The following is a 60,948-nucleotide window of genomic DNA, read 5'->3' as shown; positions in this document are numbered from 1 at the left end:
ATTCCAAAGAGCTGCACTGCTGAATTATTTAGTCATCTTTTTTTCTTTTTCTTTTTTTTGAGTCGCAACATAATTATGACATTCTGCATGGAAAGTCACTCATTATAGTACATGAAAGACTCAACTCTAGCTAAGTAATATGATTTAGATTACTGTGTCATTGATTCTCGCCAAAAAATTGGGCCAAAAGGCAATTTTCTTCAGTAAATGATGCTGAGACATTACTAAATAAATCACAAGCCCTCTTAATGTGTTAGTAGCATACTAATGTTACTTTTTTAGAAGTGTTAATATTCTGTATGCACATTTGTGTCTTGAGTAGCCCCATATATTAATGTAATTCATAAATTTCTAGTTTATGTTATGCATTTTTCCTAAGCATCAATCATATACTATCAGATGGAGAAGGTTCTGTGATGAATACCTAGCCAGGTGTGCACGTGCACACGTGTACACCATTGCAACCGTCTGACAATCCAGGAAATTTGGGTCTCAAGTCATTCAGGGCAACATATTGATTCAAGGAGTAGTCAGCATGTTTTAGAACATAAACTCTTTGACCTAATTAGTAGACAATTAGCATATATTTCTCTTGCCCCTGGCAGTAATAGGAGGTGTGGGGAGGTGCCAAATCACAAATAAGACTGAAACTTTTTTGATGAAACCTTTTTTTTCCCACCAAAAATGCAGATTCAGATCAATTAAAAGTTTTCAAAAAAGTATTTTAATCTGCCAAACAACTGTTGGTTAATAACAGGGTAAGAAAATAACATTTTATGTTGAAATTTTTAAATTATCCACTTTACTTTGACACTGTTATACTTTAAAAAATATCACGTATCAAAACTTTAACATTACACAAAGGATGTGTAAATGGATTATGCAAAATTTACACAAAGGATGTCCCTCACACAACACAAAGGATTTATTTTCTTTTAATTTTAGGTTTGCCAAATAAAAATGAAAAAAAAAAAGGGTTGGGTTACACAGGGCCTCTATGGATAATAATTCCCAATCAAATGATTAATAATAGACCTGGAAGCTATAACAAAATGGTCAAGTGACTTAATTTTGCTGAATGATATATGTTCATATTAATTAGTACATACATTCTATTCAAAAGCCGCAAGCGTGCCTAAAAGTAGATCTGCCATTGTGATGTACGTTAATAGAAGGTAGGGTGTTTTTAGGATATAAAACAAGACAATGCCACAATCTCAATTGCTAAACTATTTTCTTTTGTTTCAGGGGAACATACTTTTTTTTAATTAGGCATTTCCTTTTAACATTCATTCTGTGATTTATTTTTTAAAGTTTTCTGCTTTATCATATGTAGATTTGGGCATATTTTAATTTAATGAAAATGCTCTCTTCTTATTTAAGGAAAAAAGTAATTTATCAGGGTGAAAATTGGTCTCTTGCACTTAAAGACAAATTTGTTCCCCTTCTCCCGACACTCTATTCCCAAAGATCAAGGTTTAGCAAACTTCTCCACATAATTTGTGATACTGTAACTGTGGTAAATTCACTTGTTTGTATATACTACTGTACACTAGGGGTTTGCTTTGGTGGAGATTCTATAGGCTTGACATTATTTGTAATTAAATGTTTATGGGCCTGATACTAGTTTATATTAAGGTGCATGTACTCTAGGCAACTTGCACTCACATTAAGGCCCTTGTACACTTCTTTTTCAGGCCCCTATACATTGAGAGAAGCCATAAAAGTGCAAACTGTCTCCAACAAAAGGAACACCTGTATCTCTAGGTTCTCTTGTTACAACTGAATCAATACATTAAATCAGAACAATGTAACATGCAGAACCACTGTACAGGAAGTTCCCATTAGATAATACTAAAAATCATTTTAATGAGATGTGGTATATGTTTCAAAATGCAGCCAAGTATTTCTCCTGCATTTGAACCAAGGGGCCTACAAAACCTAATAAAAAGCCAGTGTCGTGAATGGAGTAATCAGTAAGCAGGAGTTCTCATTTTCACTCTTATGTTATGTTACACTACCCTCTAGTGAGAAATTTACTAGTTACACCGGACACTGCATTTATTAGGTTTGTTTTCGGTATTTCCAACCACGTCATTTAAAAAAAATATGACCAAACTATGCCAAAATCATGAGATTGTATATATATATATTTTTTTTAAAAATCATTATTTAAATAAAAAATATGAAATTGTCCTATTAAGCTTTTGGTTTTGATCCTTTGTGATGAATTTTGGTTGTTTTCAAACACTTTTCTCCACAATCCTGATGCCTACTGATTTATTTATCTAGGATTTTACCATGTTCCTGTGACTCCAGGAGCTGGAGGTTTGAGAATATAGTTTCCTAATGAGACTTGAAACAAAATTGCGAATTAGTAGCAATTTTTTTTACCACTTAATACTCTCCAATGTAAAGGCAACATTCACAATCAAAAGGCAAACTGATAAGAAATAAAGTTAGACTATTAGGAACATGGGTGACTGAAATCCTAACGGTCAGCCTCCCCCAGCCAGACAGGCCAACCGTGGTACATTAGCCTGAACACTGCATGATTGAATGGAAGGGGCATCTGGGCCCCTACTGAACTTCCTATTGCAGGGGTTTTCAACCTTTTTTACCAAAGTGTACCCCTTCTCTCGCAAAGTTGCATCTCATGTACCCCTGTATATTTTTTTCTTATTTTTAAGGGGGAAAGGAAGATTGAGGCCCCCACAGTGAGAGATGGAGTGGAACTGGGGCTGGGCAGGTGCAGGACGGAGCCGCAGCTCATCCGGGGGGGCGGCTCCTGACAGTGCATGCACCGCAGGAGGGCATGGGGGTGGGGGGTGCCCCCAGATCTGCGCACAGGGCAGGACAGGCTGCCACTGCAGACTGGGCCTAGGGCTGCACCGGGCTTTTCCCAGGGATGGCCGAGTCAGGCTGTGCTCAGGGATGATGATGCTGGGAGGGAGGGTTGCAGGGGGCTACAGTAAACTCTAGGGTGGCAAAAGCCCCAACCAATAGCTCCCTCCCAGCCCCTACCAGAAACAGCCCAGAATTGATCCCAGCCAGCAGTGGCAGCCTGCCCTGCCCTGCCCCCGCACAGATCTGGGAGGCACACCCTCCAGTGCCCTCAAAGGGGCCATGTAGCAGTGGCAGCTGCCCCCCTTGTGCCTCAGTTCAGCACCCTACTCCAGCCCCAGCCCAGTCCCTGTCCCACCACTGGGGCCTCAATCTGCCCCATCCAAGCCTTTTCCCTCACAAACCCTCTTACCAGCCAGGTCCAGCTGCTCTCCTGGCTGCCTGTGTGCTGCTTTGCAGCTGTGCACATGCATGTAGCATTTATCAGCCACACTAAGTCTGCATACCCTCTAGGACCTTTTTAAGTGCCCCTAGAGGTATGCATACCCCCAGCTGACAATCACTGTCCTATTGAATTGGCAATGCTCAATTCAAATACTCCCTGAACCCTATGTCTCCTGCTTTCTGGATTGTTTTGAATATCTTCTGACTTCAGCCTCTAGTTTCTCCCTTTGGTTCAGATCTTCTAGTTCATGACCCTGGCTCCTGCTGCTGACCTCTGATCCTGGATGTCTTCAGACTCTTGGTTCTTACCATTAGGTCAGGCTGCTAGGTGCTGGTTTAGTAACAAAGAGTGGAGGCCCAGCATGCTATAAGTAAATTGAAACAAATGTGCCCACTTATATAGTCAAACATGAGTAAGTAAAATAGGACCAAAAAACCCACGTGCACTGTGAAGCAAGAAAAGTCGCTACACATAACAAAGATAAGGAAATGAAAAGCCAAGCTACTAACAGTTCAAACCCTGTACACTGCCAGCAGCTTGCCTCCATTTCGCATCATCCCCAAAGTCTGACCTTTGCCTTCCTAACATATTCCCACCCCCACCCACTGCTGCCAGATATTTTTTTCATACGGAAATAGGAACTGCTAGACTGGACTGGACACAAGGACTATCTAGTCCAGTGTCATGTCTCTATCTATGGCCAGAACCAACTACTCCAAAGGAAGCTGACTAGCAGGTAGAACAATATAATATGACATCCACACATATTTTATGTTATTCTCTAGTGATTAGTGGAGCAGTGCTTCTCAACCTGGGTGCTGGAGCATTCTGGGGTGCCACCAGACCTTTGAGATCTGCAGATAAATTAAGCAGATAAGGATAGGTGCAGGCTTGCTTCTAACTGGACAATTACCTACCCCTACTACTCAGCCTGTCTTCAAGGAGGTAAGCACTGTAATATATCAAATAGTTGTTGGGGTTTTTTTAAGTTGGGTGCCACTCAATTCACAAAAGTTATGGAGGAGTGCCTTGAGTCCAGTGCGGGATGCCTCAAGTCCATAAACATTCAGAACCGTGAAAGTAGATGTTGGCCAAAGCCCTAAATTACAAACTTTTTTATGCAGTCCAACACTTTTGTTGCCATTAATTATGGTAACTCAAAATATTTTTGATATTCCCATAAATATTTGTTCTTGATCTCAAGGACTTCCTGAGGCAGTTAGTTCTGCAGTTTACTCATATGCTTCAAAAAAATAAAAAAAATCCTTTCATTCCTTTCAGTTTTGAATTGCTCACCTTTTAATTTCATTGAATGTCCCCCTAATTTTGTTTTATGGGAGAAAAAAGGTTGTGAAAAAGGCAGTAGGATAATTAAGAGGGTGAAGTAAAGCTGGCATCCAGGGGAAGTTAGGAATAAAGGTAACAGTACATATAGTTTGTGATACTACAATACCTGTTGTCACAGTAAGCTGTGTATGAATGAAGAAGCTTAAAGGTTTGCACTGGGGATATCATATGCATAGCATCGCCAGCTTCTTCACACACACCAATCTTTTTGTACACTGTCCCATGTTCTTTGGCGGCTTTTTAATTTTTTTAAGATTTAAGCAAAACTGAGAAGCTGGGTACAGGGTTTAGGGAAAGGAATTCAAGAAGAGAAAAGTGCCACTGCTGTAAAATTTTAGCCATCAGCAATTGCACTGTACCCTTACAAACTGTCTCCCTTATAAGCTTAAACTCTGACAGGAAATCATGGCTTCTGGCTAGAAAGGTTTTATCCCAAGGGGATAGTTTTATACATGCCCAGTGTCCCATCAAACAAATTCGATAAGTGTGGTTCCCATCATGCTAAATGAATTGTGCATAAGCTTCCAGTTATAGCATGCATAACAACCAACTGTATACCCAAATAAAAAAAAATAAAAATCTGGTAGTTGTCCCAGACCTACTTGGGATCCAGCTCTCTGAAAAAAATTGTTGCAGATTTTTTTAAAAGACCTCTATCAACAATAATGAAGAAAAATTGCAGCAATGGCCCCCGTTAAAAGCTTATTTTCTGAAGTATAAGAAGAGAAGCCAAATAAAAAATTACATATAAAATTCAAAGGACAGTTAAAAGAAACTCTCCCTACGTGAAATTTCACACCAATTAGCCACCTGCCTTTTAGAAAGAAAAAAAAGACATATATGCCCCATTTTAATCCTGTTTTATAAAGTTTTGCTAACTATGGAGGTGCTACCATGTATCAGCATAACATGGATAAGGCATTCTGCATTTGTACATGCTAGTTTTGTAGCTAAGACCCTGTTCAGAAACATATGAGTTTACATGAAGTGCCTTGTACAAGCCGTAAGCACAAGGCTTAGTACAATTCTTAAAATTATACCTGTATTTAAACTGCTGCAACTTTTATTATAGATAAGACAATGAATCCATGTATTCCAAAACATTGTCCTGATTATCCAGTGCCTTGTACCTTGGGTAATTATGTGCACAATGTGTAACATGAATTAAAAAGAACTCTCTTTTGTTACGCCCCAGTAGCATTTTACACCATTGTAAAATGTAAATCAAGACTATTTTCTTCAACACAATGCCTCCATGCAATTTTACAATATTTTTTTAGAAATAAACCAAGAAAGGACATTATGCCAATGCTGCGGGACCCTTGCACCATCCCCATTCTCTCATAAACACAATGCACTCCTATATTAAAGTAAGAGTGAATGCTAGTATCATCTGCCTAAATTTCCTGAAAATACAGCAACCAAGCAACCCATACACTGAGTAAAGAGGAAAGGGTGAGAGGAAGTGTCAGTATAGGACTAGCAATGCACAGCACAGGAGAGAAGTGCTTGAGGGAGCTAGGGGAAAGAAGATTGTGCCATGCATCTACTTTCAAATTAGTCCAGGTCATGAAAAGCACACCTATTAACTTACCTAAGCATTGTTACTGGTGTCGGTGGCTTGGTACTAAGAGAGGACTAAGGAAATCAAGACAAGAGAATTTAAGAGAAAATTGTTTTCGCTGAAATAATGACCTTTATGATGCAGAAGATACGCCCAAACCCAACTGCTGATATCATTTGGTCAAAGGAAAAGAAAGATGTTCACGAAAAATTAAACCAGATGTGACATGTTCTCATTACCTATCCCTTATATTCTTTTCTTTTAAGAGCTCCAATTAGCAAAAGTACAAAACAAAATCTGGTATGATCTAAGCCAGTGTTTCCCAACCATTTCCAGCCCAAGGTGCACTTACATTTAAAAAAATGTTCTGTAGCACATCTGTGAAGGCACTCCCCATCCCCATACTTATGAGCTCATTGTAGCTTATTGCTGTGGCAAAATTCTGCAGCACAGCTGTTCACAGGTTTGTCAACTGCACATCCCCTACAGCCAATACATGCGCAGTAGATGAATTTCTTTCTGCTCAGTTGGTCCTCTTTCTCCCCCACAGCCAACACATGTGGGGCTGTGCAAGTCTTCTGTGAATATCTCATCAACGCAGCTTATTCATTTAGTGCTAGGCGGCTGGTGAACTTTCTTATTATTATTCCAAAATTCTCACAGCACACCAGGGAGCTCTTTGTGGCATGCACCAGTTGAAAAGCACTGATCTAGGCTACCCCAGCACATATCAGTCAGCTCAGTTTGCTTCCAATTCAGTTAATAATTTATTCTACTGTTTTTCAAAACTCTTGTTCCTTGCTGCTCTGGCTTCATCTGCATACATTGTTCATATTCACTCTGCTCTAATTTTAGCCCCCTGAAATAGGACAGAGAATAGTCTGCTCTCTCTCCATCCTATGACACTCCACTGTTAGGTCAGTATTTAATTGCTTCCATATCTAGCTGAAATTTTCCCTCATATATTATAACTAAAGATAAATCAAAGAATGAAGGCATGGAACTGCTTGAAGAGACTGGCTTCCCCAGGCACCAGTTTAGCCTGGATCATTGGATTTACAACACCAGCATAGCCAACACTGATTTGACTATTAATCCCTTAAGTGCCTCAGGAATCACAGCATAAATCCAGTGAAGGAGCACTCATATGGCCCTAAAGAGCCATAGTGCTTATCCTGATTTTCCATTCATGAAAACTGAGCTCTTCTTAATGGCAATGACAACTCAAGGAATTAAATCTTTTTAAAAGAGAGACCCTGCTTGTTGGGTGATGATCCTGGCAGTGGGGGTGCCTTTGATAGAACGCAGTGGGTGCTCAAGTTTAATATGCTAGAGAGATTTGAATTTGCCACCAGCCCACTCCTTTCATCCTTGCAGTTCCCTTCACTGTCAACAGGCATCTGCTCGATACTTTTCAGTTTCACAATAGCACTCAACAGAAGTGTCATCTTTCCTATACGCTTTCATCTAACGCCCTAAGAACTGTATGTTCCTTTGCCAGGAGGCAGCTTATTGTGCTCCAGCACAATACCTACGCTCACACGAATTCAAACCAAAATGCCTGGAAGTCTGGTATTTGACCAAGCAAAGCAAAGCAAAGCCATATGCTCGCCTTTATGGCCTTTCTCTATTTATCTGTCTGAAATACAAGGATTTGAGGGCACCAGGTCTGATCAGTTTGACCATTTCAGGGGAATATTCTCAGTGGGCAGAATCCTGTTGAGTTGGACAATAGGAATACTAGAAAACCATGATTTCCACAGGTGCAATGGGAAAATCAGGCGTACAGTTAAAGCACATGGAAACCATTAAAGAGCAACCTTTGGTGCTGCAGGCAAAGACTCTCCCTGGCATGCCCTGTTATTGCCTATACAGCAGGAGACTCTTCAAGCCAGGTACTGTGAGAGAGGGGAGTGAGAAAGATACAGCAGAGCTGCCTTGGGCTGCTTTCTGTTCCTCTCCTCTTTCCATGCGATGTACCATCAACTCCTTAGGCCATAGAAAGTGTTTTTCCTGCTTCCTGCAGCAGTTCTGCCTGGCTGTTCTCCCCCAGGAAGCCAGCCAGACAAACAATTATAGGGAGTTTGCCTCCCCACCTCCCCAGGAAGGGCTGTAACTCGCAGGAACTTTTCACGTCATCCCAAAATAAGCTTCAACTTCAGCTAAAACACTGAGCGCCAAAAGAACTATGAGAGCTTACAGCGCTGCTGTTCCCCGAAGCCTGCAAAGCTGTAACGGAGGGGTGCATGTTTTGAGCTGAAGAGCAGGCCTGTGCGAGTCGGCAGCGATCCAATCCAGCTTCGGATCCGGCCACTTGGGATGGCAGGAATCCAATCCAGGGCTTCAGAGCCATCTCGGAGATCCAGCCATAGGGTATAATGGGAAATCAATTAAATATCTATAACCTTGTTGTTTCTTGTCCGATTTGGATGAAACTTGCAGGAGTGGTAGCCTCTACTGAGAGCATGGAACCTGCCAAGCTTCAAGAAGTTTGGTGCAGGGATTTGGGGGGACCTATACCCCAAATTCTTGAAAGCCAAACTCATGTCATGGCTGTGTGTCACAACACGGCAGGGTCAAAACCGCAGAGCTGGTAGCTCTTACTGAGGCCACAAAGCCTGCTAAGTTTCAAGGAGATCGGTGCAGCGGTTTGGGGGGAACTGCACCTCAAGCTGCAGACAAGAAAAACTGGTGCCATGGGTGACACTGAGTGTGCTAAGGTGCAGCGGGGTGACAGCTGCAGGGACGGTGGCCCCTGCTGTGACGCCTGTCAGCTGTCGAGGAGATCGGTGCAGGGGGGTCCCGGGGCCCTGCACCCCTAGCTGCTGACAGACAAAACTCCTGCCAAGACTGTGTCTGTCTTGGGGCAGTTGATTGTCTGTATTGAGTCTTTCCTCTCCTTGGCCTGGTTTTGTAGGTGCTAATTGATGCTCATTAAGTTGTTATGTAGTAGCTGGGTCCTGTATATTGAGTCCCTGAGTGAATCGTGATTGATTAGTAACTGGGAGCACAGCAGCTTAGCAGCCAGGCCTGCAGCAGCATCTCCCCTCCCGCCGGAGGACAGACACAGTCAGTCCCACAGCACCCATGGCACCAGTTGTGCTTGTCCGCAGCTTGAGGGGGAGTTCCCCCCAACCTCCTGCACCGCTCTTGAAACTTGGCAGGCTTTGTGGCTTCAGCAAGAGCTACCAGCCCTTCAGTTTTGACCCCTTGTGTTGTAACACTTAGTTAGACGTGATAGGAGTTTTGCTGTCAACAATTTGGGGTACAGTTACCCCCAAACCAATCTTGAAACTTGGCAGGCTTCATCCTCTCTGCAGAGTCTACCTCCCCTGAAGATTTCATCCAATTGGACAAAAAACAACAAAGTTATAGATATTTTATTGTTTCCCCATTATACCTTATGGCCAGATCTCAGAGGTGGCTCTGAGGCGCTGCGACCTGGATGTGCTGCTTGGACCCCAAGCTTCTCCAGACCCAAAGCTCTGTCCGAAGCTTCGCACAGCCCTGCTGAGAAGAGCAGACAGGGGAAGCGGAAAGCAGCTCAAGTTGCTCATCTCGCTGCCCCCCCCGGAAGAGCTCCTGGAGCTGAAGGTGCAGCAACAGGGCCCCCATCTTGGCATGGATGGGGACAAAAGGGAGAGGAGCAGAGCTAAGGCAGGAGCCAGCGCAACTGCCCTGAGAGACACGGGGGAGAACACAGGGCAAATGGGCCAGGGATAACTAGGGCCCAGCTTGAGGACGGGCAGAAAGGTGATGCTACAAGGCCCCAAATCCTCAATCTGCCACACAACACGTACCTGCACAGAGGTTGTGACTGGAGCCTCTTCAAATGTCACAAACGTTGGGTCCCTCTGAGACAGTGGTTTGCAACCTGTGGCCCTTGGGCCCGCAGACAATGCCTAAGGGGTCAGTGTAAGATGACTACGATCAATCAGAAGCATGGGAATACCCAAACAGGGACGCACCTCCATGCCAAACTTTTTAGGGGTCCACAAATGAAAAAATGTTGAAAACCACTGCTCTAGGGCAGCGACCACCCACCCGCCTGTTAGGCTCCAGGCTCCCCTGCACAGGGCCCCCCTCGGACAATGCCAGCTCTTGGTTTTCACTTGTGTTTTGGCCGCACAAGGTGACCTGCTTGCCCACTGGGAAGAATGGCCACAGCACACAGGGCTGGATGGAGCGCTCTCGACGCCGTGGATTCCCGTGGGACACGTGGGGGTCCACAGGTGACCCCCTCCTGCAGCCTGGCCGGCTCCCAGGGGCCCTGCTCTGGGCTCATGGGTCTGAGCCCGCCAAGGGCTAATGAGGCTCCTGGGGGGTTCCTGCTGCTTGGAGGCGTGTGGGGGGGGGCGGGGCTCCTGCTCCAAATGGCTTTGGGCGGGGGGCGGGGAAGGACTGGAACCAGGCGAGCCCAACAACTCCGCTACGCCTGCGCATGCGCCCAACAGGAGCCAACACAACCGGGGTTCTGGAGCCAACATCCCTTGCCTCCACAGCTGAGCGCATGCGCCTCGCCTTCCCTAGGACTGCTACTGCGCATGCCAGTTACCCCCTTTCCCCCCTCTTCTGCGCACGCGCATGGAGACGGCCTCCTAACAGGCAACTGCGCCTGCGCCTCCCTGACGGTGCCTCTCCTTCCTGTGCGTCACCGAGTCGTTGCGTTTGACTTCATCAGAGTGCGCTGGAAGTGCTGGGTTGCCGTCGGGATGGAGAGTGAGTGTGCGGGGGCTTGGGCCCCTTCCCACGGAATTGACTGGAAAGAGCCGCTCCCCTCGGAGCCAGGCGGGGCCTCCCCACGTGCCTGGCACTGTGCGGGGGAGGGGAGTGGAAGGGGAAAGGGACAAGGGGGGAGGGGGATCGAAGAGGCTGCGGTGAGCAGTGTTCATGAAAACCCAGAGCCTTGTGTCCTCGTGTGTTACAGAGATGATCTACAGCAAACTGCCTCCGCTGGCCACCCAGCAGCTGGGCATCCAGGTACGTCCCGCCCTCAGTGCCGCTGTCGTTTCATCCTGTCGCTGCTCCCGGCGATTACGTAACGTGACGTTGTCATGTCCGCCTGGGCTGTTCCTGGACTGACAGGCGGGTCTCCATCTCCCTGGGGGCCCCTTCATTTGGCCCCTGTTCAAATTCAGCAGTCGTTGGAGCATTGTGGCCGCAGCAAGGAGCTTCAGCAACTTTAGGGTGGACAAGGCCGCAGCTGTCCTTGCAGAGCCCCAAGCCAGTGGTCCAAAAAGAGGAACTGCGATGAGCACCCTGTCACTTGATGGCAGTCAATTTAAGCAAGATCCTAACAACATTTAAAGCAACTTTCCAAGGCTTCCTGTACCACTATTGCCCACCAGTTGAAGTCTTTCCTCTCCTAGGCAGTGGGGTTTTGCGCAGGTAGATGCCTGCACCTACCACAGCCTCAGCAAGGGGCAGGGAGTCTGCAGCATAGAATTCACTGCAGTAACAAGGCCTCGTTGGCTTCCTCGTGATATAGTTACATTGACGTAGGATTACAGGGACGGGGGGAAGGAAGGCCGCAGTATTTATGCATTATGTTGCTGGCTTTTTTTTTTTTTTTTTTGAGGCATGTGTAATAGTGATGCCTGAAATATTTGAAATGTGCTTGCACTGAAAACAGAGCCAAAATTGCAGTGTGTTGCCCTTTATTTTGTGTTATAGGAAATGTGGAAAAGGATTAAACTGTTTTGTATTAGTGCTGTGCACTTGCATATTATATTTGAAACAGCTGTATGTGGTTTGTGAGGGTATGGTTTGTGTTGGGGAAAAGACTTAAACCTGTGGCACTTCATGGCGTGGGGGAGGAATCTCAAGTCACTTTTCTTGTACAAACAATTTTTTTACATCTATATTTCTTCTTTCATGATAAAGAATATCAGCATGAAAATCAGGATGTTAAGAATTCTGTCTTAAGCTACCGGGTACCTCACACGTTTCTATAAACTTTGAACTCTTGGCTATTGAGAGTCTAAAGTTAGAAACCTATGAAGTTACCTGTAAGCAGTGACTTATTTGAACTGAAAAGTTATCAAAAATAACTTCAAGATAGTATGCAAGCTATTTTAACCATTTTTGCATAGCTAACTTACTAAATATACTAAATACGAATACACTTCCTTGACGCACAAGGCAGCTACAATTGGCATTAATTTGGCATGCTTTTGGCCCCTTCAGATGAAAAATGTATAGCCATGTAAACTAAATTGTCATCTCAGTTCTAGAGTCAATCCCTTCATCTACTTTGAGATGCATATTTGTATAATTGGAATACAATTGAGTTTATCCTTTAAAACTATTTCCATTTGTTCTATGATTCATCTGTGGTCTCTAAGTACTATAATGGTGTAGGCTTCTGATGAAACCTCCAGTCAGTTGCATGGTTTTGTTGACTAGTAATTTGTTTTTTAGCCTCAAGGTTCAAAGCAGGCTGAAGCTTTCGTAAAAGCCTTTCTGAAGCATAGTATGCCAAAAATGAAAGATGAAGCTATCCAGGATAAATTAACTCGAAAAGCTGTAGTTCTTCGGCATTATCGGAGAAGAAAGAAGAAGGAGAAAAGAAACAAAACAAAGGGGTTTTCTGCCAAGCAGAGAAGAGACATGCAGCTCTTTGAAATTAAACCAGAACAACAGAAGTAAGATCTCAAAAGGTTTTCTTTACTTGAATTATCAATAAAAATGTGCAGGCAACAGCATGTCTGATGCTAAGCATTTTGCTTATAAAGTTATTAATTAGCAGAGTTAGTTGTTTTGTGCTGTTTGTGTTCAAATGACTGCACAGAGACTAGTAACTACAGTTGATAGTTAATTATGACCAGATAAACTGTCACACTTTACAAAACATACTTTATTAAAATACATTTTCTTTGTAACCCAGCTGTAGTTAATATGAAATAAAGTTGACAGGGGAAAAAAAGCATGTGCTTCTAAGCATGGCAAACATAGTAATTTCCTCAGTTAGGCCTGTTAGCAGTGTCGCTAGTAAATACAGAGACAGCACATTAGTGCTGGTTGTCTTAAAGTAAGTATTCTTGCAATTTTGAATGACTTACAACAGTGGTTTCCAACATTTCCTGCCCTGTGGGCTAGATGAATGATGCAGGGTTGGTCTGTAGGCTAGATCCGATGCATGGCCCTTGCGCTGTGTGTGCCAGATTGGGCCTGCCACTCTGGCCCTGCACGCACTGGATTGAGACCACTGTCCCACACAGGGGGCCCATATGATCTGGCCTGTGGGGCTTGTAAATTTGGAGGCAGGGGAAGAATGGCAGTGTAAATTGTCACTGCTCCCCCCCACCATCAAATCTGTGAAACTGTGGGGAGCCACATGGGTTGGATGGCATGACTCTGCAGGCTGGATCTGGCTGCAGTTTAAGTACCGCTAACTTACAACATAGCCAACAATGTCATGGGAACAAATAAAAGAAACGTAACAAATACAAGTCTTAACTTTTTCGCAAGTATGGATCACATTAGTAGTCAAGCTGTTGTTTTTTTTTAACTAATGAAAAGTCTTTCTTGTATGATCTCTCATTTTGTTGGTTATGCTATAGGTATGAGTTGTTTCTTCCGTTACATGAGCTGTGGAAACAATATATCCGGGACCTGTGCAACGGACTCAGACCAGAGGCGTAAGTTGAGTTTCTTTATGAACGTGGAAGGGATGGATTCGAAAGAACCTTCAAAGACCACAGGGGAATTGCCCTAAATATTAATTCGACTACATAGAATATTTTTACACAAACATGTTTTTCCACATTCCTGTAAGCATAAACACTTACTGAATAACATCACAACAGTCCTTTTTTATAAATACAGACTGATTTAAACATTTTTACTGTTTGTTTGTTTTTTCAGGCAACCACAGATGATTCAGACCAAACTGCTAAAAGCTGATCTTCATGGAGCTATTGTTACAGGTATCAACGCTTTTTGTCTCTCTCAAGGATTCTATTAAAGCTTTAAAGGAACTTTCAGTTTTTAACTGTATATTTCTTTTCATTAACTTCCGTCAAATCTAAATCAGTTTGTCTAATATCCCTTAAAATAAAGTGTTTGGTTTTTAACTTTTTTCATATATCAGCTATTTTAGGGTTAAGCAGTAAGGTAAATATATTGACCAGTTCCCTTCCCACTCACCCATGATATTTCCTTTCCTAGCTCTTATGAGAACATTTACTCAGCTACGAGTATCCACCAATTACTGTGTGAAGCTAAACTTGAAATAAAATCACATGTTCATTCTGAAATATTATAAACTGCCTCTTAAAGTTGTGATACTGCTATAGTTTTGTAATCAAATCACTTTTATTTAAAAAGTCTTCCACTAATACATGGCTGTATGGTTGTTTGTTTTTGTTTAGTGACAAAATCAAAATGCCCCTCTTATGTTGGGGTTACGGGAATCATTCTACAGGAAATGAAACACATTTTCAAAATTATCACTAAGGAGGACAAATTAAAGAGTATGTAGCATGATCTTTTGTCTGTACTATTCACATTTTAGGTACATGTATTGTTTGTATATCAAAATGGCAAAGAAAAGTAGGAGAACTTGCTGTCATGTACTATTTTTTTCCTCAGTATTTTGGGTTTTCATATTAGTACCTGAGTGTAGCTGGCAGAAATGACCAGATATACAAGACCTTGCAGACAGTACTCAAGTTGGAAAGGTCAGTTTGTGGAAAGTGGCAAAAGAACTCCCCAAAACTAGTTTGTTTGTGTTGCTCTGAGTTTGCAACGTGTATGTAGCATGTTCCTGACCATTGGTGTAATTGAAAGAAGGCCTGGTAATACTAAGTGTTCACCTTCTTCCCCTGCTCCTATATCAAGGTGCCAAAACCTTGAAAGAGGGCGTGAGAGCAAAGTCTGATAGTGCAGCAGCAGAATTCTGCTGTAGAGAGGACTTACACTAGAGATGCCTATACAAATGCAGTGAGGCTGTTCCGTCGCATTGTAATGTCTGCTGGAGTGTGGTAATTACCACACTCCAGCAGACTTCAGGGTCACACGCATCAGCGTCCCCACGCTGAAGAATGGCAGCAGGGGTGCTTTAACTACAGCTTGTTTGAGCTTCTGTTAAAGTGCCCCTGCTGTCATTTTTCAGTGCAGGGATGCTGATGCACATGATGCTCCGGGCACTTTAATTTTAAAGAGCGGCTTTCAGAGCTGTCCCAATTAAAGGGCCCCCACACACACACTCCAAGAGCATATGTATAAATGCCCTAGTATATTTGTTTCTAATCTTTTTTTTCTTTTCTTTTCTTTCAGTTATTCCCAAGTTTAATAATGTATTTAGCATAGAGATTGATGGCTTTATTTCCTACATCTATGGAAGTAAGTTTCAGCTTAGAGCAAGCGAACGATCTGCAAAAAAGTTCAAAGTAAAAGGAACTATTGACTTGTGATTGTGTAAAGAAAATTCAGAAGTGGTTGAAGAAGTTACTGTTTCTTTTTAAGTGATGGAAAGTTGATTGGGCGTTCACGTGTGAACTGAAAATTAAGCTAAAACTCAGACTGTATGCAACTCTTTTTCTGAAATATTTCTTCATATTGAGGAATGGATTAAATATACAACTGATTTGTGTGTTCGTTGAGGATTTGGGGAAATGACCTCATTAACTTGGTTTCATTGCTTTTGGTCTTTTTATAATAAACTTATCTTGGTGATCCAAATGTAGCACTTCTTCGTTTTTGTTAAAACAACACTCCCCCCCACCCCCAGTTCCCTTCTCTCAGTAAATGAATGATTATTTATTGTGTTGAATTTTATGGTTGGCTTCCAGAAAAACTGGACTGATTATGACAACTGCAGTGTTCAGTTAAGAAAACTGGAAGGTGTAGGATCACTGTAGCTAGCATCACTGGGCTCTCCACCTCATCCACTGTATTCTTCATCCCTACCTACAGTCGTTCATCTGAAGAACAGATATGTAGCCCTAGCAGCAGAGAGGGAGGAGCACATTCCATTGGTGAAGGAAAACAGGCCAGGTCTTACCAAGGTGGGAAGGATTGAGACGGCTGCCACCAAGCAGCGACAGATGGTAGTGGTTGGAAACTCCCTTCTGCCAGGGACGGAGGGAGCCATCTACCAACCTGACCTGTTTTGGGAGGTCTGCTGCTTGCCCAGAGCCCAGATCTGGGATGTTACAGAGGAACTACTGAGGCTTATCCAGCCCTTGTGACTACAACCTCATGCTGCTGTCATCCATGTGGGCACCAGTGATTACTGCTGGGGGAGACCCTGAGCTTATCAAGAGTGACTACAGGGTTCTGGATGCAAGCGTGAATGTGTCTGGGGCTCAGGTTGTGTTCTCATTGATCTGGTCATAGGAAAGTGCCTGGGCAGGAGCAGGTGCATCCTCCAAATCAACACCTGGATATACAGGTGCTATTGCCAGCAGGGACTTGGCTTCTTTGACCATGGGATGTTCTTCCAAGGAGAAGGATTGCTGGGAGATGGGATCCACCTAATGAAGAGAGGGAAGGCAGACTTCACAGACAGGCTCGCTAACCTAGTGAGGAGGGCTTTAAACTAGGTTTGCTGAGGGATAGAGACCAAAGCCCTGAGGTAAGTGGGAGACCTGGAGGAAGAGCAAGCAAGAGGGGGCAACAGGGGAGGTGCTCTCATACTTCCTGAGAAATCAGGGCAATCAACTAGTTACCTTAGGTGCCTGTACATCAATGCATGGAGCCTGGGAAACAAGCAGGAAGAGCTGGAAGTCCTTGCACAGTCACAGACATGATTGGAATAACAGAAACTAGGTGGGATAGCTTGCATGGTGTAACTATCTTATAGTTTTTAGCAAAGACTTTATATTATTTTCTCTTTTTTTTGTGTAACTGCCGCGCGGCACTCTCACATTTATGTAACCTTGAAGTGGACTGTTAATCAAAATGAACGCTTTGTACTTTTCTCCACTGGCATTAAGCTACACATGCGCATTCTGTAAATTTCATTTCTTATCTAAAAGTGTCATTTTTGCAGAAATGAAACTTATGTAGAAAATCTGCCTAGCAATAATTATGTAAAAGAAAATTATCCTATCTGTATACTATAGTTAGTGTCATAGAGGCAGTCCAACAAACATTTATAAAAGAGGCAAAAAGCAGGGAGCAGCAGAGATGACAACTGGAAAACTCTGTGGGCCTGATCACCCCGCAGACCAGTTCTCAGCCTCCCCGCCTAGGCGTATCCCAGCGAAGATAAAGGCCTCAGAAATCCGACAACTGACAACGATTCACTGTGTTACAGTATTGCTTTGTGTTTCCCAATTATGAGCCGTTGACCAGTTCTGGGACTTAAGGAGTCGGCAGCCGCACCTAGCTTTGGACTTGTTCCACTGTTGGAACGCAAGGGCTGGCTCTGGAACCTCGTGAACCAACGGACACCCTATAGATTAAGAGACACTAACTACTTACTCTAAGTCGTCTACTTGTGCCAACTCGGCGAACCTCGAGGGCGGCTAAGAGCTACCTCAATCCTGCCCCACAAGCCGCGCGCTCGCACAACTCCGCAAAGCCCGCGGCTCCCCTAAGCGGTGCCGGAGCCGCTAGCCCGGCATTTTGCCACACATGGCTGGAGCATTGCCATGGATGGGTACCAACTGTTCAGAAAGGACCAGCAGGGGAGAGGAGTAGCAGCACGTTATGTACAAGAGCCATATGATTGCTCAGAGCTCCAGTATGAAGCTGGAAATAGGCCTGTTGAGAGTCTCTGGGTTAGGGTCAAAGGGGAGAGCAACAAGGGTGATGTTGTGGCAGGAGGCTGCTATAGACCACCAGACCAAGAGGAAGTGGTGGATGAGGTTTTCTTTAAACAGCTAGTGGAAGTTTTCTGATCACAGGCCATGGTTCTCATACGGGACTTCAATCACCCTGACATCTGCTGGGAGGGCAATACCCAGTGTGCGGGCAATCCAGGAAGTTTCTGGGGTGTGTTGGGGACAACTTCTTGGTGCAACTAGGGGCCATGTTCTTCTTGACCTGCTGCTCACAAACAGGGAAGAAGTGGAGAATGTGGTAGGGGTGTGTGAAGTAGGCCCTATTCAATTCAGATTCGGCCTGAATCGGGGACAGTGACTCGATTAATTGATTTGGATTACTGTCCCTGGTTTTGATTTGGTCAAATCCAAATCTGAAGACTTGATGCTGACTCAGAGAATCAGCAATTTGGGCATAGACAGCTTTAAAAGTTTTTTCTACGTAACTTGAGGTAGCAGGTGCAGCTCTTAATTGCTGTGATGTTGAGGTGCATGGAGCGTCCCACAGAGGTGCAGGGAGGCCCTCCACGTGCTCAGCAGCAAATCTGGAAGTGGACTGGAAGTAGTTCCATCAACTTCTGGGTCTGCTGAGGGAGCGTGCTGGGGGGCCCCTGCATCCACCCCAGCTTGGTGATTGGTCACAGGGAGACCCCGGGTGTTCCCAACACACCGCCAGGCCCAGGAAGCACCAGCCACGGGGGGGGAGGTGGCACAGGGGGCCCCCCCTCCGCGCTCCCCGGCAGAGCTGGAAGTGGACTGGAAATGCTTTTGGTCCACCTCATGTTGGGGATGTCCTGTGCTTCTGTGGGACACTCCATGTACCCCAGCATTGCAGCACTCGGGAGCCTCCAGCTACCTAGATATGTAGAAAGCACATTCAAAGCTGTCTCTGTCTGAAACAGAGGGTCCTCCAATTTGATTTGGATTTGGAGATTTGGCGGCTGAATCTCTGCTGAATTAAATCAGGGACCAAAACTTCGCACAGTGAATGGCAACTTGGGCAGCAGTGACTACAAGATGATCGAGGTCAGGATCCTGAGGAAAAGAAAGATGGAGAGCAGCAGAGTAAGGAGCCTGGACTTCAGAAAAGCAGACTTTGACACACGCACAGAACTGATGGGCAGGATCCCTTGGGAAGCCAGACTGAAGGGGAGAGGACTCCAGGAGAGCTGGCTGTACTTCAGAGAATCCTTACTGAGAGTGCATGAACAAACCATCGCAATATGCAGGAAGAGCAGCTAGGCTTAGCAGGGAACTCTTCAGTAAAGTAAATCACAGAAAGGAAGATTATAAGAAATGGAAACTTGGACAAAGTAGGGAGAAATATAAGAGCATTGCTCAAGTATGCAGGGATGAAGTCAGGAAGGCCAAAGCGCAATTGGAGTTGCAGCTAGCAAGGGATGTGAAGGGTAACAAAAAGAGTTTCTACAAGAATGTCGGTAACAAGAGGAGGATCAGGGAAAGTGTGGGTCCATTACTGAATGGGGGAGGCAACCTTGTGACGAAGGATGCAGAAAAGTCTGAAGTGCTCAATGCCTTTTTTGCCTCGGTCTTCACAGGCAAGGTCAGCTCCCAGACCATTGCACCAGGCAGCACAATTTGGGGAAGAAGTGAGCAGCCCTCGGTAGTGGAAGGAACAGGTTAGGGACTACTTTGAAAAGCTGGACATGTACAAGTGCATGGGATCAGATGGGATGCGCTTGAGGGTGCTGAGGGAGTTGGCCGATGCGATTCCAGAGCCATCTTTTATCATCTTTGAAAACTCATGATGATCAGGAGAGGTCCCAGATGATTTGGAAAAGGGTAAACATAGTGCCTATATTTAAGAAAGGGAAAAAGGAGGATCCAGAGAATTACAAATCAATTAGCCTCACCTCAGTCTCTGGAAAAATCATGGAGCAGATCCTCAAGGAATCCATTTTAAGCACTTGGATCAGGAGGTAATTAGGAACAGTTGGTGTGGATTCACCAGGGCCTGACCAATCTGATTGCCTTATATGACGAGGTGACTGGCCTTGTGAATGCGGGGAGACTGGTGGATGTGGTGTAGCACCCTTGATTTTAGCATTCTTGCAGGCAAGCTAAAGAAGTATAGGCTGAATGAATGGACTGTAAGGTGGATAGAAAACTACTGCTCTCTGAGCCTGATACTCCAGCTAATCAATGGCTAGTAGGCAGCTGGTATCAAGTGGAGTGCCCCAGGCAGGGGTTGGTCCAGGAGCTGGTTTTGTTCAATGTCTTTGTCACCTTCCAAGTTGTTGGAGTGCACCCTCAGCAAGTTTGCAGGTGACATCCAGCTTGGGGGGAATAGTAGATACGCTGAAGAGTAGGGCTAGGATTCAGAATCTAGTGGACAAATTGGAGGATCGGGCCAAAAGAAATCTCGTGGTTTTCAGGATGGAACAGTCCCATGCACCAGTACAGGCTGGGAGCTGACTGGGCAGCAGCTCTGCAGCAAGGGACCTAGGAGTTGCAGTGGACAATAAGCAGAATATGAGCCAGTAGTGTGCCCTTGTTGCCAAGAAGGCTAATGGCATATTGGGCTAAATTGTCAACAGGTCAAGGGAAGTGATTGTTCCCCTATATTCGGCACTGGTGAGGCTACATCTAGAGTACTGTGGTCAGTTTTGGGCCTCCCGCTACAGACGATGTGGACAAATTGGAAAGAGTCCCCTCACCATTTTTGTTGCCCTCCACTGAAATGGGGCACGTGACGTATGAGGAAAGACGGAGGGAACTAGGCTTATTTAGTCCAGAAAAGAGAAAACTGAGAGGGGATTTAATAGCAGCCTTCAAATATCTGAACAGGGATGGAGCTGGACTGTTCTCAGTGGTGGCAGAAGACAGAACAAGGAGCCACAGTCTCCAAGTTGCAGCAAGGGAAGTTTAGGTTAGATATTAGGAAGAATTTTCTCACTAAGAGGGTAGTAAAACCCTGGAGCAGGTTACCCAGAGAGGTGGTGGAAGCTCCATCCTTGAAGGTTTTCAAGACCCAGCTAGACAAAGCTTTGGCTGGGATGATCTAGTTGGGGCTGGCTCTGCTTTGGGCAGGGGTTTGGACTAAATGACTTTCTGAGGTCCCTTCCATTCCTAACTTTCTATGATTTTGTGTTGGTGGCAAAAATAAATATGTTAACTGAATCTTTACATACAGGCTTAAACTATACATTTATGCATGGAGTGGACCCCTTCTGCTTGGTTTTATAAAATAATCTCATCTTTTCTGATGTTTGCAGACAATCTGCTGATAGGATTAGAACAAGCTTTCTAGCTGCAAATGCTTTTGTCACCGCCTGCCTCTGTCATTGGTTTGCCTGGCCAGTTCTTTTAACTTCTCTTGTGTTTTCTTTGCTAGATTAATCATAATGTTATGCTGCCTTTGAAAAGGCTTTGGTTCATTTGTCCAGACTGCAATCTCACTAAATAATGCAATCACTTGGGTTCGCTTTCCTTCAGTTTTTCCAAATTGAAAAAACAATATATGCTTATTCTGGCGCTCTCTCTTTTCAAACCATGACTTGGTTACTAGATCAAGGGCATTAGTATTAGTAAGACAAGAGTATTAGAATGGAAATCGCTAAGATGGCAACACAAGAAGGCTTAGCTGGTGATTGACTCTAATCTTTATTGTTCATGTTTGCTGTTTTTTCACATGATTTAGGTGGTATATTTTCAGCTGTCTTGAGGTCTTTTCAGGGGAGCCATGCAATGCCATGCAATTTTAGCACTGTAGGTGTGCAAGCATGATTCAAAAGAGAAACCCGGAGTTTTTAAGTAGGAATCCACAGTGTTAAAAAACACTCTCACCTGTTGTGGTCTTTCTGAGTTCTTGGCAACAAAAGAATTGCACTCTCTTTTTTCAGTGAAAAAATGAGTGAAAATTAAGCTAGCATTTTCTGAGTGGTGCTGTGAGTCTAAAAAGGCTGACAACCACTGTTATAGACTAAGATGTATATAGTACATATGCTTTTGTGAACTGAAGCTCATCTCATCATGAAATAAACTCAAGTTCATGAAAACTTATGTTATCTGTATCTTAGTTAGTCCATAAGGTGCATATCTACCCTGGCTTCTACCTGACTGCAAACTTGATCTCTTTGAACTGAAAAGGTAGTTCAACTCTTCCTAAAGGAAGAGTTTATACGTGTAACCCTTCACTTGATTAGAACCAAATGAAAGCAGGCATTCAGTGTAACATTAATTTGCCTTTGGGTTTGTGTAGCAAATTTCCTTAAGATTTGTTGTTTGTGCTGAAGAGAGCTGTAATTCACATTTTTATTAAACATCTAGTGCACTCAGTACTGAATTAGAGGTATAATGTAAAGACCCTTAGTAATATCAGTTAATTCAGAGTGGGCAAACAGAATGAAAAAAATATTTATTTCAGTATGCCGTCACTTCACGTATGGGTATTTACTGCTGGGAACATTTACCTGCCTTGAGACAAGCTGCCTGCTATTGTCTGCTGATGACTGGCATTTTAAAAGTTTTTAATGAAGCGTCTTTACTTTCACCAGCACAAAGCTTTTTACAAGGCTTATACCTATTTTCTGCTAATCAGATTTCAGTTATAACATGTTGATTATTAATTTAATGAAAATCATTTGCCTGTTTTTAAAAAAAACAAACAACAAATGCCCCTAGATAGTTGGAGTGATTAATTTTACTTTGTCATCTTTCAGTGGACTGGCACAAGGAAAAATACTTTTCATCTCTTCATAGTTGTGGGAAATAGTATTTTCCAGATTATGAATGAGTTTGTTCTGAGTGTAAGTTACATTCTGTTCTGCTAAAATGTGGCAACAGCTCAGATTGCCAAAGAAGATGGATTAAAAAGTCATGCCAGTGCTCCTAAAACCAGGCATGGTGGTAAGCTTTACCTTCCAAAGCTCCTTTTCCACTGTGTGGAGGAAAAGAAGGGAATATTCTTCGTTCCATCCACTGTCTTTGAAAGTAAAAATGTATGTTTCAAAGATTACAGTGAAAAAGAGAATTATACAAATACAAATTTACATTAGGCTAAAAGGGAATAAGAAACTATAGAATCACTGCGGAGTATACCTTTCCCATCTGTTATTGAAAATGTACTCTAACCACCACCTTATGTTGGCTCTCAGCACTGACTTAGTGACTAAGCAGTAAAGGGTTTTGCAGTGATGAAGAACTCTCATTCCAGCTCTCAAGCCTTTTAGTTAAGATTTTTGCCCTCTTCTACTATGTTTTTTTTTTTTCTCCCATCAACAGAATGTAGTTCTATGTAAGGACATAAAGTAGATTTGCAAAACCTGAACAACTGGCAGGGCTACTAGCTTTTTCCCTTTAATCCAAGGATTAGATAGTGTAAAAGCAACACAAGAACCACAACCCAGGATGCCTTCCTCTGCAATGAATGGCCAAACCACTAAGCTACTGAGTCATTTCCCTTCACCCTATGCTGCAACAAGTGTGGGGGGTTTGCACTGTGGCACCACTAAGCAGAACAAAAGGCTATAGTTTGCTTTTGCAAGTAAATTAGGATCTGCTCCAAAGTCATGCCTCTATTTACAATCTTTTAGCCTATGCCTAAAGAATGGTGTTTGTGCCTGAAAGCTTGCAATTAAAATTTTTATTTTGCAAAAATCTATTTGGTCTAATAAAAGATATCACCCCTACCATGAGTCCAGATTGCTGTTGCCTCTAGACCAATATGGCTACAACCTGGATACCATGCTCCTATTTAGGCACGTAACAACTCCACATGCATATCTGGGTACCTGTGAAAAGTGCCCAGACAAGTTCTGCACTCTTAACCTTCCAGTCAGGCCTTTGCCTGTACTTTACACCAAATTAGCTATACTTTCACCACCAACATAAGCCAAGAGAGTGCTAGCTGTATGCCCTACTGGGGCAGCAGGTGGACTAGCAATCGTACCAGGGCTGAGCTGAGACTCAGCGGACATCCTACATGCCACAATGGGGCAGAGCTACAACCCAGCAGGCTCATTGCATGCCACGCTGGGGCAGGATTTGGGTTAGCACTTGCATGAGGGCACAGCTGAGACCCAGTATATATGCCATACTGGAATCGAGCTTAGCCCTGCCTGGTGGTTTCCAGTCTCTTCACACATGTAGGTGGTACAATTGCTGCTGCTGTTTGCATGGGGTGCTAGAGCAAGCTGCAAACTGGTGATGCTGCCTAAATAGGGGCATGGTATCCAGGTTGTAGCCACATTGGTCTAGAGGCAAAAGCAATCGGGACTTGTAGTAGAGGTGATATATTTTTTTTATTAGACAAGAGTGGGCAGAGTGTGACTGGGGGTTGTATCCTGCTAGGGGCCAAAGGGAGTGTTGGCTTGGAGTCAATACCACCCTCTTGCCACTCCCACCACCTAAGTTTTAAGGAAAAACTGAGATTATTATTATCATATATTTATATATATATGATATAATATATCATTTATTCACTTGTGAGGCTTGCATGGTTAGAACCATGTTACTAAGGGCATCTAACTTTGCAAGTGAAAGATCAGAGACGTAGCAGGGCAGCTTGGTCACCCAGGCGGCAGCAGTGTGAAGGGGCAGTGGCTGATCCTGGCTGTGAAACCTGCTGGCATGCCAAAGTGGCATGATTTATGGACCTTTTATTGGTAGCTCAGCTTAAGAAAACTTGCAGAACTTCCTAGTGGGCTTATTATAGTATTCATCCCAAATGGACAGTGATACAACGTCCTTGTTTCACAATGTCATGTTGGTGCTTTCTCTCCTGCACTTGCAGACTCTTTGGTTAATATCTATATCTTCTTTGCACTGCACTGGCTTTAGCTAAATCTCCTATATTGCTAAAAACTAAATACGCTTTTGTAAAAATCTAGCACTTACTTTCACTACTGTTATAGGCCTATATTCTGCCCAGTTTACATGGCCTAACTGCTGCCTTTCCAAGCTACAAAATCATGCAGACTTTTATGATTAAGGCCCCTTCTTTCTGTTAGCAATCATTACACTTCTGAACTACTTGTAGAAAGGTTTTGTGCACTTCAACCGTAGTAAATACTTGCTTTGGAGAGCAGTGCGCAGCAGCACTTGTTATGGAAAATTAACAACCCGTAATGATTTCCTATTAGGGTTGAATGCAATTGCTTGTGTGGCATAGCCTCCATGCATAGCCTCTTGTGTCTCCCTGTCCTCCCTTCCAAGAGCTCCTGTGACCCACTTCCAGTCTCTTGCTCCTTGGAGCAAGGGAAAAGAGATGAGCCAGCCTACCCCCTACCAATGCCTGCAACATGACCAATCAATTATCTGTCTATGGCCCATACCTTGGATTCAGCTGCTGCTAATTGTGTTGCCAGTGACTGAATTATTTTTCAAAAGAATGGATTAGTTTTTCCATTCCCTTGAAGGTTAAAGTGTGAGGTATCGGCTCATGAGACAAACTTCCATTTCAATCAATCAGTTAAAGCAGTTATCAAGAGGGAGATGGAGAACTAAAAGTGTATGTATGGAGAAATACGTTTTCCATGGAGAAAAAAACTAAAGTCACTTTAAAACACTGGAAAAGTATTGAGAATGCTATTGTTACATGGAAAAAAAGGTATATAATGATCCAAAGGCTAGAAGATCCTTTATGTATATCTGTGTAATAAAAACTGAAAATTGCTACTAAAATTAATATAAAAAAGAGAAGAAGATGTACATTATTTCTCCAAAAAGTACTTGAGAATATGGTTCCTCCTTTACAGAGTTAAGAGAGACAAGTAAACAAAATGAAAAGAAAATATAAATCCCAGCATAAACTTTCCTTTCTGGACAATGTACATGTATTCCTTGATGTAATATCTAATTAAGACATCTGTTAAATGCCTATAATATTAAATTAATAGAGGGAAGCTAATAGAACTTTATTGGCATAGTCCAGTTAATTAACATTAAGGGCCTTTAATGGATGTCTTAAATAGACATCATTAGTGGGAATGCTATACAAATTAAAATTAGACACAATCATGTTTCATTGTGCTGTGAAGGACGCACACGCCATTGTATGAGCTCTCAGATAAACTCAGTGCAATGTACTACTGATACTGGAAGGGCCATATAAAAAAAAAACAACCCTATATTTCAGCGGCCAAAAACTGAAGGTTCCATAGCAGTCCCCTTTCGATAAATAATAGCAAGGAATTCATTACTTACAATGGAGTGTGCCGAATAGATGTTCAAAGGTCTCCTCAAGGTAATCGCGGGCTAGAAGCACATAAAGACAGATGACAAATGAAGAATAAGAAGAGATCTGAGCAGCCAAAGCATTTGAGAAGCCTTTACTGCAGTTGGTAAATCATCTGAAGAGTCCTTTTTCAATGACTCTGTAAGATGTTCCAAACAGCTCCCATAAATCACTTAAAGAAACAACACACTACTATACAGCGCTAGCGATTGCTGCCTACCAATCAGCTCTTTAAACTGAACTCCTGTCCCTGCTTCTTTAGGAAGAACATCTCAAACGTCCCGCTTCTTGTCAAAGAGTGGAAGCTCCTTACAGCTGATTCATGTCCCCCCTCCCCTTCATTGGAATTAAACAACAAAGCTATTATCTAAGTGGATCAATTATTAGCAAATTGAAACCTTTATCATAAACCACAGATGTGCCTATCTTTTCATGTGTTAAACTCACACCTATATGCAGCAGAGCTATGTTATTCATAAGGATTATACCTAAGCCCTCTCTTTTTTTTTCAGGTCTTGCCCTGACCTCAGTATGATTCCAAGATCTCATAAGGTGACTTCAAAAGCAGTGAAATGTGCTTACTCAAAAAAAACAAAAAACAAAAAAACCCTAAAAGCCCATCCTGATATGGCTACAGAACTTCATCTCGCAAGCTGGTCAGTGGAGAGCTCATCACACTTCTATTTATACTTTTGCTTCTCTTTGGCTTTAGTATTTATAAAAAAAATTATCACATTTAAAGATCCACTTTAACGTTACATAACTAAATATGAAGCAGATTATTGGACAAGTGAATAAACTCTACAAGAGTCCATTTTAAAATGAACAGAAATATCTGCATTTTCTCTGGAAAGTGCATTCTTTTTCTTTCTTGAGTACAGGGGCCTCTGAGAGCAGCCAAGACTAATATATTACTTTTATTATAACCCCAGGAAAGTCAGTACTTCATGTGGTATGCACATTATCTCAGGAGCAGTACGTGTACCCCGGAAAAATGCATTAGAGGAGACTGTTAACAAAATTAGCAATCAATACTTATCATCCCTCCATCAGACTCTCTCTTGAATACTCCAGCACTAACATTTCCTTTTAGATACTATAATCACTATCCAGAATGGTAGAATACAAACTACCATATACAAGAAACCCATGAACCAACATGCATATCTGCACAGAACCAGCAATTGCCCTAAGCACACCAAGAAAGCTGTGATATACAGCCAAGCCCTCCAATAACACTGAATTTGCACTGAAGAGAACACCCGTGATCGTCACCTCACAAGGGCTTTCACCCAACAAGGACACTCCTCCAGAGAGACAGATCATACTTTTGAAAGAGCCACCTGGATACCACATGAAAAACTGCTGCAGTAAAAAAGAAAATCCTCACCAATTGTACACCATTAGTATGACATACCATCCTTTCCTGGAATTGTACACCATTAGTATGACATACTATCCTTTCCTGGAACCTATATGGAAAATCCTTCCCAGAACCATCCACCATAGCCTTTAAACAAGCACCAAACCTCGCCAATCTCATCACCAGAAGCAAACTTCCTATGGCCCGAAACACACCAAATATATCCAGACCATGCCGGGACAAGAAATGTAAAACCTGCCAATGTATCTCCACAACTCCCACAATTACTGCACCCCACAACAGAACCATCACCATTCCTGGATCTCTCTACATTTTACCAGCTATATTCCATCACCAGGTCAACGTACCCCCTTTCTCCAGCCCCCTGCCCTCACACTTATGGCCTCTGATCCTCACTGATACACATTTGCATTTTCACAGACCTGCATTTTGCATATTGCATATTCTGTTCCATCCTGGAGAACACAAAACACCATCAGACTCTCCCTATGCCTGAAGAAGGGTGTTTGTGCCCAAAAGCTTGCAAAAAAACAATTTTTTCCAATAATTTGATAGTCTAATAAAAGAACCTTGTCTACAATCAAAAGAAGGTATTTCTGTTCCTAACTCTCTCCTTAAATAGATCCCTTTCCAATGTATACAGCCTCCCCCTTTTCTCACATCAGAGAGAACCTTCAGCAAACTCTGAAATCATGGATCCTTAGAAGAAATTAACAAATGAGTTCTTCTCCTGTTTAATGCAAACTCCTGAAAATTTATTTGAGGGGCTGGCTGAAGTGACTCCAGGTCCTAATTCACTCACCTAAGACGACCTTCTTGCCCCTGACCCGTGCCCACCACTTTGGGAGACAGAAATTAACCTCAGGTATGGCAATCACTCTCAACAACGCAGCAGTGCCAGGTCGAGCCGGCAGCATGCATCTGGATATCATGCCAGGAGCAGAACCTGTGGGAATGTATACCTGCACATTTTGTAATGTGCCTAAACACCCAGATTAGGGTTTCACACCTTGCAGGGAAACAGCCAGTTCTTGGAGCACGTGTTTTTCCTGTGTTTCCTGCAAACTCGTTGAAAGCTATGTTCTGAGACCTGTTTCTTCAACCACCAGTTCCCATTGTTGCTGGGTTGGTCTAGTCCTCCTTGCCCGAGTCTGGCTGCTCTTTGAATCATGGCTCCTGACTCAGGCCAGCTGCTTTTACCAGGCAAGCCAAAGTTTCCTATATCAGAGAAGTGTCTCTTCTGGACCACCTCATCATGAGAATTGCCTGTGTTCCTCTTGGTTTTGGAATGATAACTACCCTAGCCAATGACACGTCAGTCGCTAGTAACGATATCAAGTCTTTGTTCAGGTAGCACAAGCTTGCTTCTTAACAAAAGTCCATTAGGCTCTTAGCCAATTAGCCACAGCTACCCTGCCCCCACAGTGGGGTCAGCAGTTTCTGTGGGATTGCCATAGGCAGTGTTCCTCACCCATGCCTACATTGTGGGGTCCAGCCTGTGTCACCCCCACTAAAATAAATCCCCCTGTGGTTTGATCTTGATGTGGTACATCAAACACATCTATCCATGTCTTGTATCCACCAAGACTGTACATCAAGCTGGCCATTTCAAGGTAAAAAAGCCATCTCTGCTCTTTGCAGTGAAGACATGGCCATTAACAACTGCTTGTATTCCATCTCTCTTGCCTTCTTGCTACTGAACGTGCATGGCAGCAAACTGGATGTGTATGGGTGAAGGAGACTGGGCTGTGTTCACAACGAAACTCAAGTTCCAGAAGTCTTGTTTGCCAAAAGAAAATCTGACTAACAGACTTTATCTGGGGCTGGAATTTCTCCTACAGCATTTATCTCATTCAAGTCCTGCACAGTATATTGAGGAATACTCAAGCTCCATGTTAAACTTAGCTACAGATGAAACAGCAACAGCCAACTTTATACCGAGGGTTTCATGCTGACTAGCAACACAACCCTCCTTCTTTTAATTCCTATCACTTTAGCAGTAACTCATCATTCTGAGCTGCACTCCCTGTGGTGCTTTCGTGATAAATATGAATTGTTTTATTAAGATGGAAATCTCCTGCAATGTACTGGCTTAATTAATTTAATTAGCCAATGTGAAAAATACATGATCGACCATTTCACTACTGCTGAGAGTGGCTGTTACATCTGGCAAATACCTCCTAGCCTGCTGAATAAACTGATTCAGGTGCCGAAGCTCTGGAAAGATGCAGGCGTTCACAGACATGTTACTAGGTCTGTGCGAGTCGGCAGTGATCCCATCCTACTTCAGATCCGGCCGCTTCAGATGGCCGCGATCCGATCCGGATCTCCAGCCGGGTTTCCGCCTCGATCCAGCCAAAGCCGCCTCAGAGATCCGGCCATAGAGTATAATGGGGAATCAATGAAGTATCTATAACTTTGTTGTTTTTTTTCTTATTTGGATGAAATCTGCAGGGGTGGTAGCCTCTGCTGAGAGCAGGAACCCTGTCAGGTTTCAAGAATATTGGTGCAGGGACTTGGGGGGACCTATACCCCAAATTCTTGAAAGCCAAACTCATGTCACGGCTGTGTGTTACACCACAAACTGCAGGGCTGGTAGCTCTTACTGAGCCCATGAAGCCTGCCAAGTTTCAAGGAGATCGGTGCAGCGGTTTGGGGGGAACTGCACCTCAAGCTGCAGACAAGAAAAACTGGTGCCATGGGTGATACTGAGTGTGCTAAGGTGCAGCGGGGTGACAGCTGCAGGGATGGTGGCCCCTGCTGTGACGCCTGTCAGCTGTCGAGGAGATCGGTGCAGGGGGGTCCCGGGGCCCTGCACCCCTAGCTGCTGACAGACAAAACTCCTGCCAAGACTGTGTCTGTCTTGGGGCAGTTGATTGTCTGTATTGAGTCTTTCCTCTCCTTGGCCTGGTTTTGTAGGTGCTAATTGATGCTCTTTAAGTTGTTATGTAGTAGCTGGGTCCTGTATATTGAGTCCCTGAGTGAATCGTGATTGATTAGTAACTGGGAGCACAGCAGCTTAGCAGCCAGGCCTGCAGCAGCATCTCCCCTCCCGCCGGAGGACAGACACAGTCAGTCCCACAGCACCCATGGCACCAGTTGTGCTTGTCCGCAGCTTGAGGTGCAATTCCCCCCAGCCCCCTGCACCAATCTTCTTGAAACTTGGCAGGCTTTGTGGCTTCAGCAAGAGCTACCACCCCTGCAGTTTTCACCTTGCTATGTTGTAATGCCTAGATGTGACAGGAGTTTTGCTTTCAAGAATTTGGGGTGCTGTTTCACCCAACTCCCCACACCAATCTTTTTGAAAGTTGGCAGACTTTATTCTCTCCACAGAGTCTACCACCCTGGAAAATGTTATCCAAATCGGACAAAAAACAACAAAGATATAGATATTTTATTGTTTCCCCATTATATCCTATGGCCACATGTCGGAGGTGGCTCCAAAGCGCTGTGGAAGCCAAACGAGGCGGCGCTGCGACCCAGACGTCCTGCTTGGACCCCGAAGTGTCCGAAGCGTCTCTGGATCCGAAGCTCTGCCCGAAGTCTTGCACAGCCCTGCATGTTACTTCTCTCTCTCTAACTTCACCTTTATTGGCTTCTCCTTGCTTCTCATCCTTAACTTTGAAATGCTGCACAACTCAACACACTTATTTCTCTTCCAGTCTATACACTTCTCTTTCCTCCTGCACTCTTCACAAGTACCTACACCCCTCAAAAGACCTGCTTCTACCCTTTTCCAACTTATCTTCTGTCTTCCTCCTTAATGTTAAACTGTCTTTCGCTCTCATGGAGGACACCCATTAGCTACCCTGGTGGCTCTGCTACCAGAAGAAACCTTGGTGCATCACGGAAGGTGCAGTCCACCCACAGAGCAGGGCCCACTGCAAAGAAGGACATGAAAGTGCTGCAACTGCAATTATTGTTAGGCACCACAGTGGCTCAGGCCAACAGAAGTTAATCTTCACCTGGCCTGACATGACAGAGTATTTTGCTTGGAGTTGACAACCTGAACCTAAATGCTTCATTCAGAAGCATCCAAACATTGTTGTCAACAATTCTAAAAGCGAACATTGAGACGTTTCCAAATCAAATGTTTTCAGAAGTTTCTCTTGCACACACAGTTTAGATATTTTGACTTTTAACCCTGTTTCAAGATTAAAAAAAAACCCAAACAATTTCAAAATATCAGAATTCCCCACAGGATGTAATCATTTTTGATTAGCTCTACCCACTTCTCTAACTCCTTAACATTGATTTCCCCCACCCCAAGAGACCTGCTAAGTTCACTCTCTGCTCTGTTTTACTTCTAGTGTACTACATGAAAGTTATCACTTTGTCTTCTTTATATAATCCTTTCGCATGTGAAATCCCATGGAGATTAATTAAATCATTCAGAGATTCTCACTGTGCCCCAAGCCTTTCAAAAGCATTCCTTGGGCCCAAAATAAACATAAGATCAGCTTAAAAATCAGTAGATTGTCTTAAGTAAATACATTGGGATTTTTATTTGCCTTTGGTTTGTATGCCTCACGAGGGCATTTGGCATTTCCAAGGTTTTTCTCACTTCTTAAAATCATGAAAGTTGAGGCTTCCCACAGTCATTCAGTTTGACCAGCTGGGACTTTAAAAAAAAAAAAAAAAACAACCTTCTGGTACCACCAAATTCAACAGACAGGCCTGCATGAGCTGGATAGCTAGATGAAGTAGGCCCCCATCCTATAAGGGGCTGTTTGCAGCAGGCTCCCTCTGTGTGGGTGGATCAGTGCCCTAGACTAACATCCCCGGGACGGCAACTGTATCATCTTCCAAAGTGCCAAGCCCACTGGCTGTGCTCTTGAAATAGCATTGTTAGCTTGGGGGTGGGACAATGGGATTACACACTCTTTGTGTATGTCAAAATGGCCCCATAAATCTGCATAAAACGAGATTTTCTTTCAGTGAGATCATCTGCAGCACTTTCTGCTATGCATGTTCTTTCTCTAAAGGATTATTTCAAAATTATGGACTAGGAAATGTTCAGCTGGATAGTTCTTGGGTGGCTGAGGTGCTCACTGAAGAATTTAAATGATGTAATAGCTACTGAACACCCCATTATATAGCTGCCTAATTAATGTAAATGATAGTTATGTCTCACTTGCAGAGGATTATTTTACACAGAGGAAAATCTACTCACTGCCACAGTAGCCATTTCAATGGTTTTTATAGAAGCAGTTGCATTATGGCTTCATTGAGTAAAAGGTAAGTAGCCATCCTAAATAATGAAGATAGAAGGTTTAATGGTTCCAATAAAGAATTCTGCAGGTTTTTATTTAAAAAATTAGGGTTTGACTGCAAGCGTATGATAATGAGAGGGAAAGAGCATTGGCACATGGTATCCTTCTGCAGCCTGGGCTCCAGGGGAACTCTGGAACAGATTTTCATTTATTCTGTATGGAAACACGGAGGCAAAAACCACAAAGAAACAAATCATACTGTTCTTGATCATCTCCCATGTTGAGTCCTGTCCTGCATGCCTCACTGTTGAATACATATTAGGTGTGAGCTGGATCACATGTGATACATTCATAAAAATTGTCGGTGCAACTGAAGCTGTAGTCAACTGTGCGCACACAGAATTACTTTAAAATAATGTTAAAGGTCTGGCCTAAATTTCATAAAGTGATGAAATTCAGAGTTAAGGCAGCCTTGTAATCTTCATCTCATTCTGTCTTATCTCAGTATTGCAGCTCATTACAGCATCACTTTTTGCGAGGCTATACTCAAGGGACTCAGCCTTTCTGTTACAAGACCCTATTTGCAGGATTATCTATCAGATTTTATAACAGCTATAAAAATTTAGATAAGAGTACAACTTGGCAGTCCAGTCAACCAAGGATTTAAAATATATAGTTTTAAAAACCTCTGCAGGAAAATATAAAAGTTTACTTGTTTTGGGAGGGAGTGGGGGTTGGTGTCTTTTACTAAACAATCTTCTGTCTTGATTCTTATGCAGCACAGCCCCATCACTCTTCTACCAGAGCACTTTATTTTTAACAGCTGTATTTTTAGAACAGTAGTTCTGTGGTGGGATAATTGATTTGACATTTGTTTCTCAGAACAGCAAACTTCAAAGAAGAATTTTTTTTCCAAAGCGCTACTGTTCATGAGCAGCCTTCTTTTTAGCTACAAAGCACCAATATAGATCTGCATTAACATTAACCTGATTATAGGAGAAATATCGGTGAAGCAACCTGGTCAGCGGTTTGCAAATTGATGGTCCTTCATGCTCCAGGTGTCTGAAAGGACTTGATTTTATCACACCCTTGAGGTCATGTATAAAGTTAAATTTTTCGTTCCTCCAAAATAATTTCTTGTGTATGAATTCTTTCAGGTGGGCGACATGTTACAGCCTGTGGGAAATCTGAGGAAGGGCAGATCGAGCCCACTACAGAAAAAACATTCTCTTTAATAGGGGAAGGACTAACGAACCCAGAAAGCAAGTAAAAGCTTGAAGGTGAGAACTGAAATCTGAGGAAACTGGAAGGAATGTGAACAGGGAACCCTGGCAAGGGCTCGTCACTGCAAAGGAGTCCAAGGTCTCCATGTTCACTGCTCAGAACCCGGCCCGCATACACGAACGGACGGTGGAGCAAAAGGTACCAAGCTAAAGCCGAACAGCATGGCATGCCTAGCCTGCTACTTGACCATGTCAGGCTGCACTGCTCTGTACACTATGCCTCCTGAACCAAGAGCAGCATAACTAGGTGCAAGTGGTTCTGCCCCCAAGCTAGCCCATTTCCAGCATCTCAGTGAGAGGCTGGAGGGAACCGGCAGAGAAGAACACAGCGTGGTTTACAGCGGTGCTGCCTGGTGAGGCAAGTTCATGGTATAGGAATGTCCCTAGAAGCTGAAATCTCCTGTTTACCTCCCCAGAACAAGAGCAGCACAGGCAATTGCAGTGCAAACTTCTGTCTTGATTTAGGAGGACCACAGTAAGGCTCAAAAAGGTAGTTTGCACCCCCATCCAGTCAGCCATGGCCTCTGTGAACAGAAGCAGCCCCTCAAGCCTGGTGAGGAGATCATTCTTGTGACACAAACACCTTGCCCCTAGGAGCTGGACTGAAATAAACACACCCCTTTCACACAGGCCTCCAAGCAGCCACTCTAATGGAAAAGCTCTGTATTTTAATAATACCACATCAATGAGAGATTTGCACAAGTAAGGACAGCAGCACTGGGGCCATAAAATTTATGTTCCTTCACCTCCATTCTCATCGTTCTGCCTTACAGTACTTTGGAATGAAAATTAATGCTTTATATAAGAGAACGTAGGTCCCATATATTCTAGAATTAATCTCCAGGAAACACAGAGATAACATGTATTAAAAGAAGCGAGGAAAGCAGAAGATCCTGGTTCCTAATCACGTGTATCTGCAGTGTTTATAACTACCTGCAAATATCAGGACTAGAACAACATAACTCACACAAGATTGGGTGTTAAACACTGCTAGGTTTGTTTCCAGTTTTGTAATGTTTTTTAAATTATCAATTGTTAAGGGACATGCAAAAGCCTAGAGCTTTACAATGGGGAATGATAAAAATTTCCCATTCTCCTCTGACAGATTTTTTCCATTTTAATATAAAATGAGTTTCTATGGTGAACAAATTGTTTAACCTAATTAAGCTCTATTGAACTTGAACTATATGCATTATATCAACATTAATTTTTGACTGAAGGCAAGATACTTTAGTAGAATCCAGAATCAATAACCATCTTAGCCTTCAATTTTGCACCTTTGTCATCATTTGCATGTATGTAGAGTTGTTGCACAATATTACCATTCTGATCTGCACAACTAGAGTTGTATCAACAATGACAAAAGCTACAAGGCAGTGAGGAATCTTTTTATCATATCCCAGAGCACCAATTCTTTAAACACGTTGCTATTATTTTTTAATTTAAATGCAGGCCAATTTCTAATATTTTTGATCAAGGAAAAATATATTGTAGGATTGCATGCTTATTTATATCTATATGCATATAGTCTATGCATGATACAAGCATGAAGTAGTACCACAAGGTGGTGCAAAATGCTCACAGTTTCACAAAGCTACTTGCTCTAGCAAAAAATCGCACAGAGGAAAAGACACTGCAGGGTATGGAAACGTTCCCTTATATTCCCTTACCTTACGTGAACTCAGTTGCCTTACTGTGCTGTCGATAGCTAATGTAGCACGTGTTCTATCCCCTGGCCAGCTGCTTTTCTCTGTTGGTTCTCACACCATTTGAGTTTTTTCTTATTGCAAATATATTCTCTGAAGATGGAAATGGCAAACAGTACCAAACCAAGTGAAGCATTTCAACTTTTGAAATATCCCCTTTTATTTCACCGTCTATGCAAAATTATTCAAAACAAAAGTTACCTATTTTCTTGACCCATTCACCATAAAGAGACTAAACTTCTTGTCTTGTTAAAGGCCAAATGCAGCTATTATCATATACTTCACAGTGTTTTGTTTGTGCCTTGAAACTGGTCTCATTAGTGCTTGGAAGGGTTGTGCTCTGAATAGCCGTTAGCATTTCAGCAATAATTCATAAGGAGGCGGGAATGGCAATGGATACAGATAACCATCCAGGAAGTGTGGAGGTGGAAGTCACTACAGTAGGACCCCATCACTTAACTGCAACACAGGCCAATAAACCCACTGCTGTGTTTCAAAACCTTGTTGCCAACTGGAACTTGCTGAAAATATTATGGTAGGGCTAAAGTAGTACCCTTCCTCATACTGCCCCACCATTGTGCTCCAACCTTGATAGGGCAGGACTGGCTTAGAGGACACAGAGACTTCAGTCTCCAGGCACACCAAGGTAAAGGACTATCTACTTCACTAGAAGTGAAGACTATCAGCAGAAAGTCCAGTTAGTATCAACTGCCTCTGGCAGCTGCAACATAAAAGGACAGACAAAAAGCCTCATCGAAATGTAGCCAAAGCCCCCATATGACTGTTGGCACACTGATGACACCCAGATAAAAATCCAGAGAACCCAAAACTGAGCTGAAAGGCTTTTCTGCATGTCAGCGTTTCTGTTCAGTGGAATTGTGTGTCCTCATAAGAACTTCCTCCTTGTGTGCGACGGGCCTTAAAAGCATGAATGCCATGTGCCCCTGGTGGCTGGCGGGGCACGGCGAGCTCCCACAGGCGGTGGCGGCGCTGTGGGGGGGCGATGGTGAGCACCGACTGGTGTTTGGCGACCACCTGCAGATGCTGCCAGCAGCATCCAGTTGTGATTGTGGACCATCGCAGATGCCGCCGGCAGTGTCAGCGGCGAGGAGGGGTGACAAGCGGTGAATCCCCGCAGGCACTGCCAGCAGTATCAGTGGTGCCTTTCCACAGGGGATGCACCGCCACACTCAGGGTGCATGTGCACCTGCATGCACCCCCTAGGCATCGCCAGTGTTAGAAAGGTTTAGGTTTGAAAAGAGTTAGCCTTTTAACTCTCACCATTATTGGACAAGATATTTTTTCCATTCTTGGGACCATCATTGTGATATATGAAGATAAATTAAATGGGATTTTGTAAAATGGCAGATACGTTGTGGAGAAAGGGAAACCATTTAAAAGATCTTTAAAATCCACATTGTAAAACATTCTACTAGATACTCATTCAACTTCGAGTTATATACTAGCCAACTGCAGTGAGTTATGTGAAAGCTGTATTAATATGAGTGTTGGGTAAAACTGTTAGCTATTTGTCTGTAAAATGCTTATTTTAAAAGAATACTATCAGATTAAAAATGCTGTTCATGAACGTGTCCTATGCATGCTACCAATAACACCCAAAATTATTACATTACAGTTCTTTAAAAAACATCTAGTGATAAAAAACCTAAATATAATAAGGGGACAGATCTCTCTGACCCCTTTGCCTTGGTCTTCAACCATCATTAACCATCATTAACCAGTCTGACTTTACATCATGACACTCACTCAAAGTTGGGACAACTGCATCTCCCATCTTCTTCCCTTTTGACTTTAGTTCTTGGCATTTCCTTGAGTAACCAGCATCTGATCCACAAAAATGTACATGCATATGACCAAAGCGCTAGCTAGATCTTGTCACTATGTCATTCTTCACCCAGAAACCAGCTTCTGGTTTTGCTAAGTAGAACACTCAAGCCAAAAATTATTACTACTAATTCTGGATTCTCACTCGAGTAAATTGGCCAGTTGGAGCCATTTCTACCTCTAGTTAGAAGTCTAATGCTCAAGGAGATTTAATATCCTCCCCTCCCCATTATGAGAGCAGTGTCATTTAGTACTTCAATTGTTGATGCGATAGCAGAATCCTGGATTACAAAGCCATTCGCTGTGCACTTTTCCGTTGTGCTTTTGGAGAGAAATCTAGATATCTTTGCCTCATTTTCTCCATCTGTAAAATTACCTTCCTCACAGGGTGGTGCCTCACAGGCGTGATATGAGAATTAGCTACCATTTGTAAATCACTCTGGGGATGGAAAAGAGGAACTCATAAATTCCTATGTGAGCAGTCCAAATAGATCAGTTAATAAAAACAAGGCATCCTACAATGAACCTCTCTTTCCTATATTTATTCCTCTCTAAACACAGCAGTGTATGGATTAGAGGAAATGGTTTTACATTTAACTTCAACCCCAAGTGGTAAAGAAACGGATGGTATCTCACAATATAAATTTGCATCTACCACCATTTAATGGATGTTTTATATATGCTATGTACTACTGTGTTTTTATGGAAAGGCAAAAAAATAAATTACTTGGGAATTTGTTTTTAATTAAGCAATAAGGCTCAATGGGGTATTGCTATCATGCAATAAAACCACTCCTAGGGTGTTGTGAGGCATTTGGTCCAGATGAGTGCCTCAAATCACCCCCAGATTGTGATTAGATGATTACTCCCTGGAGTTAATATTAGATGGTTCTCTCTAGAGTTGTCTTATTGCGATTATAAAAAGTCTTCGATGTGGGGAAACTAAGTAGCTTTTGATCTTGAAGAAGATGAAGTTAGTAGTTTAGACTGTTGAGCAGCATGCCTGAGCTATATGGCTCCCCTAGATCAATTCACCTATTTAACATGCTTGGAAGAGCAGTGCAGTGCATTCCCTTGACCCAAAGAGTTTTACAATTAAGTGACTGTTTTTTCCAGGAGGCAAAAGGATGTAAAAAGATAAACAACTCCAAAATAAAGCAATCCCAAGACAAGGGGCTGAGGTATTTGATTCTGAGATATGTATTGCTGGCTTTATCCCCTTGCAGAGACTAATGAATCCTAATCACTATTATGTTAATTGTATTAATGAAGGATAATGAATGCAGTAGTAGTAAAAGATTCTCCCAAGTTGCGTGCATTATGAAGGATAAGGCCTAAGGCATTAGAGGAAGCTTCCCAGTTAATGAAATCTGAACAGCCAAAAACGTGTAGAGCCAAACTAACTGCAGTGCCCTTCACATAACTTTACCCTGGGGCAGGGGGCTTGGCAAGGAAATATTTTATTTTGTACGTGTCTCCGAGTGCCACAAAGAAGGAAATATCTGTGAATACTGCCTCTCACAGATCCCATTTCTTTTACCGATGCAGATGTGTGAGTGGGGCACTGGGACACACTAAAGCAACTAGCACATGGCTTCCGGGACTCAAATGCCAGGCAGATGCACCATTTCCTCCTGCACATGTCCCAAGACTACCGCCTCTTGGGACATATGTCCAGTGGCAGAGCTACACTCTCTGTCACCTCTTGTCACAAAAAAGTGTTTCCCACTCCAGTGAGAGGACACTATGGGAACTACGTTAAACTCAGCTCTCACACAGTTCCCTGATAAAACTTTCTTCCTTCCCCACAGCAGGCAGGGCTTCCTTCTGAGCAAGTAATTCTGACGCATCTAATTCCAGTTTTCTAAAAATACTAGAAGGGCACTGATTCAGTGTTCTGTCCTCAAAGGCAGCGTGATTGAACTGTATACCCAACGGGAAAGGCCTACAGAAATAATGCTGACCTTCCACCCTCCAGGTGTTTTGAACCAGGTTGATAATGCTACGTTAGGAGCCTTATTCTCATTTACACTAAAGCTTCCTTTACAGTACTCTGGCAATAAAAAGGGGCTTTAGGAAGGTTTAAATGTAATGTCCTTCCATTTTAAGACTCCTTTACAGATCTGACAAGCAGTGAATAAGGGTTTACTCCCTGGCTATCTGTTCTTTCCCAAGGAGATTATAAGCCCAAGGAGAGGGCTTGTTTGTCTGCATTGGCTGTATGAGAGAATAGGCTTTTGTGGGGACATAAGGTTACTTTTGCACTGAAAATCTGTTATCTTAAGCACGTAAAAAAATCAAGCACTTCAAATATGACTGTACTAATAATACACAAGGCTTTTAGTATGAGATAGAAAGATGGAGCTAAGATTCTCCAGAAAGGTTTGGGAGTTCAGAACAATCTGGATATACATCCCTATATTTGCTTATTCAAACTTTAAGCAAACATCCACCCTTAAGGAAAGCCCTCTTCTTACACACGAAGCAACTACATTACCCACTCAGGCTAACAAGTGATCCTCTTTCACTTTCCTCTACGCTCAGGTGTACTTAACTTTTAAGGAACAACATCCCTTAAAGGCAGCCTGCTCAGTCAGGAGTCAGCAAATCTCTTTTCATCTTTAAAGATGATCCTTGACCTCAGAACTTCCCCATTCATTCCAATGTCTGATGTCATCACAGCCCACTTGCGCATGCTCACCATGATGTCAGGCAATCACTTAGAAAGACGTGCTGCCTTATTCATGTTTTCTGTGTGCTATTTACAGACCTGAGGGTGCTTCCTGCCTACACCTTGGAGGCACAAAACTCCCTCCAGCACTGTGGGCATTTACCAACCTCTCCTTACCTTAACACACCTGAAACAGAACATAGGGCTTGTATGGACCTTTTGCAATGAGGGGAATTGTTATCCTGCTGGTGAAACTCTTGCTCTAGCTGGGCAATAATTCCCTCCACAGGTGCTCCTTTCCAACTGAGGCTGTAAGGAAAATCTAAGGAGATTTGATACGTTTCCCACATAAATAAAAGAGATGTACATAGGAAAAGGGAGCCTTCTGAATGAAACACTTTCATGTGTCTCTGAATAATCAGTCAATCACAGACAAATGCATTTACAGCTTCTTAAATTAACTGATTATTATCACACTCTTGTCTCTGTGATATTTTTTTTCTGTTTTAATATTTGCAATGCCTAATCTACCTAAGTTTTAGTGTTTGAAATACCTAATCGCTCATCGTGATTTACCTAGTGCAATAAAAGCAGATACTGAATAGGAGATCACTGTTCAAATAAAATAGCAATAGTGAAGAAGAAGAATTTAGATGAGAAACATGCACAGAATAATGCTAGTTGGGGAAGGAGGTTGAACTCAGAAGATGCAATAAAGCTTGCCTGTCTGAACATATTTCAACTTACTGAACACCCTTTTAAGATACTTCTCCCTTTTTTCTACGCTCATTTTATATGCTAAGAGGGGTTTTAAGTGCTGAACATGTATCCAAGTGATCACTTATCACCTCTCCTCACAATTCTAGCATTTATCTCCCTCTTTTTTCCATCTGCCTCTTTCCTCTTCCTCTCTTTTTTGGATGGTTTTGCAAAAGCTGGTAGTGTGAACATGTCAGAAACCTTACCCCAGGCCTTGCATTCCCACTGGAAGACATTTATACTTGGCTTCCCTGAACAGTGGACTTCTGAAATTAAGGACATTATGCCCCTCAACACCTAATAGCTTTATCCTAAGTGTTCCAAATTACACTGACCTGGTAGGACATTGTCCTTGTAGCTGTATATTGTAAAGTTATTTTGGGTTGAATCTAGATAGCCAGGTTCAAGCCTGTTTAGGCCCTTGCAGATTAAATCCATGACTTCAAATCCAATCAGATAATAAACGAGAAGCCAGGGAAGTTATTATGCTCACTTCAGACAGAGCAATCTGTTTGTGTTGCAATTGTAATTCCTATGTGGCCTAAAATAAACTGAGTTGCAGGCAGCTTACCTGAAGAGAATAAGTGTATCTCAAGGACCTATATCCTTGGAAGAATAGGTAAGGCAGTTTCCTGGGCAGCCAGAGGATGAAGAAACATTCCTAAACGCTGTTGCATTCAATTAAAAATACCGGTAGAATTCCCGTGACGTCAAGCTGGTTCCAGGTTCCCTGTGCCTCAGTTCCTTATCTGTAGAATGGGAATAAATATGCTTCACCATTTCAAAGAAATGTCATAACAATAAACTGTCACAATGAACAATACATATACAAATATGGCATTGCAAGGGCCAGCTACAAAGTTGTCCAAACATGTCTGTGAGGTCCCTTCCAGCCCCATGGTTCCATGTTTCTATGAAACTGGTAGTAAATAGGGAACTAATGCCCATTGTAATTCTCACTCCTGAGCTATTAGTCAACAATTATTACCGTTGCAAAGGTCTTTTGTTTATATTTATGGGGTCTATGCAAGACCAGTAATGTCACAGCAGCTCCAACATTACTTCCAGGTTGTCTGTAATGTTGTAAATCAGCGGGGAGACATTGGCAATGTGCTCATTGCCTTAGCCATCCCATACACTACACATTCTTAACACTGGTTAGTGCACTTGGATTCCTAATTGGGGAATAAGATGTGGCCTTTGTATTCAGAGTCTTAAAGGAAGGGTACGTGAACCAGTCCAGGATGTCAGGAAGCAGAAGCAACATGGAGACACAGCATGTCCAGAACCACACCTGGAGCAAAGTTGTTTTGACTCATCTCACTTCCCCAATGCTAGGAACCTTCCCTGATGCTCAGCAGTCTCCTCTGATATAACCCAATTTCTTGCTATTGATTTGCAACTCAATCTGGCATATATAAGAAATTAGATTTTATTTATTCATGTCTTAAGTTCATTTTGTCTATTATTTTTGTCATATTCTACCCATCATACACTATGACTATGTCTTTACAGCATCTCATAAGATATATTTCATTGACAGTATTTTCATCCTTGGTATTTTACAGTAAAAAAAGGATGGATCTAAACAGGGCTATATTATAGATTGGATTAAAAAACCCCCATAAAAATCAATACTATTCCCACTGAGTCCAATAAGCTCTGGATCAGGCTTTATAATTGTTGAGGTTAAGATGATCAGCCTCCGTGGCTATAACAAGCTATGGAAGCTGCTATTTGCTCATTAGGGAAATCCCTAAAACTCCTCTCTCTATTTAGCTGTTTCACTGCTGCAATTTGTCATCCAAACCTGGCAAGGGATAAATGAAGTACACATTTCTCAGAACTTTTTCAAGAGCTGAACTGCGTGTGACCCTGCCAGAGCAGAACACAAACGTCAGCAAAGGTAATGTCCTTCTTCTGAGTCTACTTAATAAAGTATTTTGAAACCATTCAAAAATACTGCTAAATATAAACTTGTCTGATAGGAAATTAACACTTCCCTTTTCTATTTCTTCTTAAAATGTGGTTCTCTGCAGACATGTAGTGCTATTTCTACCTAAGATGTGACTATGTCCTGAGCAATTTACATATTCATAATGAATTATTATTTAACATTCAGATTCCAGCAGCCCCTAGAAACCAACCAGGTCAGGGTTCTAAGACTCTACAGATATCATAACCAAACTGCTTAAGATACTGACTTATCTGGGTGGCTAAGATGAGGATGATCTAAATTTGCAACCTTCTAAGTTTGTTAGTTGCTTCTGAATGAATGTACGGTGTTCCCGTTTGGCACTGTCCCCGTCACTTAAGCTTTATGAGATGGAATGTGGTCGAATGGTTAGTAACATGGGACTGTGAGTCAGGACTCCTGGGTTTTATTCCTCAGTCTGGCAGTGACTCACCGTGAGCTGATCCCATTCCCCATGGAAATCAGTGGTTAAATATATGCTATTCCCGTTTTCAAAGGAAGCATGATCAAGTCTTATATGACTGCACGTCTTATGTCACTTTCTGTGCTTCAGTCTCCCTATCTGTAAAAAGAACATAAAATCATGCCCATCATTATTGTTTAGGTAATACTTTAAGATCCTTACACTATACCTCCATGTACGAGAAAAACACAGTAGTAAAGCTTTAAAAAGAGAAGACGCTACAGATTTTGAGCCAGATCGATCAAAACAACAGCATCAAGAAAGAAACTTCCCATACACAAGCTGTTCATATTAACTGGGCCAAATGTACCTGGAACTTCTAGCCAGTAGCCCACCTCATCCTGGTTTACTGGATGTGGGTGGTATAAGAGCGATACCTATTAAGATATCATAGAAATAGCCACTTTTTAGCCCAAAAAGATACCTCAAACCAGTTTTCAAGTGTTTTATATATTTATAGGCTTTGTTACTTTTCCTGCAAGTTCACTTAGAGTCAAAGACACTTCACCTTTTACCATAGGGGGAAACAATAACTACTTTTAGGCACTGCAATGAGACAAGTTAATGACAGAAGTACAAATTCTAAAAGCTGAGCCAGTTCTCAACATGAGTCTCTCTTTTGAATCCAGTGGCAGGTCAGGGTGGTGTGGTATAAAGATTGTTATTGACCCTTTTTAGGAATAATCTGTATAATTTACATGCTGGTTTACCAAACACGGGTAACTCATGCTTATACAGTTTATATTACAGTCTACCTTCAAGTATAGACAGGAATATTATATACCCTCTAATGATATATTTACTTAATCCAGTACAAATAGTGTCTATTAGAGATCTTACAACCACAGCATCTCTAAAGTTTTAAGCATATTAACTGAACATTTGCACTCAGTTTGTTCACAACAGTTTTATAAAATATCCAGCTTTTTACAGCCACAAGGAACGCACACCTTGCTCAAAACTTGCCAGATGTTTTTGCTAACATTACAGTCTAATCCTTTTCCTGCTGGCTGCTCTAGTAACTTTGCCAACAGAAGATAATAAAGACCCATTTTCTCCCCTGCAGAGCTTACCTTTGGCTGACTCAGCCTGAACAGCTGCATATTTCCTTCTCTTGCTTTGAAATTACTGTATCCCACTTAGGCTGAAGATTTCAGCTACTGAAAACCTACTGGTGTTGAAGAAGATGCCACAGGCAATAGATTAAGTAGAGGCAACTACAATCAGATAAAGTGACTTTAAAAGGCTGGTACTTCAAGCTGGGGGTTTCCTGACTGAATTTTTGAAACCCGAAGAAAAAAGAAACCCCCATCAGTTCAATAACCCATATGTCAGGTGGCCTCTAGGATCATTTCCTAAACCGTAAGATTATTTTTCCACTGAACTCTCAAACCAAGATGAAAAGGCCAGTTCTCAACTGACTAGTAAAAAGACAAGTGATGGCACACACTTTTCAGAGAAAGGGGTCTTCTTTAAACTTGTACAGCAGTTAGCTGACCTGTTCTACTTTGAACTAAGGATGGAGAGAAGAACGATAATCTTGTCACCATGTTCACCCAACCCGAATGTTAGATTTTCTCAACAGCAAACTGCATCAAACCTAGTATTACATTTGAATGCATGGGGACCTTTCCAATTTTGTAGTACTGTTTTAAATCAGCTTAAGATCTTGTTATATGGGTTCATCATTAAACAATGCATTTACACTCATTCCCATAACACATGGGTGAGGCAGGTAAAAAAAAAAAATTAGTTGCCTACCACCCGTGGCTTAAAGATTTCTGTTTTATTCAGTGTTCCTCTGTATTTGATCTCTATCCTTAGCACATCTCACCAACAGCACAGGAAAAAGAGTGTTGCAATAAAACTACAGAATCAAGATGAAAATGTCCACTCAACACAACAACCTGTTCTCGGCTACTATACGCCAAGCCTTCTTCCCTCTGTAATTCCTACCTTTTAAAAACTACATCTGCACTTTAGAGACCCAGTCTACTAACCCTTACTAACACCACAGAAATGGGTTTAATCTATATGCATGATTAACCCACTTACAAAATTCAGAAGCAGCAGTGGCGTGTGAAGCATCAAAAAAAACACCCTTAGACAAAACCAATCTTTGCAAGTTCCTATGACTGGGCAAATGTTTTAGCTATGAAATACAAACTGGGCTAAAACATAAACTGAGCTACTGTCTTTTTTGTTACTAGAGATAGTGAAAACCTGGAAAAGAAACATTATTAATATCTTGACAGATCTATCAGTTCTCATTAAAAATGAAACAATATTATGGATAGCAGGCATGAGCAAGTCTCTCAATTATAGAACAGAGTAGGCTCCTACAATCCCCGAGGACCCTATGGAGAACTGTGTGAAAATCTACATTTTCAGACATTGCCATTAAATTTTAGGTACCTCTGTTTTAGTGTGCTTGACTGGTTAAAGAGCCTGGATATCAGAACAGCCACTGCTGAGCATCAGAGATTTCAGACAGAATTGTAAGTGCTCTAAAAATCAAAGTGTATGTGTCAAAACAAGGTACCCAGCATTTGTGGGCGCTGTTCAGAATTTTTACCCAAAACTTCATTGGCAAAGCTTAGCCCATGCTGATTATAAGCAAATCCTCAACGAAAGGTATTACTACTGACAGTTCTGAAGAAGACGCTATGCAAACCTTCTAGATGCAGAACTATAGCTGCAAGATATACCGTTAAGAAGGGTGTAAACTGAATATACCTGAGGATGTGTTCTTTTTTTCTTGGTTGTGCTTTTCAGTAGTTTCTAATATTTTTTTCAGCCTATGCCAAGGCACTGTGCCTCGGGTAGTTATACCATTTTGCTCACTTTATATGGCTCTATGACAAGAGGAACATCCTCCAAGGTCTGATATGGACATTCAGGGTTCAGAAAGTGTTCCAAAGTATGTTCTGGACTGATGGGGCATGCATCATGTATGACCATCAGTGAGCATCTATGCACATGACAAGGTTACACATCACCAGATTACAAAAGTATGACCTTAATTTTCCTATTGGATTCACTGCATTGTCCACAATGGCTACTGCATTCAGATCAAGGACTGAAGGACTTCTATATACAATGCATACTATAGTGCAGATGTTATATGCCAGACAGCCACAATGCACAAAAGCAGTCAAGCAAATTTAACTTCTTTAATAAAGACACTTCTAGGATAGATCAGCTGCATACAAAAGAATGGCCTTGATGTTGGCGTTCTCACTTGACAAATGCCACGGAAAACCTAAGTGAACACGAGGCAAGATTACACAAAACCATGAATTCATGTACAGTGGCAAATTCCTGTGATCTTCCAGCCCGTGAAAACATTTCCACCAGTCACAGCAGTACCGACCCCAACGCATCCTGCAGCTCAACCTTCTAAGAAGTTTCTACAAAAGCTTCACGGCCTCTTTCAGGTGGAGCATTTTAAAAACTGCAGCCATGTTGTCATTCCATTGCAGAAGCGCACCAAGAAGTTAAATTATGTGGCATGATCCCTTTGGGGGTGGGATGCACCGGGGGGGGGCAATAAAACTGATCTTAAGGCTTATTAAAAGCAATACTTGAAATCTGTTCTGGGCCATGTGTTAAGTCTCTGTCCCTCCTAACCATGTAGCCAGGAAGTGCCAACCAGCCTGAGAGCTTAACAGAGTGCTCCATGAGCAGTCAGGGCCTCTCCTCACCAAGGCAGCCAGGAGTACAATGCGAACTGCTGTCTGCAGGTGCAGAAGAAGCAGACGTGCCGTTCTCTGGCTAGGACCACTTCATAGTTTAATGGCAGGAATATCTGGGACAGCCTTGCAACAAAATGAGTTGATGCTTCCCCAGGCCCAGCCCACACCTAGGGGCTCTAGGGCCCATCAGCCACACCCACAGCCACAAGCCCTCCTTGGAAGCCCTCTGGGCAGTGATGCCAGGTGTCTGGTAATTACCATACTTCTACAATAATTGTACGATGTACTATCAATAATAATATAAGTGCTCAAAATATACGATAATTTTTGACGCAGCTAATTGATGCAACATATTTAAAAAACCCAAGTCATACTCTGGGAGTTTTAACTGACTTTGGGGCTTGCTATCAGCACTTTCTTATGCTTGCTTGCCTCAAAATAAAGAACTGCTTCCACTTGGCTAACCCAGTTTTCACTCACTCACGGGACAGAGCGAGCTAGACTAGAGTGAGCAATATAAAGTAAAGGAGAAGACTCGCACACTTGTTTGCACGGTGTTCCAGGGTACAATAGTTTTTTTTCAGCCAATACAATCATTGTGAACTTGCAATACGATAATTTCACAGTTAAGAAACGCTGCCTCTGGGCTGCACGGGCCACCCACTTGCTGGGCCAGGAGGAGAGCGGTCCACCAGACGCCACACCCCCCCCCCCCTCCCGGGGGCGCCCGCGGCCGCAGGCGGCTCCCCCCGCAGCCCCGCTCCGGTCCCCCCTCACTCAACTCTGTCCCAGGATCCGACTCCTACTCCCGCTCCCTGATTGGTCAACGTGCCTCGAGGGGCGTGGCCAGTGTGGAATGCTGAGTCTCCGCTTTCCAGAACCGGACGGTCCTGCTGCGGCCGGGACGCGCGGATTGGCTGAGCCGCCGCCCGCCCCGCCTCCCCCGGGGGAGAATGGAATGTTGCGGCGTCTGAGTTCCAGCGCGGGGCGGCGGCGGCGCCTCGGAGCCCCCGGGCGGGCGGGCGGAGCGGCCGAAGCGAGGATCCGGGGACGAGCACCAGGTAAACCTCCCGCGCCCAGGGAGCGCCCGGCCCGGGCCGGCGCCGAGGGGCGGGTCCTTCCCTGCCCTGCCCTGCCGTCGGGCTCCCCCGCGCGCCGGGCACGAGCGGCAGCCAGCGCTGAGTCCCTGGAGCCGCGGGTCGAGATCAGGGCGCCCGGCCTGCGAGCGAGCGCGAGCTCGGGAGGCCGCCCCGGCCAGCGCCGCCCTTTCCCTTGAGCCCTTTTAGAGCGGCCTGAGCTGAGCCGCGGGTTTGGCCGCCTGCCCTGGGCCACGAGCCGCCCAGCGCGGAGCCCAGGTGAGCGGGCAGGCTCCCGGGACGACAGGCCAGAGTCGAGGTGAGCCGTGTGCAGCCAGGAACACGCTCCGCTTGTTGTGGGCTGCCCACCTCCGCCCCGCCTGGCGTATCTAGCCTGGAAGGTCTTCGTGGCAGGCGGCCTCCGCCCCTTGCTCTGGTGCGCCAAGCCCGCGCTGAACAGTCGCGGCACAAACTTCTGTAACTCCCACGGCATTTGATGGCGGCAGTTCTCACCCTTTTCAAATGCACGTTTTGCAGGAGTCTGGTATTCGTGATGCACTTTAAGAGCCTTGGTTACCATGAGCCATGTGTAGGCAAAGAAGAAGGTGAATTTCTCAGTACCCACGTGCGTTTCAGTATGAATTGCCAATCTCGAAGCTTTTTGCCATCTAAGGAATAGCACTCGTGTCGAGTGCGTTTTATGTGGTAAGCTCTCTGTGTTTCAGAACATAAATATTAGGAGAACAAAGTCTCTAAACTCAGGAAATCGGCATCAGTACTCAGCTCATCTCTTGTGACGGGCTCTGGCGTGACAGTCAGGAAACGGTTTCATTGCAGCGCTCTTTTTCTTTCAAAACTAGCTGTGCACCTAATTTGCCTGCACCATCCCTGGAATTACATGTGCAGATTGTATTTGCTCACACAACTGTTCTGTGTGGTTTTTATGAACAACTAATTTGTGCCTACAATCACACGTTCACTTTTGTACAGGCAGTTGCATGCATCTACATCTCTTAAAGAACATGCACCTTTAGCAGCCCAGGACTTTGTACCATACAAGGGCAGTTGTTTAGTACCAAGCCAAAAGAAAAGCATGCCTGGGAGCAGCCTTCTCTTAATGCTCAGCTGCTCTTTCATACTTAGGCCCAGTGGGGATTCACAGACTACACCTTCCTCTGCCTTTCTGCCAGCAAGACCCACTCGGGAGAGCTGGGACATCCAACATGCAGTGGGTTGGCTCCCACAAGTTAGGTGCTCCTGCACTCAGCATTGTGAGTCTCCTTTCTAGATCTAACTTTTGGGGTACCCCAGCTGGGAAAACATACCCCAAGCCAGCAAGCCCACGTGAAAAAGTAGTGAGCTCCAGCGTCCAAGGAAATGTTCCCCTAGGACTTATTCCACAGCACTTTAAAGGAACAGTTGCACGCTTAATTGACATATGCCAAGGAACCATCTCTTCAATATTTAAAATACAGTTGATGAAATACTGCAGTTCATCAGTAATGTCATCACTATTCATGAAATATGTTAATTGCATAATGCTGAACTAGAGCTAACTGAATAGAAGAGCCATTTATCATGGTCAAGGGAAATTAAACTACTCTTCAACCAGCTACACTTACTATGCTCATCTTGCTTTTGTTGTGCCTCTTTCTTTTACTTCCTCTCTGTGAATATACTCCCTGCTACTTTTCCCATCAGTTCTGCAGGTTGTTTAAGGTCTAGGTCTGTAGGGAGAACATTTTTACTCTTAATGGATGCTTGGAGTATTTGAAATGTTCTGAAACCAGTTCCCAAAGGACAGGTAGCCCCGCTGTGCAACTGGACTCTCCCTGTGTTTGTGTGTCCACATGCTCTGCCGTTCACTGATCAATCTTAGGAGGCAGATAGAGTCATATATTTATTTACTAACTACCAACAATTCTCTGCAACAAACTTTGATGTAAAGCAGAATTAAAAGAATATTCACCCCAATTAATTGGATGGATCAGAATATATGTTTTGATATATTTTTAATTTACTTATTGCTTTGTAATTTCTAATGTACGGGTTCTCACTGCAGTGGTGGGGCGGGGAATGTTAACTCCCAGAAGCCTGCTTTGTTCAGCAGTAAGAACATTTCTAAACTCATGCAACACCTTCCATCCATATAGAAAACGAAATAGCATTTCAAATTAATCACGTTACCAGAGTAAAATTGGTTTTGTCCCTAAGCAACCTAGTGCATCATCCATAAACCAAGTGTAATTTACAGTTCATCTGAGAAGTTTATGATGTGGTTACACTCCCTTCACTGAGCCTTTAACTCCTTAGGGAATAAGTAGAGAACAACCTTGTTGTCTTTCTGGCCTGTTTGATTAGATATTCATCTTTCAAGCTGAGGTACCCAGCAAATTTCTAGAGGGTATATAAGAGGAAGGAATGGAGAGGCAGAAGGATGGAAAGGGGAACTGTAAAAGGAGGGAAAGGTACTAAAAACTACTCCATGATATCCCAAGGTTGTTGGAAAGATTGTAGTGTGAAGATAGTGACATACAGTGGCATTTTTATTGTCACGATCACTGGGGTACATGGCAGTGTGACCAACTTAAAGAGGGGGATGTGACTTCAAACTGAATTAAGACAAATGTTACTGTAGGTGCAGATGCCCCCCTCAGAGATCATGGAGTACCAGGGAAATCTAACGAAACTCTTTCTCCTCCTACCCCAGCACTGGCAGTACTCCCAAAGGGAGTGTCATGATACATTTTTCTCTTTCCTTGAGTCAATGTTCTGATTTCAGACTGCAGGCTGGGGCTCTCAGTGTCTTAGTACACTGTCATTCTGCACAGGAATAGAAATCCAGATCAGAGCAGGACATGCTACAGGCAGTTCCTTTGTTTCTGTCTCATTTTGGAATTGGAAAAGATGCTAGTGCACAATCCGATTTTCCCTTTAGTCCATGCAGCAGCATTCCCACATTTTCTTTACTGCATAGGAGCCAAAAAAGCATGATGGTTAAAATGTTCAAAGGATGAAAGTCTGGTTGGACTTTCAACCACACTTGGGGCATGTCTGCAAGAGAGATTTGCTGCAGAGCTGCCTAATTAGCCTGGCAGTAAAGTCTTATAGTGTCTACATGTTCAGCCCTATAGGCCACAGTAAACTAATTGTCTCCCCCATAGGTTAGTACTTGTAAATACAAGTAATACCCTGCTGCGGTGTTCTTTACTGCGCAGCAACACGTGTAGACACTGACAGAGCTGGCTGGGACATGAGGGCACTTCAGTGTGGGGCTGCCTGCCAGCTAGCCCCATGCTGCGGCAGTCTCTTGCCCAGCCAGCCCCTCCGCAGCATGTTATGCTGGGTTGGAGCAGTCCTGGGCTGACGGGCTGACCATTTGGGCCCCTGCCACCTGGGACTGCTCCGACCCAGCTCAACATGCTGCAGTCCCAGGCACATGTGTAAATGTGGTGCCTGAGAACAATACATTCTGGCCCGATGTGTGCCTGAGTTTGTGTCACAATTGCATGGATAGATGCACCCCTGAATTCCTCAATTACTTTGGAAAAAGGGACTCTGGATGCTTTCAGAACTTTACTGAGGGTCTTGGCATAGAAATCCTCCATCTCTAGTGTCAGTTCTCTGTCTCGTTCAAGGGTAGGCAACCCCTGGCAGGGCTACCAAAAGGTGGCACATCAAGGCATTTTGCTTGGCACATGCGCCTCTGGGCAGATGGTGGGGAAGAGGCCAGGGCTGCGCTGCCACAACAGGGCTCGGGCCCCTCGCAGCTCCCCCCATCTGCCCCTGGCACACCAACATCTTACAAGTGGAGGTTGCAGGTGTTCTTGGCACTCTGGCCAAAAACGCTGCAGACCCCTGGTCTAGTTTATGCTCACCTGTGCCCCTCCACACGCTTAGAAGTCTAGTCATGCTTCTGAAATACAGAGGGTTAATCTACAAACTACAAAATACAACAGTAGAGAAAGCGGAGACCACGGTCACAGAGAAATGCCTCCAAAGAAACTAACCATCCTTCCAGCATGCGTGCGTGTGCGTGTGCGTGTGGGGGATGCCAGGGCATTGTGTTTGAACCCGGCTCCACCTTTATTAGCTGCTACATATTTACTGAATCAGTCTCAAAACACTCACATGGCATGAATCTCAGAGCCTTCCTGACATATGTGAGGCTTATTTAACCCGTTTTTCAGATGGGAATACAACCTGGGAGAGAAATGGCTAAAAGCAGGATCATGAACCTACCCAATTTTGCACTGATAATCCCCAGATTTATCTGCAGTACTGTGCTGGATCCCATATTCCTCCACACAGCTCCAGCCTGGTTTCATCCCCTCCTGTTTTCCTCTGACTTTCTATCATGCCTTGTCCCTCTCATCTCTCGCTCCTGTTCTAAGGTGTTGTTCCTATTAAGCTCAAACGGGAGAATCCCTAACCTTGGCAAGACTCCCACACTGTAAAAACATGTGTGCATTTAACCCAGGGCCATGTCAGGCCTTCCCTGTATGACTGTTCTCCAGTCCATTTATTGTCCTATTCCTCAGTCAGTCAGAGAGGAAGAAAAAAAAATGTTTGCACAGAAGTTAAATTCTGACATCTCAGTGCCTGTAGCAAAACCCACTTAGGCCACCCTCTCCGTCCATCTGACAAGCCAAGCAATGACACAGCTTCTTAACTCTCCCCAACGCAAAGGGGATGTAGTTAATCCCTTACAACAGCATTCAGAACGGTCTTGTTTGGAGGAAAAGGTCTATAGAGCATTAGTGAAGACCCCCATGTACCTAATGACTCCCTTGGCTTTTACAGGCTACTCTGAATCCTGTTCCAAAGCTCCTTGTGACAGCCACGTTGTCACCATTTGGAAACGCTGATCCCAGCAGTGATCTGGGGGAGAGCCCGGGGAGAACTGTAGCTGCATTCCTAACGAGAGGCTGTTACTCTATTCAGTTGCGTGTGCAGGGACCTGAGTTTGTACTTTGGAGAGCAGAAGGCATGGTCTGCTATAGCTTATCTTTCAGGGAAGTTTTCCAAGTCCAAAGAAATTCCTTGCCATTTCCTTTAGTGAGAGAGAGGGAATAAAAATCTCAGCCAGTTTCCTTCATTCTAGTAATGTGCTGTAGAAGTTTGCGCTGTAGTTGGGTATAAACTATACTGCACATTGATTAACAGAGGTTCTTAACACTGTCTGAATCCATTAAATATCCTGTGGTGTCTCATCCCTCTGAAAAAGTCCATCCTGAGAGAACTGAGTCTAAGTCCCTGCTTAGGGACCGTCTCCTGCTTCAGGGGAAGTCACACAGTTGTTCTCTGGTGCCTCCTGTAGCTTGCCTTCACCTCACCACATATAGGATCTCAATAACTCTCAAAAGGTAACCAGTGTGGCCTTCTCATGATGAGTAAGGAGTAGACAGATGCTCCCAAAGGGACAGGAGCATTTCGGAAAACATGGCTGCTTCCTTTAGGTTCTGAAATGGGAGCAGGACTTTTCTGAAAGCTTGCCCCTGAGCTCCATGCAAACTCTACCGGGAATTCAACTCAGTCATAGAAGATGAGGGTTGGGAGGGACCTCAGGAGGTCACATCTAGTCCAACCCCTGCTCAAAGCAGGACCACCCCCAGCTAGATCATTCCAGCCAAGGATGGAGAGTCCACAACCTCTGGGTAACCTGTTCCAGTGCTTTATTACCCTTCTCATGAGAGTTTTTCCTAATATCTAACCTAAGCTTCCCTTGCTCCAACCTGAGGCCATTGTTCCTTGTTCTGTCCTTTCTCCAGACTAAATAAGCCCAGTTCCCTTGGCCTTGCCTCATAAGTAACGTGCCCCAGTCCCCTAACCACTTTTATTGCCCTCTGCTGGACTCCAGTGTGTCCACATCCTTTCTGTAGTGGGGGGCCCAATACTGGACACAGGACTCCCCAGTGCCAAATGGAGGGGAATAAGCTCTTCCCTACATCTGCTGGCAGCACTCCTACTAATGCAGCCCAGTACGCTGTTAGCCGTCTTCACAAGGGCACACTGTTGGCTCAGAACAGTCTCCTTGCCCCGTTCTTAGATAAATGATTGCATTCAGCCATTCTCAACATGCCCAGTAATTTTAAACAGGCTGCTTCTTGTCTAAACCATTTGACCAGCACACAGCAGCATCAGACGAGTGCTCTGGATGTGGTTGTGGTTTCTCTTAAAGCACACAGAGGCAAAAGGTATTACCTGAATGCAGGGTCCTCTCTGTGCCATTTGTCCAGAGCCACTGAAGCTAAGTAGTCGAGGTGCCATGGGATATTTAGAGCTTCTGAAAACCAGTTCTTTAATGTAACAAGGAGTTTCCTATTGGCCATTGCCTGAACTGCTAACAGACTCGGGCTTGCATGCACATGCGATGAACTCTGAGCTACCTTGCTCTGAAAGGAAGTGGCTATGTTTCTCATGGACGTTATGCCCTAAATACAGAACCAAAGCAAGGAAGTGGCCCAGGTGGGGGACATTAAAGAGCTGCTTTCCTATCAGACGTACCCTTGTACATTAAAAGGAGTGTTGAGCAGGGGGTTAGTACTGTGGAGGTGGAGGGAGGAATGAGTGTGCTGCACTCTGCTTCTCTTTAATACTGATTATAACATTTTCAGAATGATGTGTCTTGTAACTGCTGGAGCAGGAGAGATGGTTGGTGTAATGAATGCAGCTGTTGAGCTGTGTGGGCTTGTTTATTTTGAGGTTTTTGGTCTCCATCCACAGAGAGCTGCATCACAGGGGAAGATGAGGACTCAGAACATGAGTGAACGTGCAGTTCACCTCCCTGGGATGCAGCCTGAATGCTGGCCACAGCAGCTTTGGTCTCTGCAGGGACCTGCTGGCCACTCCAGTAGTCTCACTGATTTGAATGGACTTTATTCCCAATTCCTAAAGAAAGACAGTGCCCACGAGCCATCTCAGCCCAAAGACCAAGGACTGAACGAACCCACAGGCTGCGCTGACTTTCCACCACATTGGTCACTACACTAATAAGGTTTTCAGTCTAATAATAGCAGGGAGTTCAGCCACGCTCACATCATCATCCACAAGGGTGAGTGTAGATGAAGTGATAAAAATGCTTGCAGTAGCAGCCTCCTTGCTCCAGTTGTTGGTAACAGGCTAAAAATCAGTAGAGGTGCACCTGTGAACATGACACCTTCCAGAGCAGGGAAGAGGGACAGGGAACAGGAAGGATGCTTTGGGAAGGGTCTGAGCCACCTGGCCAAAGCAGTTTAGTTTTGATGCCTGTCAGTCAAATACACTTCAGAAGCACAGTTGTCTTTTAAAGAGCATTGCAAAATGTTAGTCTAAGTTCACCACGTGCTTTGTTGCAGTCGTACCTATGTCAGTTTGGTTTTACCCATACAGTGATCCCAGTAGGAATAAGTGGTACTGCTACACAGCACGTTTATGTCCAGTATACAACTGAATCCACAAGGGAAAGGCAAGGGTGGCAGGGGTTGAATCATTTAAATTACACAACTTCAACTATGCCAATTTGTTACAGGGCACATGAGAGGTTTGATGTTGCCTTCCTTTTCTTTTGAAGAAAACTCTATGGAAAGTCATGGTTAGGTATTGCTACTACTGAAACTTATCTGGAGAACTACTTACCTCTGTTTAAATGTGTTGATCAGTTAGGAACCTATTTTTGATGCAGCTATATTTGCCGAACACAGCTTTATAATTGTATTTTCCCTTCCTGCTTCAGTGTAGGCCAAGATGGTGGATCATCTGGCAAACACGGAGATTAACAGCCAACGCATCGCTACTGTGGAAAACTGCTTTGGGGCATCGGGACAGCCCTTAGCTGTGCCAGGAAGGGTCCTTCTCGGGGAGGGAATTTTGACCAAGGAATGCCGGAAGAAGCCCAAGCCTCGAATATTCTTCCTTTTCAATGATATCCTTGTGTACGGAAGCATAGTGATCAACAAAAGGAAGTACAACTCCCAGCACATCATACCCCTTGAAGACGTCACCTTGGAGACACTGCCAGATACCTTACAAATGAAGAACCGATGGATGATTAAGACTTCAAAGAAGTCCTTTGTGGTTTCTGCTGCCTCCCTCACAGAAAGGAAGGAATGGATCAGTCACCTGGAGGAGTGCATCCGGCACCTGCTGACAAAGACCGGGCGGCAGCCCTCTACTGAGCATGCTGCCCCCTGGATCCCCGACAAAGCGACCGACATTTGCATGCGCTGCACACAGACCAAATTCTCTACCCTCACTCGCCGGCACCACTGTCGGAAATGCGGGTTTGTCGTGTGCGGGGATTGCTCCAAGCAGAAGTTCCTGATGCCACGGCTCTCCCCCAAGCCCCTGCGGGTCTGCAGTCTGTGCTACAGGCAGCTGATGGCAGAAGAGAAGCAGGAAGGAGGTGACCAGAGGCAGCCAGAGCAAATCCACTCTGCCAAGCCAAGGTACGAAGCTTCCAGTGGTGAAGACAGTGACAAATCTGACGACGACAAAGTGGACCAGTGGCCAGCAGATGCAGAGTTTTATACCTCAGTAGTATCTTGGTCGTCATTCCATAATTAACTCTTTCACTGTCAGTTTTTAGCCTCCAGTGCACATACAGAGCTCTCAGTATTTTAGCAGGGAGCATACATGGGAGAGTGAAATTTTGGCCCCTATTTATGCTATTTTCTTTTTTCAGACAATTAAAAGACCTAATATTGTGCCTGATACAGTAGCAGGGCAGATAGCAGCAAGGCAGCATTGTCTAGAGTATGGGGCACTGGCCTGGGGTGTGAGAGACCAAGGTTTATTCCTTGCTCTGCCACTGGTCTACCAATGGACCCTGGGCAAGTCACTTTACCTTCCTGGTGTTCCTCTATAAAGTCTATGTATACTGACCTCTTACATGCTTTGAGATCTGTTATTAGCAAGAGATACAAGAGCCAAGCAGTATTATGGTCTCGAATACACTATTCCCTTGGATGGGCCCTGTCGTGGTGGTTAGGGAGGCCAGCACTGTCACTGCCAGCACCTTGTCTGTGGAGAATGGAGAACTTCAGTTGCCAGGGCTGGCATTTTTCATGATCACTAAACCCACATAAATCAATATATAACATACATATATAGTGTATGCCTTGTATGGAGTCCTGGCTTGTGGCCTTCAGTTAGTCTGGTGCAATACCAGTAAGAAACCTGGGTTTGACTTTCACACATGGCTTTTAACTTCAGGAAAGGGGGGGTTTATGTGGCCCTAGCCAAGATCCTGCTGACTTAATGCAGGCTACATTAGCACAGCATTGAGGAACTCAGCTCTCCCACCCCAGAGAGCAATAATTATGGGTAACGAGAGGGTAAAGGCTTATGTAATGGAGTGAGGTAAGAAAGAGGCTTCAGTAAGACACTGGCTCAACTCAGCAGGATCACCCCACCCATGCAGATCCCCTCTCTCCGGAGCTAATGACTCAACCAGATATCAACATTAGTGGCATGAGGATTGAAGAGCTCCAGCCAGCTGGGTGATATTGTAGCATAGGATTGCTGTGCTGAAAGGAAGTGGGATGGGTGTGTGACCAGGACAATACGGTCCTGTGAGGTTCTCCCACTGACCGTCAGAGTAAGGTCCCAGTCCTGCAGACAGACATTAAAGTGCTTAATTTCAATCCCAAGCATTTCCATTCACTTCAGAGTTAAGCACGCTTGAGTGTTTGAACAGTAGGAGCTGAAGGTTATATGTTCAACTAGATTTGAATATTGATATTCAAAATGTCATCTCAAGTGAGAAGCTGCTTATTCTAGCATCCTATCATAGTATCACGTGCAAGTAAAACACACCGAAAATTGGACAACCACAGTCGTATTGCAGCAAGTAATTATACAGCCAAAGATCAGTTGCTGCCTTTTTGGCATATCTTGTGTGCTTTATATTCCGACTCTGGAGGCAGAGTGTAAGTTGAGCATTACTTTTAACATCATAATCGGTTTTCCTTAATGTAATCCAATCTAAATACTGCATTGCACACCAAATGATCAGGTTGGTTTGGGGGTGTTTTTTTTTAATTAGTAATTTGTCTCATTTTATATTTTCCTTCTTTGTAAACTACCAACATCCAGCCAGTTTGTACTATTGAACTGAGTGAATAAAGAAATGGCCAATAAGAAAAAACATACAGAAGTGATCAAAAGTGTGCTGTTTTAAACCAAAACAAAATATCTTACACAAATAGGGGCTTAGATGCTTTCATGTCCAGTCTAGCACAAGTTCAGCAACAGGTCTTCAAATGCTTGTTATTCTGGCTGTTTTCTTACTACCCAAAAGTGAGTATTAGTACAAAAAAAGCCAAGTCTGCTGCTTCCCTCCTGTTTGTTCCATTCTTTTGTCTGACTAAGTTTTCCCAAGTCTTTTGCAATCCGTTGCAGCCGTCTATGCTAATTGAAATGGTATTTTCCGGTGGGGATACAGTGGAGAATGGGCCAAGAAACCTCATGACCAAAAACAGATGTTTCTGGTTTTTCATGTAATAAAAGAACTTCAAGTCCTGTTTTTTTTCCATCCCTCGAGTTCCTGGTCATAATTATAAACAGCAATGATTGTATTTCTGATGCCTCCCACCCACAAGGAGGGTGTATGGGCTACACAAACAAAGTACAACTGTAAAAATAAGCAGTCCTTAAAATGAATCTCCCAAAGCCAAGAGGAGTGCAGTCATTAAATCAAACGTCCATAATGTAGGTATAATTTGTCACTCACAGGTGTTTCCTAATTATTGCCTCAGAGATGAACTCTGATTTTAATTGATCTTTTTGCCCCTGGGAGGTAAGTTTTCCTCCCATGTATGCAGATATGATGCAGTTAACAGGTCTTCATCTATGAATGGATTTTACACCCTTTTGTGTGAAGGTTGGTCCCACTTAAACATCTTAGATTCAATTTCTAAATTGACAGTGAAGCCAGAACTGTCTGTGATATGCATGCTGCAGTTCCTGCCCTTCCCTGGTATGCTGAAATGACCCAGCTGTCTTGCCTTCCTGGTTCTTCCTTGCAAGCAGTAGATGAGAATAAAAATCAGGCAACAGAAAGCCCGTTACAAAACTCAAGGAAATGGCTGAATGTGTAGAGTCGCAGTCACAAAGACACAGTATCTTGGGATTGAAGAGCTATTTTTTAGCATTACTTCTCTGTAGAGCTTTGACAGATACCATGGCCTTATCTACACTATGTTTTTCTACTTCAAAATCTCCAGTGGCTTCTCACTTTTCTTGGGCATGCATTAGTCTTGTCAAGAAGATTCAAGGTGTAAATACATCAGCAGTCTGGAGGAGACATTAGTCAGGCTGCCCCCAGAGCACGAACACTAATGGAGCTAGAGCAATGGCAGAAGCAAGGAGATAATTTTCAACACAAAATTAAGTCACATTGGCAACCAGATGCATAGCAGGTTTTGCACCTTGGGCAGCAGCAACATCAGCAGCCAATCTTGGCCCCAGAGCTAAAGAGGAAGAAATTTAACAAGAATTTTCTGTTAATTTTCTGACTCTGTAGTTGGGATGTGGCCAAAAATCTGAGGCCTCCATGTCTGAAACTAGGGTTAGACCCTGGGGATGCTAGGCTTCCAGACTAAGTACCTCGGCTTCACGGCAAGGTTTGTCACCTGCACTTTTATCACTGCCACATTGGTTTTTGTTTTGCCTAATGTTGTCTCCGTTGGAGTTTCCTGTCCTTGAGCTAAATAAAACCTGTTACCCAATACTGATGGCATGGTATCTAAAGAGGGGACAGTAATAATGTGCAGGGTTTGCATGCATCCACTGATTAGTATTTAGAGAGAAAATGCAGACTGGCAGTTTTACAGAGATCAGGGCGTCTTCCTGCGGAGCCCCTAGTGGTGCCGTGCGGTAATGCCACCTACTTGTCCACTTGCATGAAACAGATACTGGAAGAGTTGCAGGGTCAGAGCCAACAGACCAACAAGGGACAGAGCTGCTGGATGTCAAGCAGGGCCAGGCAGCAAATAGGGGGAAGAAAATCCAGATACTCAAGTTCATGCCTGTTTCAATCAATGGTTGAGCAAGAAGTACAGCAAGGTGGATGACAAGCACAGTAGAGATACAGAAAATGAATGACTACTTGGTATCCAAGAATTAATAGACAACTGCAAGATGCTTTTGGCCCTTGTTTGAAGTGTTGCATTGTTAGTAGTGCCAAGGCATCAGAATAAGCCACATCTCAGGTGGGAATGGACAGATGTCCCTTATTCTACAGCAGGATGAGGGCTGTCTCCTCATTTTAGTGGGGAGAAACCCTCAGTGAATTCACCAAATTCAGCAATGCAGTGAGATTTAAGCCCTTTGACGTCTGCCTCACTGAAACTGCTGGAGGCTTGCCAAGCAAAATGGCAGGAAAACTGAGCTAAAGTTCATAGAACGATGAAACCCACTGCTTCAGCTCTCCAAGGTCAACAGGAAAATAATGAAGTGGACAAAGCAGCTACTGTAGCCTGTCAGAAGCAACAGAATAAAAAGCAACGGAAAAATTTGATTTGTGAGTCAAGTGAAAGGAAGAGGTCTAAGAGCTTCAGTGAACCAAAAGCACAGCAGGCTTTGCCAGGACACACTGTACTGCAGCAATCACAGTGCTAATCCTGAGCACAGCATACAGCTAGATGTCCAAACCTCACAATCAGACTACTGCTTGAGTATCCAACAGGGATCTGGTACGGGTAGCATGCCATCTCACAACTCTACCCCAA

At 43.6% G+C, this 60,948-nt stretch overlaps 2 protein-coding genes and 1 long non-coding RNA gene across 3 annotated transcripts; 2 read left to right on the top strand and 1 right to left on the bottom strand.

Moving 5' to 3' along the window:
- Window positions 1-1,163: 1,163 nt before the first annotated feature.
- LOC149857194 (uncharacterized) lies at window positions 1,164-10,577 on the bottom strand. Its single transcript, XR_016444206.1, has 4 exons — window positions 10,245-10,577; window positions 10,001-10,102; window positions 6,231-6,274; window positions 1,164-3,653 (listed from the first exon to the last, which is right to left on the bottom strand). It is a non-coding gene; the product is annotated as an uncharacterized LOC149857194 (long non-coding RNA).
- Window positions 10,578-10,787: 210 nt separating this feature from the next.
- POP4 (POP4 ribonuclease P/MRP subunit) lies at window positions 10,788-17,217 on the top strand. The gene is made up of 7 exons (XM_090063511.1): window positions 10,788-10,919; window positions 11,128-11,180; window positions 12,621-12,844; window positions 13,763-13,840; window positions 14,067-14,128; window positions 14,573-14,674; window positions 15,480-17,217. Exons 1-7 carry the CDS (start codon window positions 10,913-10,915, stop codon window positions 15,614-15,616), a joined length of 663 nt encoding a protein of 220 aa, XP_089919637.1. The 5' UTR covers window positions 10,788-10,912; the 3' UTR covers window positions 15,617-17,217.
- Window positions 17,218-48,036: 30,819 nt separating this feature from the next.
- On the top strand, window positions 48,037-58,739 carry PLEKHF1 (pleckstrin homology and FYVE domain containing 1). Its single transcript, XM_090063378.1, has 2 exons — window positions 48,037-48,223; window positions 55,953-58,739. The coding sequence occupies exon 2, from the start codon at window positions 55,964-55,966 to the stop codon at window positions 56,780-56,782; it is 819 nt and encodes a 272-aa protein (XP_089919504.1). The 5' UTR covers window positions 48,037-48,223; window positions 55,953-55,963; the 3' UTR covers window positions 56,783-58,739.
- The last annotated feature ends 2,209 nt before the right edge of the window (window positions 58,740-60,948 follow it).

This window comes from Crocodylus siamensis, chromosome 9, assembly GCF_052110815.1.
Source record: "Crocodylus siamensis isolate JL-2025a chromosome 9, ASM5211081v1, whole genome shotgun sequence".
NCBI lineage: Eukaryota > Metazoa > Chordata > Crocodylia > Crocodylidae > Crocodylus > Crocodylus siamensis.
This window is presented reverse-complemented; position numbering and strand designations above follow the sequence as displayed.

Coding starts and splice junctions, on each gene's coding strand:
- PLEKHF1 (XM_090063378.1), top strand. CDS start 55,964: ATGGTGGATCATCTGGCAAACACGGAGATTAACAGCCAACGCATCGCT.
- POP4 (XM_090063511.1), top strand. Junction 11,181..12,620: donor CCCAGCAGCTGGGCATCCAG/GTACGTCCCGCC, acceptor TTTGTTTTTTAG/CCTCAAGGTTCAAAGCAGGC. Junction 12,845..13,762: donor ATTAAACCAGAACAACAGAA/GTAAGATCTCAA, acceptor GTTATGCTATAG/GTATGAGTTGTTTCTTCCGT.